This window comes from Gossypium hirsutum, chromosome A10 (genome assembly GCF_007990345.1).
Source record: "Gossypium hirsutum isolate 1008001.06 chromosome A10, Gossypium_hirsutum_v2.1, whole genome shotgun sequence".
Lineage (NCBI taxonomy): Eukaryota > Viridiplantae > Streptophyta > Magnoliopsida > Malvales > Malvaceae > Gossypium > Gossypium hirsutum.
Genome location: NC_053433.1, coordinates 111,788,813 through 111,860,901, shown reverse-complemented (window position 1 = coordinate 111,860,901; position 72,089 = coordinate 111,788,813). Strand labels below are relative to the sequence as shown.

The window sequence follows — 72,089 nt, the reverse complement described above, 5'->3', positions numbered from 1 at the left end:
ACCAAATTAATCTAAAAACAACTGAATAAATTCATACTACATATGCACATGATAAAAATAAACCCACGAAAGGTGAGATTCAGATATGAGTGATTGCTTTTATATTCATAGAAGTTTGACTTACGTTCCCAAGCAATAAACTATTAGGTAAACTATTAAAATAGTCATTTTTGTTTACCTCAGGTTACATTTTAGTCACTTATGTTTGAAATATTGCTTTTTAGTTATTTATATTAACGTGCTGTAACATTTTAGTCACTGAGCCGTTAATTACTGTTAACGGTGTAATAGCAAGTTGATTGGCACGTTAAATCATCATTTCAAATAAAAATTTAGGTTAAATTTTACAGTTAGACCCTATATTTTTTTCATTTTGAGCGTATATGTTCTTTTAACTTCTCTTTATTTTCCATTCTCTTCTACTTCTCTCTCTATTTTTCTCTCTTCCCCATCTCTTTTAACGTAGTTTTTCTATGTTTTCCTTTTGTTAAAAAATTGCTTCAACACTAGTTCTTATGCCCTCTTTCATGTTACTGTAACTCCAATAAAAAAAATTCGATTACCAACTTAAGCTCATATAAAAGAAAGTTTTAATATACCAATCTGTAAGTAATCTTATGCCATTTACGATTAATTCTTCAAACAATTCGCGCATATGTTTTTTTTTTTTTTGAAAAAGGGTTTTCAAAAAAGACAACCACCATTCTTCAGAAAAAAAGACGATGGCAAATTAACAAAAGATTCCAACCAAAAAAGAAAAGTTAATTCAGCATATATGTGTGGTCTTCATTCGGTGGTAAATGAAAGGTCTTCTCCATATTGGTCCTGTTTTGCTGCTTGAAATCATTTAGAAGAACGGAAATAATAAAATGAAAAATCGATATTAACAATTATCATGCTATTTGTTTGGCAAAAAAGAAAAAGGGAGATGAAAATAATTTGTATTTTTCAACGAAAATATTGCAAAAAAAGCTAAATGATATACAATCCATTGCCAGTAAGATGAAGACATATGTTAAACTTGATCATGTATATACTTGAATAGCTTAATATACATTCATTATATAAAAACTAAATTCAGAATTTATATATATTTAAAAAATCAATACCTTTCGTTCTTTTTAATTCAGAATAAATAAATAAAAATGTATTGACCTTTTGAATAGTATTTCTTGAATTTTGTTAAAAAAGGGAATCTCCGATGGGAAGGGGGGGTTTATGTCAAATGTCAACCACTATGAGACTCAACGATCAGTGCCAACCAAACCTTGAAGACATGGTGGGGAGCAGCCAAAATTCGAAATGGGGCCTTAGGAATTACTTAGTGATAAAAGAAAAGAACGAAGTATTGTAAAACAACTGTGATTTCCAACATTTGAATGAGTTGAAAGTTAAAAGATGCTTTTAACTACTTGTTGATACATCGTATTAATAGAGAGATGGAGAAGGAGAGGGGTAATATTGAAGAAGACCAATTTATTCATTACAAGGTTGAGAGTCGAAAAAGTAGAGGGAATCAGGTAAAAGAGGATGAATGCTTAATAAATTAAGGTTTTGGGAGAGATGAGTCTCCTACAATGTTAATCCTTGGGGTCTTTATAGCTAAGCGAGAATTCATATCCAATTATGCCACTTAGTGGGCATTGAGTGGTCAAATGAAGGGTACAACTAAGTCCAAATTGAAATAGGGATATAACAATTTTTATACTTTTTTTCATATTTAAAAATTAGTTTTTCATTTTTATTTTTAAAAATTTAGTCATTCTATTTTTTGGATTTAAAAATTAAGTGCAATTTAAACATCATCAATTATTTTTTTGTTAAATTTTCTGGTTTGACATTTTGAAATTCTAAAAAAATACTTACTTGATAATCATGAAACAAAATATTGACGTTGTAACCTAAATTTAACAAATTTAGCAGAAGAATTTTAACAATGTTAACAATTAGACTTACAATTTTAAATATGATATTAAAATGATTAAATTCTTGAAAATAAAAGAAAAGACTAAATTCTAAATTATGAAAAGTACAGAGACTTGAAGCATATTTTAACTTAATTGAAAGATGATAAATATAAATACATGTGTGTTTCTCTTTTCAACACCAAAGTAATTTTGGGACGTTAAAGAGGAAAATGATTGGGATTGCTATTTGGGTTTGCTACTTATTATTAGTAAGAAAAAATTAATAGCTTTCTGTTATACCCCCTACGGCTTGGAAAATGTGGTAGCACAACAAACCACCAGAGGACTAGTGGCTCGGAAGGCTTGATCCTAGCCAGCCTTCTGTTATCCTCGAAAGGGTCTTTGCCGACCACCCCTACGAACAAGCTTCTCGCTCCTTTTAGAAGGGTCTCATCCATCCATTCCTCAGGGCACCTGCTCTTCTGTTGAGAGTGTGACTTTTAGGCCACCAAACCTTACTTGAATCTTACAACCTTGCACTATCATTTAGAATGAATGCTAGAATGAGCCCCATCACATACATCCCTCCGTGCAGTTCACAATGATGATAGAATCTTCAAGCATGAAACCTCTATTATATATATATCCCCAGACTCAATAACAAAAATGTCGAACCTTAAGCAATAGCCACTTTATTATCCTTAGCCTTGTACTTTACATACTCAGCCTCCTTACTCACCTACTTCCTCCGACTCTCTGCTCAGCTAAAGTGAACCGACTTTCCTTAACATTACCGCAACCTTCTCCTTGTCTCCTCCCTTGATTCATTCGTAAAAACTTTTAAACAAGTTATTGATAAAATACAAAAAAAAAAAGAGATGATTAGAGTGATTGTTTACATTTGGAGGTTGTGAGGTTTTTGCTAAATCAGTATTGTTGAAACCCAAATTTGCCCTACTCACTTAGCCCACTTAACCCATTTTCAAACCCATACCTGGAGCCCAATAATCAAGCCCAATTCTAATTAAATCCCCTAGCCCAAAACCTAAACTTAACCTAGCCCAATAACCAAAAAAATCAAGAAACCCTAGCCCCTAGGTTCAGCCGACGCCCCACTTGCCCCTGACTGTCGGCCAACTGCTCTCTGCACCGACCCTCTGTCACCGCCACTGATTTGTAACCTGCAAACAAATCAAATAAAAAGGGAGACCACGACACGCAGAGACAGATGACAGAAATAAGAAAAGATAATGGCATGTATTCGGATATATAGGGCCAAAAAACAGAAAATGTAACAAAAAGAAAAAAAGAGGAAGAGAAGGGATAGAAAAACAAAAAGATATAAGCTTTAAGGTGATTTTCGTGTTACTCATTTTTATCTTTTATTATCTTTAGTTTATTTTTTGTTTATTCTTTTATAAATACGAAAATAAAAAGAAAAAATGAGAGGGTTTACCGGAGTTACCTTGCGACCGCGTCATCGTTCCACGATCTCATCGTCGGAGGCTTCTTCCCCGTGGCCGGAATCGTACCAAAACGAGGTAAAAAGGGGCCTTTCTCCTTTCGATTTCGCGGATTTAGAGTCTACCACCTTTGGACCCACTCAAAAAGTGATCGACAAACCCCATCTTTGCGCTTCGTCAGTCACCGGATACAGAGGGGGTACGAGGGGCGGTGGAAAGCCAAGGGTCGGCCATGGGGAAGACTAAGGAGAGGAATGAAAAGGGAAGGAAAGCAGAGTGGCTCTCTGATTTTTCTAAAACAGGGGCTGAAAGTGAAAAAAAAGGGTTTTGGTTTAGGTAATAGAGGCAAAACGGCACCGTTTGGATGATTAGGGTTCAGAGCCAAAACGACGTCGTTTTGGACCTCTGACCCGCGTGACCCGACCCGCGCCAGTGGAGGATCTGCGCATTTTGACCGAATGGTCTTTTTGCGCATGGGATCCCTCTACTTTCCTGGCGTGTTTCACTGTGGTCATCCCTTTCCTTTTTATTTCGAATTCGTCTCAAAAACTTCATTCTTAATTCAATTTTATCCTTTTTTACTTTTTCTCATTATTTTATTTTAATTTTAATACTATATGCTATTATATTTTATTACTATCATTATTATGTTTATTATTTATTAGCATTAGTATTATTTTCACTTAATACTTACATACATACATATATTATATAGTATTATTGATAGTTTTCTTTTTATCTATTATTATTATTATTATTATTATTATTTTTCTTAACTCTAGATTATGTATATATTCTTTAGATATATTAAGTATTTTTAAATTCTATAATACGTACATATGTATTCATATTATATTATGCGTGTATTCTTGAATATTGTTAGTTATATTCTTATATTATCATATATATATTTTAAATGCTATATTAAGTACGCATATATTATATACGGTTTTCCTTAAATATTATATTATACATATTTAAATACTAATACTATGTATATATTATTTCATTTATTTTTATCCCTATTATGTTTATTATTAATATTAGTACATATATTTTATTATGTATGTATATATATAATTTGTATATAGTATTATTGTAAGGCCCAAATTTTACCCGGGGCCCAATAAATCAAATAAATAAATACAATACCTAATTACAGCCCAAATATTAAAACCCTAAAAGCCTAATTAGCCCACAACCTTAACTAATTTTTAGTAAAAAAAAACTTAACCACCTCCACTTGCTCCACTTACAATTGCAAAAGTTAAAAGAAGAAAAAACAAAAAAAGGGGCAGAAGAAAACAAGGAAATAGATAGCAAATCCATGGTATTTCAGCTACAAAGCCTGAAATCTCGGATTTTTTTTGGGTACAAAAACAAGAATATTGTAAAAAAGGGGTTTATAAAAAAAAGAAATTGAAAAAAAAAGTGTAATCTCTCTAAAGATTTTTCTTAAAAAAAAACAGCAAGCAATACAAAAAAAAGATAATAACAAAGCCATAAAAAAAAGTGCAAACCGGCTTAAGGTTTTTTTTCTTTTCTTTTTTATTTTATTATTCGAATCTATCTCTTCTCATTCATGTATTAAAATATATTAAGTATATATATAAGAAATATAAATATAAAAAAAAAACTTTTTGAAATTTTCGGCCACCGTGTGCGGTGGCTGGCGGCAGCGGATGGTGGCGGACGGAGCCGGAGTTTGGTCGGAGGGAGAAGGCCTTGAGAGAGTTTGAGAGAAAAGGGGTTAGTTTTTTTTTATGAAATGGGAAAAATGAGTTTTTTTTTAGGAATTTTGACTTATATAGCCCCATCAAAACGACGTTGTTTTGGGTTTAAGCCACTAATGCCAAAACGACGTCGTTTTGGCTCTTAACCCATGGCCGACCCGTGACCCGACCCGCTCCAACTTCAGGATCCGCGTGTTTTCATTGGAGGGGCTATTTGCGCGTTTAGCCCCTCCGTTTTTTATTACTTTGCAATTAAATTATTTTTTATTTTTAATTTGGCACCAAAATTTGTCGCAATTTTCAATTTAATCCTAGCTGATGCTGTGCATTTTATAAAGGGGGTTATTGCACTTTAGGCCCTCTGTTGTTTCACGTGCATTTAAATAGGCCCTTTTATTTTTATTTTTATTTTTAAATTTGCCCCAAAACTTCGTTTTTAATTCGAATTTAGTCTCTTTTTTAATTTAAGTTGATTTTTATATTATCTTTGCTACTTTAATTTTTAATATTAGTTCAAATAATATTATATATATGCTTTTAAATACACTCTTTTATTTTCTTTTATTATAAATATTATTATTTTATTTTCTTTATGTTATTATTATATTGTATCGTTTTTTATCATATCATTATTATTTTTCATGTACACATTATTTTCATGATTATTAATGTGTTTATTTTTACTACTATTGTTGTATTTATTATTAGTATTAGTATTATAATTACTGTTATCATACTTATATGTGTATATATTTATATGTAAAGTTATCAATGGTTATTTTAATATTATCATCATCTTAATATTAATATGTACTTATTTTTAACATATATATATGTATGTATATATTTATGAAGTATTATTAATAATTGTTTTGTAACATTATTATTATTAATTCTAATGTGTATGTATTATATATATTTTTAATACTATATTATGTATATATTAGATATATATATCTATTATATTTTTATGTATATATTTTTAATATCACATTATTCATATGTTTTTTTATACATTATCCCATGTAAATACTTTCAATACTACATTATGCATATATTTTTGTCTCTATTATATATATACTTTTAATATTCAATACTATTATTATGAATATGTCTTTGGTATATGTATGTATATATATATTTTAAATTCATATATTATTATCATTATTTTCTACGTTATATTATTATTATTATTATTATTATCATCATTGTCATTGCCATTTTTGTTGTTCCATGTTTTATCTATTTTCATTTATTCGTTAATTTGCTTATGTCTTCGATCATTTCATTTTCCTCGTGCATTTGTTTATATTTACATATTACTAGTCTTGCTATTACTTCATCTTTTATAATTACTCATATTATCGTTTTTGACACTGTCGCACCTATTATGTTATTATTCACATTAATATTATAATTTGCTTTTATGTTTTACTATAAATCACGTTATTTTTCTTACTCAATATATTAAAACAATTCTTTCATAAAAGTAATATTCCGTATTAGGTAATTCGAGATAATCGTACCCTAACTTACTGGGTTTCGATTCTTTTTATTTAACCTAAATAATGGAATATTCCTTTTAATCACAATGTGAGTTTAAAAAAAATATTTATTTTTGGAGATACGAGGTGTGGTGCCCTAACTTACCGGGTATGACATGTTGTTACCTCGAAATAAGATTTTTCGCAAATAAAGGCAATACTCGGTGTTTGATGATTCGAGAATCATACCTTATCGTGCTGGGTTGTGATTTCTCGTTTGCTTAAAAACAATCGAATATTCCTTTAGGTTTTCACCCATGCTTATTAAAAACCTTTCAAAACAAAGGATGTTCGATGATTGGATATTTGAGAATCGTGCCCTATCGTGTTGGGTTGCGCTTTTTCATTTATTCTAAGCAATCGAAGATCCCTTTGAAGTTTCATCCACGTTTTCTAAAAACCCTTTAAAACGAAAGAAGTGTTTGATGTTTGGGCAGTTCGGGGAATAGTGCCCTATCGTGCTGGGTTGCAATCTCCCGTCTGACCGAAATAATCAAATATCTCTCCGGGATTTCACTCGTATTTTCCAAAGTGAGGCAATGATCAATGTTTGGGAATTCAAAGAATCGTGCCCTACTGTGTTGGGTTTCGATTTTTCGTTGGACTAAATAGTTGAGCATCCTTTTGTGATTTTCGAATTATAAATTTCCGGACATCGAAACAACAAAAATTTTTGACGATTAACTCGGGTTATTCAACTTTTATTAAAAAAAGCCACATTTCAAAAACATTTTTAATTTTAGACATAAGGACAATATTTAATCGATTTGGTACCAATTTTGGGCGTAGTGAGGGTGCTAATCCTTCCTCATGCGTAACCGACTCCTGAGCCCGTTTTCTAAAATTTTTCTAGACCAAAATTGTTGTTTTAGTAAATCATAAATGTTTTATTAAAATAACCAAATTTTTAGGTGATCCGATCACACCAAAACAAAAGATCGGTGGCGACTCCATGCATTTGTTTTTCAAAAGTCGATTACCCCTTTTTTAAAATTTTAAAATTTTTAAATCAAGGAATGGTTTCGACAATTATCATTTCTATTATCATATTTATTATTTTCACTATTACTTTTATTATCTGTATATACATAGATGTTTTTAAGTACTTATTATAAATATATAATTTTCTTACTGTATTATTATGTATATCATTTTTACTCATTTCTTCATTATTTTTTATTTATTATTTTAACATTCTTATATTATGTATATTTTTTTACTATATTATGTTTTTATATATATTATGTATATACATTTTTTAATATTATATATGTATATATTTTTAATATGTATGCGTATATATTTATGTAGTATTATTAATAGTCTTTTTTATTTCTAATATGTATACATTATGTAAATATTATATTATGTATGTATATATATATTTATATATTATGTATATATATTTATATATTATGTACGTTTTTAAAAAAATATATTATATTATTTATATGTTATTATGTATATATTTTGATATCATTAGTTATATATTTCTTTATACTATCTTATGTACATATTCCTAACACCGCTGTTATTTTTATATATATACGTACTTATGTAGCATGTGTATAGTTTTTATATATATACTATTATCATTCTAATATAAATATATATTGTATATATTATATATATATTATGTACTTATTTTTAATGTTTCCATGTATATATTTCTTAAACTATTCCATCTACGTATTTTTGATCATCTTATGTATATACATTTCTCATATTATATTATATTATATAGTTTTTATTTGTTACTATTAAGTATACGTATGTGTAGCATCATTAATATTTTAATATCATGTTTTCATGACTATATTAACCATTATTATATGCGTATATATATACATACATTGTTTCCATTTCATCTTTAATTCTCATATTACGTTTAATACCGCATATATCTTTATCGTTTTTGACATTATTGTCATATTTATTATTTGCTTCAATATGTTTCTAGTTCTTTTATTTATTTTTATTTCATGTCAATTTGCTCTGCATTACTTCGAAAATCTTATTCTCGTTTTCTAATTAATTTCAATACATGAGGCGACGTATCGGTTTAACACTAAGTCATTGATCTCATCGCTATGTTGGGTGAATCATATCGGCTCGTGTTGAAAACGGGACGCCCTTTTAACCAATCAAAATTTAAAAAATTCTCGTCTTTTCAACCGGATCACGATTAAATCTTACATTGAACTCGTATTTTTGAAAATCAAGACAACGCGTGTTTTACAAGATACCAATTTTGGGCGTCGCGAGGGTGCTAATACCTTCCTTGCGCGTAACCAACTCCCGAACCCTAATTTTTCTCTGGCTTTTGATGTAGACCTAAACTCGGCTTTCTTTTTGTTTTAAAAAAAAAGAAGAAGAAATCTAATAGGTATCCGATCACACCTAAGAAAAAGGATCGGTGGCGACTCCCTTTTATTTCAAAATCAAAACTCAGTCTTTAAACTTTCAATCAAACACCCTAATTAGCGACCAAGCTAAATTTTTTTTTTACGTCGCTACAAGTATTGTAAGCGATGCTTACATATGTTATGTGTTGTTTTCTCTAGGGGTGAGAAAATTTTAATTTGACTAAAAAAAATTGAATTTCGAATTATTTGAATCAAATAATATAAAGTTGACTAGTTAATTGAATCAACTTGATTTTTTTTCGAATTTTGAGTTCGAACCAAGTTGAATTTTTGAATTTGAATAACTCAAAAAATTCGAATAAACCAAATACCAAACACATTTACTTTCCTTCCTTCAACCCTTTTCAAACCTTTTTACTTTCCCCCTAAAAATTGTACTTCCCCCAAACCTCCAAAACTTTTTTCCTTTTACTTTCCCCTTAAAACATTTACTTTCTCAAAACCCCTTAAATTTTTTTCCTTTTACTTTTCTCCCAAAACTTTTACTTCCCCCAAACCCCCCAAAACTTTTTTCCTTTTGCTTTCCCCCAAACCTCATCTCACTCGACTCAATTCGAAAAAATTTCTAATTGAGTTAGGATTATAAAATAGGATTTTTCAACTCGATTAACTTGAAATTTTTTATTCGATTAGATTAAACACTCACCCCTAATTTTTTCCTCTACAACTTTGTTCTGAGAAGAGTGGCGATCAAAGATGGGCAATGTTGTAATGGAATATAGTTAGATTACCAAATGGCATGTGTGGATTCAAGCACTTTGGTATTACTTTTTTTTTTAAATAAGTCCTCTCTTGCATGATTTAGTGTAAGATGTGATTGTATGGTGGGATGCATCCTCAAGTATCTATTCTACAAAAGCTTGCTATAGTTAGCTCTTGTCAAAAGATACAAACTATGGTCTACACTACTTTATTTGGCACGCAATTTGGAGTATTCATACCTTATCAAAGCTTAAATTTTTTGCTTAGAGGTTGAGAAATGAAATTTTGCCAATGGCAGCAAAAATTGCTATAATGCCAACGTCCAATGATTCAAGTTGGAATAAGTGTGGTGTAGTAAGGGAAAACATAGTCTATGCACTTCAAAACTACCTTTTATTGAGAAAGGCATCGAGGTTAGGAGGATTTAATGGATTAGTATTTCATTGTGAGGCTAATCATTGTATTAATGTTTTTACTAGTTTTATTATTTTTCTATGGCATCTCTTGACAGTTCCTAATGAGAAATATTCGATTCAAAAATACTTAATCATCATTTATTTTTAGGAAAATTATTTGATACAATATCAATTGAATTTTTTAAACTCCATGGACAGAGTTAAATGATTGACATGTGTTTATTTTGATTAATTTTTAGTTTTTTTAATATTACATAAGGACATGTTATACTATACGTCGATAATTATAGTAGGAATGATTGTAAAACAATAAGAAAGAAAAAAAAAGAACACAGATTTTACATGGAAAATCCTTATTGAGAAAAACCACGGGTAAATGAGGAAAAATTCACTAATGTTGAAAAACAAAATACAAGAGGTTTTCTGCTACACATGTTTTAAGGGTTAAATAACCCTTTTATTATTAACGTTTAATAGAAGAAGTATAATCCTATACAATTTCAACTTGTGCGGCAAGGTCCGTACCCACAGATCCCCAAATTTTTCTCTTTATTTTATTTTTTTAACAAGTAAATTGCACATTGAACTTTTCAGGTTGGGATTCGGGTCATACAACTCTAACAATCTCTATATTGACAATAATTCTCGATGAACAAGTTCTCCACTTCTTTCATGAAACCCCTTAAGGGGTATTCTTCGACAATGATCACTGACCAAGTCTAAGCAATCTTCAAACTTGGCTATAAAAAGTGACTTAGTCATCATATCTGCAGGATTATCATGAGTGGTAACTTTGCTCACAACAATATCACCACGGGCAGTAATATCACACACAAAATGATATAAAACATCAACGTGCTTCGTCTTCTCATGAAACATTTGATCATTTGTAAGGAATATGACACTCTAACTATCACAAAACATTGTACTGATCTGAATGTCTTTGTTGAGTTCACCAAAGAGACCCTTTAACCAAATAGCTTTTTTAGAAGCCTCAATAATCGCTATGTACTTAGCTTTAGTAGTAGACAAAGCAACTGTAGTCTGCAAAGTGACTTTCCAATTGGCGGTGCAACCCTCAATAATAAAAATATACCCTGTGAGAGACCTTCTTTTATCAAGATCTCCAGCAAAATTAAAATCAACGTACCCAATGACTCCATCTTTATTATTTCCAAACTATAAGTAAACATCAGTAGTTCCTTGTAAGTATCTAAAAATCCATTAAATTACTTTCATGTGTTCTTTATCGGGATTCCCCATGTACCAACTAATTACACTAACTGTATATGATAAATTTAGACGTGAGCAAACCATAGCATACATGTGAGATCCCACTGCACTAGAATATGAAACTCGTGACATGTAGTCAATCTCATCATTTGATTGCGGAGACAAGGCTGATGAAAGTTTGAACTGGGTTGCAAATGGAGTACTAATAGACTTAGCACTCTGCATATTGAACCTGCAAAGAACGTTTTCAATGTACCCTTTCTGAGTTAGGTATAATTTACATGCTTTTCTATCTTTGAAAATCTCTATCCCGAGTATCTTCTTTGCTTCTCCCAAACCTTTCATCTCAAGTTCTTTACTAAGCTGGGTTTTGACCTTTCTTATCTCTTATTTATCTTTAGTTGCTATTAACACGTCATCAACATAAAAGAGTAGATATTCAGATGAATCATCACCACTCTTCTCAAGATAAACACAACTGTCAAAACTGCTTCTTTTGAAATCATCTACCAAATAGTTTGTTCTTGGCAATAGAATATTATGGTGCTGATTGTGGTGAAGGAACAACTCTACTCTGAGTTTCTATACTAACCTGAGGAGTAGACTCTGTTGTAGATTTTGAATTAATCTGAAGCTCCACCTGCTCCACATGTGTGTTTGACCTCTGCTGGTCTTTTTCAAAAGAGTCTTTAAGAGGTAAGTTATGTAGCCTAGCGGTCTTAATAAAAATAACATCTCTACTAATTATAACTTTTCTAGTTCCAGGACACCATAACTTATACCTTTTAACACCAGCCTTATATCCAAGAAAAATACACTTAATAGATCTAGGCTCCAATTTACCATTATCAACATGAGCATACGTGAGACACCCAAAAATCTTCAAATTAGAATAGTTAGCAGGAGTACCAGACATACCTCTTGTGGAGTCTTTTCCTCAATAGCAATGGACGGAGACCGATTAATCAATGAACATGTTGTAAAGGCCACTTCAGCCCAAAACAACTTTGGTAGATGATTATTCGACAACATGCATCAAACCTTTTCCATTATTGTTCTATTTATCCATTCTGTAATGCCATTTTACTGTGGAGTACGACGGACTGTCAAGTGTCTCACGATCCCTTCTAATTTGTACAATTCATTAAACTCATTAGAACAAAATTTATTTGTGCGGAGGTGTTTTATATGTTTTCCTATTTGCTTTTCGATCATAGTCTTATAATCCTTAAATGTGGGTAACATATCACTTTTCTGTTTCAGGAATAATGCCTAAACTTTTTTGGAAAAAATCATCAATGATTATTAGCATATAATTAACGCCACCCCTAAAAGACATTCTAGATGGCCCCTAAAGATCAAAATAAATATAATCTAGCGTTCCCTTTGTGTTATGGACTCCTCTGGTGAATCAAACTCTGTAACGACCCAAAATCCGTAGGCACCAGAAAAGTGTGTTATCGGGCCTCCATCTTAGTAAAATAAGTTCGAAAATAATTATTAAAAATATTTATGAGTCTAGTGGTGTGTCTAATTAGGTTTTAATTAAGTAAATTTAGCTTAATTTAGAGTAATTAGTAAAAAGGATTAAATTGAATAAGAGGTAAAAGTTTAATTCTAAAGCAATAGAAAGTAAAAAGGGCCAAAATGGAAAATATGCCATTAAGTAATGGTTGAGGCGGCATAAACATATTAAAAATCTAAGATTTTATTTAAATTATATATATATTATATTATATTATATTATATTATATAATTGATTATTATAATTATTAATTGTTATGGTTTTATATTATTATTATTAAATAAATTAAATAGTAGAGAATTGTATGGTAATAAAAAAAAATATTGGTATATTTGTAATAAATAGATACATGTGTACTTGTTATAAAATAATTTGTTTACTTAATATTAAAGTAATAGATAATTAGATTAAATTATATTATTGATAATTAAATAATTATATCATAAGATTTTTTTATGTTAAATAAAGTATGATTATGACAAGTGTAAGGTGATAAAAATATACATATGTAATGATAATATTTATACAATTATAATATTTTATTTAAATTAGTAGATATTTATTATTTATTATTAAAATTAAGAGATATTTATTAATTAAATAATTATAAAATAAGATTTTTATGTGATAATTAAATAAAATTATGAAAAATGTAGGGTGGTAATATTGAACAAATATAAAACATGTGTGTGTACAATTGTTATATATATAATTGCTATTAAATAGGTATTTATTAATTAAATATAATATAAATAAAATAAAATAAAAAGAAATAAAGCATAAAATAAATAAAACAAACAAATAGAAAACAGAAGCATTCGAAAACAAGGGAGAAAAAAAGAGAGAAAAAGGGAAAGAAATAGAAAAAGGAAAAACTAGAGATTTAAAGCTTGAAGCTTTGATTGGTAAGTCAATTAAGTCCTTTTTAGTTAATTTTGATGTCTTAGAAGCTTTAGAATAAAGTTTTGTTGAATTTAAGTTGAAATTTTGAAAGTTAATAGATTTTTTACTAGGGTTTATGTTGAACAAATGATGGAATTGGGGGTTTATTTGATAGAAATTTTGATTGGAATTGAATAAACGATTGAATTGTAAACTAAGTTATAAGTTTTGAGTTTTAGGGATTAAATTGAAATAAATTCGAAATTATGAAAATATGATAAAAATTAAATAGTTAGATGTGAGTTTGGCAAGAAATTGAGTAGCAAAAAGGTATAAATTGAGAAAGAAAAATAAATAGGTTTAGTTGGGATTAAATTGGAATTAAAGTAAAAGTTAGATAAAAATTTCAGCATTTAAATTGTGTTATGCTAATAATTGTGAAATTATTTTAATGTTCGTAGCTAATATCAAGCCTGAAGCATCGGCCTAAAAAGGAAAAGGAAAGATCGTCGAGGATTAAATCCGAAGAAAATTCTGGTTTGTATCACTATAACTCAAGCTTTATAATTAATATATGTTTAATTTAATATGAATGTGTGGTCAGTATTTTAAGGTAAGTATTTAATGAACTGATAAAATTTGTGATTGGGAATTAAAATTGAGATTGATCCTGAACTGAATTATGGGATACTGAATATTGTTTTGAATACCGAATTGAACTGTGAAATTACTGAATAATGTTACGTTTATTGCATTGAACTGTAAAATTTCTAATAAAGTGAATTACAGTATTACTGTGTAAATTGATCAAAATAATAAATTATAATTAATATTGAATCGAAATGGAAATTGTACTGAAAAATGATTTAAATACTCTATTAACTAGTCGGGCTAGTCGGATATAGTTGGCATGCCATAGGATATGGAAGTGTAACACCCCCTAACCCCAAACCATCCCGGAAGAGGGTTATGGAGCATTACCGGAGTTTACAGAATAATTACACATAATTCCATTATTTTCTTATGTTCATGTCAAAACTATCTTCTTGAGCAATAGTCACTAAAATATTTATATCTGGAGCTACGAAACTCCAAATTAAGTTCCGTTAATTTTCCTTAAAACTAGACTCATATACCTTTCTACCATAAAATTTTCAGAATTTTTGATTTAGCCAATTAGTACAGCTTATTTCTAAAAGTTTCCCGTGTTTCGCTGTCCAACAGTTCTGACCTCTCTTCACTAAAAATTATTTATCTCATAATTCGGCATACGGATGATGTTCCTATCTATCCCTCTTAAAAATAGACTCAATAAGGATTTTAACTATATAAATTAAAACTCATAATTATTTTTGTATAATTTCCAATGATTTTCTAAAATTAGAACAGAGGATCTCAAAGTCATTCAGACTCTGTCTCACAACAATTTAAATATCTCATAACATAAAATCCAATTGCATGCACCGTTTCCTCTATATGAAACTAGACTCATCAGGATTTAATCTCATATTTTATTCAGCCCTTAATTCAATTTCCACAATTTATGGTGAATTTTAAAATTTACACTACTGAAGGCCATATTTATTCATTTACCACTATTATTCACTAAATCCATACAATATCATTTCATCCTTACATTTACAATTTCAAAATGACACACACATAAGACATCCTAGGTACATGCCATTACCAATAATTAACACACTTTACCTTAATGAATTCGGAATCGAACTGGGATGCTGATTCAACGTTCTATCTTTACTAAACCTGCGCACGGAAACAAACCGCACGCTGAGTATGGTATACTCAGTGGTATTTCTATAATCCGAACACTTAATAATATAACAATTAAACTTAAAATCATAATAACAATTATAAGTATTCATTTATTTGTTTTATAGATAAATTTCATTTACTTACCATAAAAATTCTATACAAGTCATATATCTCAATTCACATTTCAATTCATCAAGTGGCATCAATTATCATCCATTTGAACTTCACTCATTTCATGAACCTTTTGGTTCATATTTTCAATCTCATATCTCAATTTCAATTCTCAATTCAACTTCTCATTTCATTCCAATAGCTCAATCAATCAAATTCACTCGATTTATCTTTTCACTTATTTACCCCTATTAACAAGACTCGGACTCTGATAGATACGCGGATTCCTCCCAAACACACCAGAATATCCAACCCAAACACACCCGGAATATTATAAATCCTCCATAACACACCAGTATATCATATCCTCCCAAACACACCAATAAGGCATTAAATGCCTCTTCGGATAAATCGAAGTATATAATAACAGAAACATCTTCTTAGCCGAACTGCAATCTCCTCATCACATCACAAATCCAATGGCATGCCATTTGTATCCAATCTGGTCCGATACTGTTAATAGGGTATTTGATTCACTTTCTCAATTTAATAAATCTTTCATCAATATACCATTCTAATAATCACATATTTTCACACATTTTCACAATTTCATACATTTTCATTCAATTCAACAAATATATTTCAATTATTCACATTAATTCATAATCCAATACAACTCAATTCACTTTTCAATATCAAATATTCAATTATCACAAATCTCATATATTCATATCAATTCCCTCATATTTCCAATCAATATAATTTTTCAATATAACATTCATTCAATATTCAAATTTTTACATAGATCATATATATATATATATATATATTATAATTTCAATCAATATAAATTTAATCAAAATGATTTTAATCAATATAAATTTGATAAATTCATCACATACCAAAATCAATCCATTTCACTAGTAAAACATCATAATTCTAACACTAACAATTGTCATATGTATATAAATATAACAAATAATAACTAGGTTCGGATTATAGAAATACAAACCGTATTTTCCGAGCTTTTCCAAGCTTTTCCTCGTCGACTTTGCTATTTCCTTACTTAGCCGAAACTTCTCGAAACAATATTAGCTACGAGAATTAAAACAATTCATATTCGTTAATTCACTACTAATTTATGTCTAATTAATACAATTTTTATTCAATTTCTACTTTAATTTCAATTTAATCTTAACTAGATTCACTTACTTTTTCTATCTCAATTCATACTTCATTTCTATTCAATTTTTAACCAAACTTAGACATAATTATCCATTTTTCATCATAAAACCATAATTTCAAAATTCTTTCAATTTAGTCCTTAAAGCATAAAACTTGTGAATCACTTTACAATTTAATCCTTATTTCATTTCTAACTTGAATTTCTATCAATTTAGCCATTAATTCATCTTTTTATTCAAAAAGAACAATATCTAAAAAGCTAACAACTTTCAAAATTTTCACTTAAATCAAGTAGTATTTATCTCTAGGATTCCATAAACTCAAAATTTACAAGAAAAGGGGCTAAATTGACTTACCAATTTAACTTTGAACCTTGAAACCCCAAATTTTCCTTTTCCTTTTTCTTTTTCTTTCTTTCTTTCTCCCCTGTTTCTTCTCTGTTTCGTTTCCACATTCTGTTTCTTTTCATTCTGTTCCTTTCCTTTATTTCCTTTTTATTTACTTTACGTTTAATAATATATAATATACTTATACAATAAGCAAACATATATGTGTATTACAAGTGTATGTATATCATTGGTACACATATAAAATTTTTTTTTACCACATACTTGTCTTACTTTTATTCATTTTATAATATAATATCAATTTAAATAATAATAACAATAACAATAATAATTAAATATAAAACTATAATAAATAATAATAATAATTTAATATATATTTTAACACATAAAAATCTCAGATTTTTATGTTTATACCGCCTCACTTAGGACAAATGGCATAATTGCCATTTTGGTCCTCTTCATTTTCTTTTAATCTACAATTCAACTTTCATCCTTTATTCAATTTAGACATTTTTCCTAATTACTCTTAATTAAGCTAAATTTACTTAATTAAACTCTAATTAACCACTCATTTTACTTCGTAAATATTTTTAATAAATATTTACGAATCTGTTTTTCAGAAACGGAGACCCGAAAATACACTGTTTCGGTAACGGTAAAATTCGGGTTATTACAGGAAGAGTACGGGTTTTGCCGGCTTACTGATCAGGCACTTATGTGCCGACTACTGTTACCGTTACCGTTACTGTTACCGATTCAACACTTTGTGTGTCGAATACTGTTACCGCTATTGTTACAGATTCAGCACTTTGTGTGTTGAATACTGTTACTGTTACTGCTACTGCTACCGTTACTGATTACTGATTAAGTACTGTGTACAGTTAAGGCACATTGTGCCGTACTGGTGTGTTGGTTGGAATCCGTGTATCCGCCGAGTCCAAGTCAAAGTATATAGCATATGTGAAAGTTGAGAATTGAAATAAAGAAATAAGAATGATATATATATAATCGAATGATAACATAAAAAGATTAAATTGTTCATTAAGTGATGATAATTGTAATGTAAAAGTATGTGTGCGATTTAATGTATTTAATTATAAACTAAATTATAGTGATACCACTGAGTATATGCATACTCAGCGTACGGTTGTTTCCGTGCGCAGGTTGTAGAAGTCAAGTACTGAACCAGCATCCAAAGCCAGACCCGACTTCAGCAAACTTTTTGGTGATGTATATTTTCTTTTGGTAATGTGGCATGTACATAGGATGTGTATAAAGGTTATTATGTTTTGAATATAAATGGTTTAAAATATTAGTATTACAAGTCTAAGAATTATAATGAAAAAGTTTATCCATTTCAATTTAATTAGTACAATGATAAATTTAAATTGATATTATATTGATTAAGTTGATTAGAGGTATTTAGAATAGAAAATAAATGTGTGAAATAATTTGGTTGAATTGGTTATGCTTGAAATGGATATGGTTTTAATTGCAGGGGGATTTATGTAAAAATAAGCAGAAATGCTGTCGAAATTTATAAAAAAAAAATTGGAGTACTTAAACAAGTCTCGTTTCACTTAAATTTATGCTTTAGACTTTGAGAGTTCAATATAGGAATTTAGTAATTAAATTATGCTATGAATGTTATTTTATTTGTGAATTATTCATAAGTTGTCTGATACATCCGGTAATGCCTCGTAACTCTGTTCCAGCTACGGTTCGGGGTTAGGGGGTCTTACAAACTCTCTTTTACTTCCCAAAAATGCAGCGCTCACAAAACTTCAGTTTTCTAGTCCATCAATAAGTCTTCTTTTGCTTAATTATGTCATGCCATTCTCACTTATATGCCCTAGATGCATATGCCAAAGTCTAGTAACATCATCATCTAACTAGGAAGAGGAAGTAATGATTGCATTACCTGTAACTGTTAAACCTTTGCAAAACATATAACTTGACAGTCTTTCTTTGCCCTTTCATCACGACGAGAGAACCCTTGCTAATCTTTAGAACTCCACTTCAGCTTTGTACTTGTACCCTTTTGAATCAAGAGTACTAAACGAAATCAAATTTCTCTTCAATTCTGGTACATGTCGTACGTCACCAAGTATTCTGACGACTCCATCAAATATCTTAATTTTGATTATGTCAATACCTAAAATTCTACATTAAGCATTATTTCTCATCAAAACAACACTTTTAGACACAGTTTCATATGTCGTAAACCAATCCCAGTTGGGACTCATATGGAAAGCGCAACTAGAATCGAGGATCCACTCATCACTTACTTTAGAGTTATCAACAGAAGCAACTAGGAGTTCACCATCACTGTAGTCTTGTACTACATCAGCTTCACCAGATTTTTCGGTTATTTTCCTTTTTAATTCACAGTCTTTCTTTTGATCTTATTTTGTAACTTGTATCACTTAGACTTAATGTGCCCTTTCTTTTTTGCAAAAATTACAAGTTTTACCTCTATTTGAAGATTTCGATCTACTCTTAGCTTTACTGCCAAGATTTAGTTCCTGTGTCCTCCCATGATTATCACCAGTATTTCATTTTTGTCTCTCACGAACAATGGGATCCTCTCCCTAAAGGTCGGATCCAGCTACAAAAAGTTTCATTTTATCATTCAAGGCTAAGGAATCATAAACTTCATCAACAGTGAAAGATCCGTGACTATATAAAATTGTATCTCTAAAGGTTAATAATAAGGAGCAATGAACAAAGCAAAATTAACCCTAAATCCTCTTTATTATACTGAACCTTCATGGCTTCTAGGTCTGAGAAATTTTCTTTAAAGACAATTAAGTATTCTACCAAATACGTACCTTCTTCCAAATAATGAAAATAAATACACTACTTCATATGCAACTTGCTAGTTAGGGTTTTTGACATGCATAGTTGCTCCAGCTTCAACCATAACACAATGACGATCTTCTCCTTCAACACGTCTTGTAAAATTTCATTCGATAATTGTACTAGGGTTTTTCGATCCTTACGCTGCTTTTCTTTAAGCGTCAATGTCAAAGGCATCTTATCTAACCCTAATAGGGCATCATCCAAATTCATCTGCACGAGAATTGCCTGCATCTTTACCTGCCACAATGAAAATTTGGTATTGTGATCCAACAACAAAATATCATACTTCAATGTCGCCATTACCATGATCGAGACAAGCAACTCGAATACTCTGATACCAGTTTGTTATACTATACATCGATAATGACAGTAGGAATGATCGCAAAGCAATAAGAAAGAAAAATAAGAACATGCAGATTTTACGTGGAAAATCCTTATCTGGAAAAACCACGAGCTGAGGAGGAGAAATTCACTAATTTTAAAAAACATAATACAAAAAGTTTTCTGCTACACACGTTTTAAAGGTTAAACAACCTTTTTATAATCAACTGCGGCAAGGTTCGTACCCATAAATCCTCAATCTTGCCTCTATTTTATTTTTTTAACAAGTAAGTTGCACCTCAAACTTTTAAGGCCCGGATTCGAGTCACACAATTCTAACATGACACATAAGTTGTGACAACTTCTAACTCTCCCTTGTAGAATTAAAAATTTTCGATATAAAATAATAATCTTATTCCATATCGAATATTTATTTTTGAAGTTGGGTTTTAATGCATTTAACATTGGGCTTTAATGCATTTAACAGTTGATGCTTGTAATTATGTGTTAAGGATTATTTAATTATCATTTAATTATTTTATTGAATAGTTACTTATATAGCTTATAATATACACAAATTGTAGATTTAGTATTATATTCTACTTTTTATCATTCCAAATTATATATTTTTTTGAATTTTAAATTTTCAATCATGAGTGAAGCAGTAACTATTAATTTCTTTAAATTAAAATTTGCTACTTCCAAAATTTTATATAGTAAATATATTATCACATATGTAATGTCATGCTATTTTTTTATTTCCACGATATAATAAAAAATTAATATTATTTTAGCTAATAGATTTAGTTAGCCTTAAACCATTATTGAAATTTCAAAATTAAAAAGTATAAGGCTAAAGATGAACAACTTGAATGATAATGACTAAATCCATGATTTAAACAGAGTATAAGACTAATAGTAAAACTTTATCCAACAAATTTAATTGTTACGGTTTGACCATAGCTAAAATTTTACAACTAAAAAAATCAAGCACTAAATTAAGTAATTAACTCAATAATTGAATAATTAATTCAATAATTAACCAACCAAAATAAATAAAAAACAAAACTATATTTACTAAAATTCTTAAAATAACAACACTTGGTGCACCATGATTACTCTTTTAGGCTCATACTACAAGGTTAAAACCCAACATTAACCAGATCCAAGAATGTGAGATTAATTTCAACAGAATCATTAAAAAATAATAATAATGAAGTATGAAGTCATTAAGGTTGTTGCCTGCCAAATCTTTGACCATATATTTATCGAAGTGAACCAATTGAATTACCCTTTCTAATTCCATATAATTTTAATAATAATAATAATTATTATTTTTTTATACTCTTTGAAGTAGTCTTTGGGGCAATCGGACGGGTGCTACATGTTCATCACTAATATATAAAAGCATAAATACTTAACCTAGTGACTACATCTATCCACAGTTTTAGGATCTTCATTTTTGGATCAATTATTTTTATATTTATACAATAGTAAACTTTTTAGAATTAGGGATAAATAAAATTCGATTCGATTCAAAAAATTAAAAAATTTTGAATTTTAAGTTAATTGAATCAACTCGAATAAGTAATTCAAGCTTTGAGTTCAAATCGAGTTAAATTTTATAATTCAAATAATTTAAATAAAAGATTGATGTAAATACCTTTTTGGTCATTGTCAAATTTAAAAATGAATAAATTGGTCTCTCTCTCAACAAAAAATTACAAAATAATTCAAAATAATTTTTAAAAATTTAAAATGATTTTTTATATTTTTTTAAAATTATAAAAAATTCAAAAAAAATCTAAAAAATATATAAAGTTAAATTTTTTAAAAAGTCTAGAATAATAATTTTAGGAACTTAAATAAGTTAATTAATAATTTAAGTTTATTGTGCTAAAATATATTTTTATTTTTCTTTAAAAAAAATTCAAATACATATAGTTGACTTTTAATATCCAAAACAATGAAAGATAAACTCATTGACTAAAATTAATATATCTTATTAAAATTTCTTTGAATTTTTTTGTTGACATAGCAACAATGATAATATACATATATACACTTCACCAATAAATTGCTAGAAAATTCATTGGTTGTGGTCAAAGCCAAAAATGGAAGACCTTAGTAGATAATGCATTTTTATTTTTATTTATTTTATCATTAAAAAAAAACAGTGGGAGGTTTGTCGTTTTTGCCACACCTCACGCGCTAATGTCTTTGACTTAAAGTGTAACCTTATTACCAAAAACTTTTATTTTGAATTTTACCCACAATGTTTACATCTTTTATTATTTTATCCTTAACTTTTTTTGAATTAAATTCGATTCTTAATTTTTAAAAAAAGAGTCAAATAACTTTTTTTTAATGAAAATGTTGATTAAAACAATAATTTTTTGACGATGTTTGTGTGGCAACTTGCATGACAATCCACATGTACTTTAATACTGACATGACACTATTTATCTTATATACTATATCAATAAATAATTTTGAAAAATATAAAAATAAAATTATTTAAAATTCAAAAAATTATAAAAAGTTCATAAAAATTTATAAAAATTAGCATGAAGTAAATGTGGATTGTCATTCAAGCTATCATGTTTAAAAATTCAACGTTTTAATCAGTATTTCTATTAACTTTTTTTTGAAAGGTTGATAACCAAATTGATTTTTTTTAAAGGTCGAGGGCCAAATTTAGGTAAAAAAAGAACAAAAGCCAAATTAACAAAAGATATAAATATCGAGAGCTAAATTTGAAATTATGTCTTTTTTAAAATTATAACTAAAAAAATTAACTAATATTTGTAAACATTATTAAGCCGATTTTTTTTAAAAAAAATTTTTAGAAGTAACTATATCATGGTTTGATCAATTGAGTGTTAGCTCGATTAGCATTAGTATTATTGCTAATATAAAAAAATGGGTTCGAGTGCATTGAAGTGTATTATCCTCCTATTTATGGGTTGAGCAGAGACTATAGTTAATTCTAAGCATTCTATCAAAAAGAGCTGATATAATCAAAACTTATAATGAGATTATTGTTTTAAAAAAAATGTATTATGGTTTGAATTATGTTTCATCAAAATAAATAAATAAATATTAACCTTAGCCAAATCTTTCCATTATTTTAGAAAATTATACTCAGTTGAGTCTTAACTCGGTTGGCATGGACATTGTTGTCAGTATAAGAGGATGTGAGTTTGATCGTACTGAACCACATTTATTCTCCTATTTAATGAATTGAAACCTAATTTGCAATTTTTCTTCCTCCAAAAATGGAAATTTTATTATTTAATCTTTTAAATTTTTATAAAATTATATATTAGTATAATAATAAAATTGTATTTCAATTCTTCAATTAATTTATCTGGTTTCGTCTCCATTGCAGTTAGTTATCGGTCAACAAGCCATGGCTAAACGGTGGGAATCTCAAGAGTCAACGAGGCCCTCTCTTTGAAAAAGTCATCTCTCTTTGTAATAATTCTCTGAAACTCAAAGCTATTATATAAATAGCACCTTTACATCACTTCTTCTTGCAACTTTCTCTCAATACACCTTCTTTTGCCTTCTTTATTACTTACATCACTTTCTTTTTGGATCAAAGCTTTAAACAAATAACAATAAAAGCAATTCCAGAAGAAGAGCTTTTCTCTTTTTCTCCTTTTGTTGTTGATACGTACGTGTATATATATAGTTGCAAAAGCATTGCAAGCTTTTATAATATCAATGGCGAATGATTATAAAGCACGTTCATTAGAGGAGACACCGACATGGGCTGTTGCTGTGGTGTGCTTTGTTTTGGTTGTTATTTCAATCTTCATTGAACATGCCATTCACATTGTAGGCAAGGTTTGTTCTTTCTTTCTTTTTTTCTTATATACATTTTGATTTTCAGACATTACTCTCTTGACATAGTTGTATGTTTGATTATATAACATTACATTGTTTCACTCTTCACACAGTGGTTCAAGAAAAGGCACAAGACATCTCTTTATGAAGCACTTGAGAAGGTTAAAGCAGGTAATTTAACACTATTTCCGTTTCTTTAATCTTAATTAAAAAAACTAACAGTGTTTCTTTTTCTTTTTGTGTAGAGCTTATGCTCATGGGATTCATATCATTGCTTCTAACAGTCTTTCAAGGTCCCATATCTGAAATTTGCATTCCAGCACATGTAGCAAACACTTGGCATCCATGCAATAAGAAAACTGAGGCTGAAAAATATTCTGAAAAATCCTCTGGTAGAAAGCTTGTTGAATTCTCTGACGATGATAGTTTTTATATTCCTAGACGCAGTCTTGCATCCAAATCTGACAAATGTGCAGAACAGGCAAGATTGTTTAGATTTAATCTATGCATATTTCATAGTTTATTCATATAAACTGTTCATTTAGATTGAGAAGTATATATATTTTTTCAGGGTAAAGTTGCACTTGTTTCAGCTTATGGTATCCATCAGCTCCATATATTCATCTTTGTGTTGGCAGTTTGTCACATTCTTTACTGTATCATAATCTATGCTTTAGGAAGAACTAAGGTAACTAAATGAAGAAAAAAAAATTACTTTCACTGATTCTTTTTCTCTCTTCATTCTGCCTGTTTTCCCCTTCTTTAATAATGGCTTTGAACTGCAGATGAGGAAATGGAAGGCCTGGGAAAATGAGACAAAGACAATTGAATACCAATTCTACAATGGTATGTATGTTTGTATGTGGAAGATCGTATCTTCGTGCTTATGTTTAGCTAGATATGCGTTGACCATTTGTTTATTCATTTACTTTATTTAATGCAGACCCAGAGAGGTTCAGATTTGCAAGGGACACTTCATTTGGGCGCAGGCATCTGAGCTTTTGGAGCCGTTCTACCTTAACTCTTTGGATTGTAAGTACAATCAATTGAACATTTGAATTTTTTTTCATATATTTGGAGGGCCCGACTTCTACGAAAAAACTTGAGTATTTCAAGAAAAATGAAAAATCCGAGTCCCTTCTGTAAAAGAAGTCCAGCAACCATTGAATTTATAGCAAGGGATTCTTTTTCTTTAGGCGACATTTTATGGTTATGAATTCTGATTTGATTCTTTTATTTATAGGTCTGTTTCTTAAGACAATTCTTTGGGTCAGTCACAAAGGTTGATTACCTGACATTGAGGCATGGATTTATCATGGTAAGCTAAGCCATGGATTTCTATGGAGTTTTATGCTATTTTATTTTTCTTATTTTCTTGTTTCTAATTGAAACTTCAATCTGCAATGCTTTTAGGCACATTTGGCACCTGGAAACGAAACAAAATTCGATTTCCAGAAATACATCAAGAGATCATTAGAGGATGATTTTAAAGTTGTTGTAGGGATCAGGTTGGTAGTCTCAAGCTAACCAAGAGTTCTTCAATTTTATTAGTTAAAATTTTACGATGCTAAGTTAATGATTGTGTTTGCAGTCCAATCATCTGGTCCATTGCTGTCTTGTTCTTGCTTGCCTATACACATGGTAAGTATCTCATCATATTCATAAAGAATTGAGTTCAATAGTGTCATCATATGAACATAGTGATGGATTTTTTTGAGCTTACTAATGATTAATAATCAATTTGCTCTTCATCAACAGGATGGTATTCATATTTATGGCTACCTTTTATCCCCTTAATTGTAAGTACAATAGCATGTTTGATTCATTTGTACATGTATTTCTGGTTTGGGATTATGAGCAAATTAATCTTAAATCCTCAACTGGGTCTTTGCAGATAATCCTAATGGTTGGAGCCAAGCTACAAGTGATCATAACCAAAATGGGGTTGAGAATTCAAGATAGAGGGGATGTAGTCAAGGGTGCACCCGTGGTTCAACCAGGCGATGACCTCTTCTGGTTTGGACGCCCACGCTTCCTTCTTTTTCTCATTCACGTCGTTCTTTTTACGGTAATTTTCCTTTAATCTACCAACATTAAACCAATCATCATTGTCATCACTTGTGCTAATGCTTGTACATTGATCCTTGATTTCATATCCAGAATGCATTTCAACTGGCCTTTTTCGTGTGGAGCACGGTAAACAATCCTATTCCTTGGAGTTCTTTCCCTTCTGTTGCGTGTTTCATATGCAACTGTTTGATCACCTTATCTAATAAGTCCTTTTTTCATCAAATTTCAGTATGAATTTACGATAAGATCTTGCTACCATGAACATATTGAAGATGTCATCATTAGAGTCTCAATGGGGTGAGTTCATGCAACTTCTTAGGCCAACATTTTGATTTAACAAAGTGAACTTTTCTCATAAAATGCAAAATTTGCAACTTTTTCAGGGTTATCATACAGTTCCTTTGCAGTTATGTGACTCTTCCACTCTATGCTTTAGTGACTCAGGTAAGATATAAATAATAGAAACTTTTAAAATCTTCTGCAGTTCTCATATTCTGATCTATGATAAGCCTGGAACAAGTTAAGACCATGATGCAAAACCAATATTTGATCCAAAAAGAATCAAAATCTAGCTTGAAGTCGAGTTTATAACAGTGAACAATGATACTAAATTTGTCTGTTTTGTTTGTTTTGTTTACAGATGGGAACTAATATGAGACCAACTATCTTTAATGATAGAGTTGCAGCTGCACTAAAAAACTGGCATCATACAGCAAAGAAACACACTAAACAAAGCAGGCTGCTACATTCCGAGAATACGACACCATTTTCGAGCAGGCCGGCAACTCCGACTCATGGGATGTCACCGGTTCATATTCTGCATAAACATCCTCAAAGATCCGAAACCTATGGTATATCTTCAGGACATTCGGTTGATCACTGGGATCTAGGGTTGTTCCATTCTCCACTACACAGTCACGAAATCAATGACCCTATTCATGATCATGATAGAACACAGATAGAAATGAGGGATGTAGATAGGACAGTTCAAGAGTCTGGCTCTTCACAAATGGATGCTGAGACACCTCAAACAATTCGAACACAACACGAGATTGACATCATTCCATCCGATTTCTCGTTCGCAAAAAATTAATCGATCCAATGAAGATCAGCTCGGATGAAAGGGACAATGCTCCTAACTTCTGCCATTTTTTTTTGTACATGTTACATGGATTTGAACTGAAGCCAGTATACAGGGAAACTTAAAAACTTGGAGAGATTGAACTCTTCCTTTGTTCATGTATGCAGACGAAGAACTTTTTTCAAAAATTATTAGTTCAATATACTAAGTTCATTTTATTCTTTATAGCATTTTGTATTTGCTTTTCTTTTACACTTTCGAATCTGTTTGCATAATACTTTAACCTTTTTTTTATAAAAAAAATTCTTTGATGGAATATTTAAGATACTTCATAAATGACTGTCACATGTTTTATTTCGGGTATGTATTATTCCGACCATAATAAGAAGAAAAAAAGAGAAATTTTACATTCAAAACGAAGGTTCACAATGAGGACAAAGTGCAGTTGTACAAGCAATCAACAAATAGGAACAAAAGAAGGTGAAAAAAAAAAAAGAAAAAGAATGAATTTCGCCTATGTTATACTGTAAGGGTAACAACATGCTCTGGGATCTTTTCATTTCTAATCTATATATATGCTGCAACAGCACATGTGGATGATTGTGCATAAGCCTTGATGGGTGTCGATGACGATGGACTTTCTTAGCAATCAAACACGATCATTTCCATCTATGTGTGGCTCTTCCGAATCACGTCCAGCAGCCAATTTCTCAGCTGCCAATCTCTCCTCCAGCGCTCTAGCCCCTCTTTCTCTGCAAGGTGACATATTGTTTTGTTCACAATAAATGCAAATTATTAGCAACTATAGACATCTTATGCAATGTGAGCCGGGTAAGCTCTCTAGAAAATACAAAAAGCTTCCTTTTTTCCCAATAGTGATAGAGAATACATCAAATTATGCAACCTGGGTGAGGTTCAAGTATTCGGTCTTTAGATTTGTTGCAAAGCTAAGGCAAGTTTAGCATGTAACCAGCAATTTTCTTCCCTATAATTCTGATTCCTAAATTATCCAACTTCAAGGACAAGGCCAACTGGCCAAGTTTATTCTACAAATTTCGCATTGATAGCCTTCCCCATGCTATGATGAATACATTTATGAAAACCATTTTCTCTACATATTAAAAGAGTGAAAAAGGTACCGTCTCCTAGATGCCTCAATGGGGTCAGAACCAAGTAATGGTGCACCTCCCAATGTATAACCCTGAGGATTTGATGAAGCTTCAGATTTCCCACAAAGCATCCGGTGAAATATTGATGCAATGGGATCAATGATTGGCCTGTAAATCAATGTCAAATACTTGAGAGAGAAAAAAGGGGGGGGGGAGAAATGAACTGGTCATTTCATAGGCTAAAAGGAAACTGAACAATACCTGAGAAATTCAGGGAAGAATGTGGAGAATGCAAAATCTTCACTTGGATCTCCCCTAAGCTTTGATTCTGGTTTTCTCTGCAGGTACCTAAGGTAAATCCAGCCAATATATGTCCCAAATATCAAACTTGGAAGATATGTTGCGGACTCTGGAGTGAAGAAACTTATGGCAATTGAAAGCAATAGCATAAGTGATGGCAACCACTGCATGGCATAGGAAGCATCATAAAAGGTGTGAAGGGGGAATTCCCAGCTAGAAAGAGTTTTATGCCAAATAGACTTAAATGACCTCGCAACATAAATCTTTACCTTTACTTTGATTTTTAGGAGATATAGCTCTTGGTCAGGTACTATTTGCTTGATGCCAACCAAGAAGCCCGCCAGCACCCCATGGAAGCCGGAAAGAGGCATGTAACTAAGAATTATCAACAAGAATGGCAAATATATTAGATCAAATTTTGCATAATAAGTCAACATTTCTACAATTCAGTCAGAGAAGAACATGAGAAAGTGTACTTCAATTTTATAAATTCACTCTCTTTTGTTTCTCAAACATTTGACTGAAAAGACTAGTGGAAAAAAAGAACAAGCAGAAGAGGGAGGCGCAGAAGAAGAAGAAATAAACAGAATTAAATTCTGTTAAAAACATAGGAAGATCAAAGTACTCACAGGTACTTTTCCTGCATTGTTAGGTAGTATAAAGCAATAGCAGTAATGAAAACACAAACAGACGTCAGAAAGTTAACTATGAAGATGAACTTCAAGAACTCCTTAGAACCCCATATAGGCTCAAGCAACTTCCCCATGAAAAGAAGACCAAGGGTGCTAACAACCACCTGCAGAAATCAGTAACCATTACAACGACTAATAAGAAAAAAAAGAATATTAGGTAAAACAAAGAGTAAATAAATGTTAATACCCCATGCACTGATTGTTCAATGTAACCAGCAGTTATGAGGTTCCAACCAAAAGGAATAGTCCTGCAAAAAAGGTTTCAGGCGGGACAAAAAATGTTTTAAGTCCTTGGAATAAAACTTGCAATCCAAAGCATTACTCTATTGCATCTCAAGGAAAACGAATATTCCAACATATATTAATCAACAATATACAGGAGCATGCTTTATCTTCTTTCTTTTTCTTTTTTTATAATTGGGGGTAGGTGGTGGGGTTGCTAAGGATTGAATCCAATCTCTCATACCAAACAACATAATAATCTTGCCAATAGGCCAAGAGATTGTTGGCATGGAACATGCTTATCTAGTGGCTAAGAAATCATATCATAATGGCAACTAGCATGCAATTCATTGTAAAGTCTGAGCAGGCCATTTATAATATGTTGCTCTTGTTTCAATATTTACTAACATCAAATGGGATGCACTACAACCAGATCTCCCACCTCAAAGTGCAAAACTCATTCTTTTGACAGGATCTGATATTAATCTTTCCAATTCAGCCAAAACCATTGCTAGCTTTAATCCCAGAACAAATAACGGGTAGGGTGCTGGTTTTCTAAAAACAAATCCTGATAACAGATCCCTTCAGCCAAGGGTAAATAAAACATTAAATAAATAAATAAGCCGATTACACAATAAGCAGCTATGCAGATGAAGATGCTAAAATAAATGGTGTCTAAAGGTTGTGTAAAGCACCAAAATCCAGATCTATGCTTCAGGGCATCAAAATCTCATGTAATTCTTTTCAAATATGCAAAAAGGCAATAAATATTCTGCTTAACTAGCAACTGCTCACCGGAAAAGAGTAAGCAAGTTCAAAAAGAAAGCTACAATCATTACATAAGGATTACTACTAGTTTATTTCAAGTTCCTAAATCCAGATCTAAGCATTCAAATGAACAAAGTAGCAAGTCACCTCCTTTGAACATTTGTACAAAGCATATGCCTTTCACTTAACTACGAAGGAAAAAAACCCATCAAAAGACAACATGCCAATTTCAAGAAAAAGATAACACTATTCACAAACGCAGATCTAAACATCCAAATAACAAAATCTTGAAGCAGTCCAACGAGCTCGTCAAAATATCAACTTTTTGATTAAAACTAGAACCGAGCCGTAAAGAGCAACCGATACAAATATTAAATCATGACCCAAAAATTCTAACGCCAAATAGAATGAAATTGACATAAAACTGATGAGAAAATATATATATATAAAAGAGAACCTGGCGGGAATAAGAGCAAGGTAAGTAACAGAAGTAGGAAGAAGCTGAACCACAACGTGGCCACCGATTAATATCACAGCCAATCCCTTACATAACTTTGTAAATCCACTAAACATTCCACTTCCCTATAAATTCAAATTAAAAAAAAATTGTAAAGAAAAAAGCAAATTAATTCATTTTGGATAGGTTTCATTTCGTTAATGAAGAATAGAAATTTGGAGAAACAAAGATCAAATTACCGGAGAGCTCATGGTGGAGAATTATTTTGTAGCAGTTTGATTATGTTTTTCCAGTGAAGAACGGAGTGATCTATAAAAGGAGATATTTATTTTATTTTCCTTTGATTTGATTTTTGGGCTTTCTTAATGTTGTTGATCGGAGTGAGATAACGCCGTTATGTTTACGGAAAACAGCTTAAATTTTAATATAAATTTATATCAAACACATTTTTTTATATATTGCTAGAGCTTTTTTCAATCTCATTCGACCTATTAATAATAATATTGATACTAATTAAACTATTAAAATAATTATTTTTATTTATTTAAGGTTACATTTTAGTTATTTATGTTTAAAATATTATATTTTAGTCACTTACATTAACGTGTTGTAACATTTTAGTTACTGAACGATTGATTGCCATTAACGGCATAACAGTAAGCTGACATGACATGTTAAATCATTATTTCAAACAAAAATTTTAGGTTAAATTATACAATTGGTCCTTATATTTTTTTTGTTTTGAGCGATTTAATTTTTTTGTGTGTTTTTTAACTTTCTTTTTTTTTATTTTCCATTCTCTTTTGCTTCTTCCTCTACTTTCATCCCTTCTTCATTTCTTTTAATGTAGTTTTTTTTTTATGTTTTTCATTTGTTAAAACTAAAGGGGAAGAAGAAAAAAAAATAAAGAAACAAAAAGAAAAAAATTAAATGGTTCAAAAAAATAAAGTATAGGGACTAATTTTAACAAATGAAAAACATAAAAAAATATGTTAAAAGAGATGGAGAAATGAAGAAAATAAATGGAGAAAGAGAAGAGAACGGAAAATAAAGAAAAAAAAGAAAATTAAAAGAACATGAAAGAAAAAAATTAAATCGATCAAAATGAAAAAAAAATATGAGAACCAATTGTATAATTTGACCTAAAATCTTTATTTGAAATGATAATTTAACGTTTCACGTAAACTTATAGTTACACAGTTAACGGCAATTAATGGCTCAATGACTAAAATGTTATAATACGATAATGTAAGTAACTAAAATATAATATGAAGTAAATAAAAGTTATTATTTTGAGAGTTTACCCTCAAATAAATGAATTATTGTTATAAACTAAAATACTTGTATTAGGGGCAAAAGATAATAATAAAGTTTTACAAAATTATATAATTAAGAAAAAATAAATAAGAAATTTATGTTAGATAACAAAATGATTTATATTTCTTTTAATGGACATGAAGATCATTAAGTAGTGAAAGAAAAGAATCCACACCATTAACATTGGTGGTGGGAGTAACTTATAATTAGTGTATTACAAAAGATGAGTGATAGAATTCACTAACTTGGGAGTCACTCCAAAATTTTATGGCGACTGATTCTACAACATTACTATTTGAGCAATGCTTAAGCAAATTAGTGAGAAAATTCTTTTACTTTTACGTAGACATAGGGTTGAATTCAACATGTATTTGTGACAACTTATTTCTTCAGAAACTTACTTATTAGAGGATTTTTATTTGTTTGCACAATTTTTTTTCTTTGAATTAGAGGTTCTATCTTAACCTACAAAAAAGATAAAATATTGTAAATAGTTAATCAATTAAGAAATCAGGTTAAGGAAAAGGGCAAAACCTCCGTAAACATTTTCTAATATTTTTATTTGAACTTTCTCTCTTTAGCAAGAATATACCAACTTCTTCTCTCTTGGTACGTATCCTATCTAAAAACCTAAATTGAAGCTTCATACGGGATAATGATAATCGAAGATGCCATTAAAGAACTGCATGCAATTAAGGGAGTATGTCACCATGCTTAATTTTTTTTAAATCTTTTAATTTGTGTTAAGAATTTGGATAATTATAATAAAGCATGTTCAGTAAAACTTGCAACTAATGTTATGATCGGTAGGAACAAATTTTTTTTAACAAGTTTTAGCATATAAGTTACAATAAATTAAGTAACTTTTTGCTACTCAAGTTTTTTTTTTTTTTACTTTTTTGAAAAAGTCCTACTTTTTACTAAAATTTTACTCATCTTTCTAATATAAGTTATAAATTGCCAATTACTTTTTATGGTATTTATTACATAAATAATAAATAAACTTTTTCTTGTGTTAATATACTAGATAACTGAACAGGATATAAACTATATATTGAGATGGCGAACATCGGTGTTCTTAAAAATATATAATTTCACGAGTACAATGGAGCTATGGTAAGATTATCAATTACAGTAAAATAATATATATGAATTCAATTGAATGGTGAAACTTAAAGTTATCGACTACTTACATTTAGGTATTAGACGTACAAGTTCTATAGACAAAAATGTTCCCTGTCAGCTTTGAGGTATCCAAAGTCACGTAGACTGCCAGCTGCCTTCATATTGCATGATATGGCTTACATCGCTGCAGGAGCACTAGCCTCAAGGCGTTAAATTCTCCCCATTTGATGTCTTTCAAAGCTTTTAAACAGTGATATTTTATATACATATAACTCATCCCAGAAATACCATATAGCTACCGTCTCCCAAACATATACCTATGGCTGCTTGAAGAAATTTTTTTATGGAAAAAGAATAGGCTCACTGCAGGGTTCTACTAAAGTTTCATGCGCTGATTGCAAATCTTTTGGGAATGAATGATGCTGGGCCAATGTACGCTGCTGACAAAGAGATTAAAAGCCGATGAAAAGCCAGGGCTGAAGCAGCGATGAATGTGACAAATGAAACCCAGTAAAACCGTAACATCAATGCTGGTTCCTTTCTTGCGGAATTGAGGATCTTGGATAAGATCAGCTTCAGTCGCCGGTCGCGTAAAAGGGACTGGTAGTCATAGACGGTTGAACTTGTAGATAATCTAGCAGATGGATGTAGCTCTGTATTCTGATGCCCACCGGCCAGCCTTAACTTGTAACTATACTGGCTAGCTGGCACGAGTTGCCCAAGAGCTTTTACCATCCGTTGGTATAGGATATCAGCAATGATTTTGCACAGTTGGAATCGGAAGGCCTTTGCTTCTTTGGAAACTGCAGCTCGTACTAATGAAGCTCCATCCTGCTTATCCAACATACAAGTTTAAAATACAAAATGAACAAAAAAAATTTCTAGCTTCCACGTCAAAATTACATGGTAAGACAACATATTAACAATAATAAAGCCCCTTGGTATTCTTGGTTGCCATCAACCATCATGTAAGTCATTATATGTCGTCTAATATCACACCATTTTTATGTTCAGGAGGAAAGGTGGAAATAGAAAAGGAATCAAGCTGAACGGCACTCACCGCAGTCATTATAAGTCTTCTTAGTACCACACCGTCTTTAGATGGTAAAAGCCTTAGCAACAAATATGCAACGTCAAACACACCATCAGTCCTACTAGGTAAATTATCCAGGGAAGTTTCACCACTTGAAGCTTCCACCAACTGCAAACTCTTTCTGCAGAAAATTTTCATATTTAGAGCCTAAATTTGAAACAGATAAATGCTATCACACACACACACCCAAAAAAAGGAAACCATTAGGGTGCCTGTCCTGAGAGCACATGATAAAGAGCAAATGACCATCTTATATATATCTCTATAGCAATGCTTGCTCCAAAAGCATACATTTCCTTAAATCATAGAAGGATGAGCCTCTTCTACATTTTACTGCTAGACACAAAATTCCTTGAGAACTACTTACATTTCTTGAAACTCTACAGTACACATTTTAAGTTCATTAAATGGATTGAGTTCATTTCACCATGGCTGTCTATTCGGATAGAAGATTCTGGAATCTACAACTCTTCCTCTCTTTTTTCCCCTATTGGTATAAGTACAAACAGAAATGCCATGGAAAGTATCTGTGAACATGCAGGACTTTGACGTAAAAGCATTTAAATTCTTGATGAACGGTTTTTCCTTCCCCTTCTGTGTAATTAAATTTGATTGATGCAGTAACAGAAATTGGAAGGATCCAGTTATGGAAAGAATCCTCCAAAATATGGGCACATGATCATTGACAATGTGAAGAGAAAGGGGTAAACCATGAGAGTTGAACGTACCTAGTTGCACCAACTCTCATGAAAAGTGCCAGCCTCTCCCACCGAAATTCCTTCTTTCTGTTCAAAACCACCTGTATAGGGAAAACATCAAATAGATTAGACAAGGAACCCAAAATCAACTCAGGAATCTCCCAATGATACCCAGTGTTACTAACAGAACATAGTTCAGTACCCCATATAGCAGTGACCACTACAGAGAGGTCCTAAGAACCAAATGAAGCATTTTACAGTGCTGGAAATTAGGAACTAACTATAGTTTCACTTTCTGGAAATATAAATTTTGGATGATAACAGTGCAAGCAGAAGCACATCCAACTACAGTTCAAACACATAACAGCAATAAACTCAAGAAAGCTTAAGCTACTTTTCCTCAAAATCATTACCTAATTTAGAAAACGAACATTGCAAAATCTAAAATATATTTATATTTGTAGCAGGAAAATACTTGGGACCAAAACTATTATTAACAGTTCAGGCCTATTGACAGAGCTACAAAGAAAAAAGGTCCACTGATTGAGACTTTCATAATGATGCTCAATATTCATAGATAAACTAGAGGGTTAAACCACCACCGAATGTAAAATTTTCCTTGCTTCAGCTGAATTTTCAGTTAGAAGTTTGCGGACAACAAAAGGATAAGCTGCCTCAAATGTCTTAAAACTTGGATCTGCAGCTACTGCCAAACCTGAAGGAATATCAGGAAAATGCTTGGTGAATTAAAGCCAGTTGAGATGATTATGTGTAAACTTGGTATAGAAGAACCAGAAATAATGAACTACAGATTATCAGATATGAAAAACAATTAAAGAAACATATGCAATGAAAGAAAAATGCATAGGATATACTGTCAGAAATGATACATGAAAGAAAATGCAGAGTCGTATCATATGTGTGACAGAAAACCTACATACATATACACCTACTCCACTTGACAACTGAAAATCTGTTGGCATCACTCCCATGATTGGTATTTTAGTTCTTCTCCCGAGCATATTCTATGAACTCTTTTCTCACAAATATCTTAAACAAGAGAACAACAAAAACTTCGGCCAACTAAATTTGAGTCAAGCCGTATCAGTTATTTAAATCATTGCAAACACTTAGGCTTGGTTCCTCTGCCAGAGGTTCAATTAGTAACGATTAAGTACTACGATAACAGTATTCTTTTTGTCACATAGAAGTTGAAGAATTATCAAAATTATGCACTGCACTTCTGAATCCTTTATAAAACATTGCTTCTTTCCAAACTTTTAACTATCCATTCTTTAACCACTTTTGGTGGTCTTCATGCAAAACATGATGTTGTGACATGAGATTACAATTTACAACCCAGGTGAATAAAAAAGAATAACCAACAATGAATTTACCACTAAATAAATAAATCAATCAAAAGAATCAACTCAAAACGAAGACATCTGAAACACAATGACTTACCTTCCAAGGACGCAAGAGAACGTAGGACTAGTGTGTAGTATGGAGGCATGCGGAAATGATATTTGAGAGCTACAGACCATATTTTGCCCAAAACCTTCAACAATGCCAATATGACAATCAACCACTTAAAAATATAAAACAGTAAGAAGAAATATTGTTTTAATTTAGCTGGGCCACTGAGAGGAATCATGTAAAAGTACTAGCATGGACAGTCAAAAAGGAAAGCCTGATAATAAGCATTTGCAAAGGAATTAATGCTATGAAATTATGATAGGTATTTGTCGTATTTCATAATTATGAAATTATGAAATATTGATTCTCACCCTACTGAACTTGATATCAGGAATCCCATCTTTTAGTTCTACCTCCCCAAGGGCATCCTCCAGATCCTGAACCATTTTCAAGATTCAGGGTCAGTATTATTGGCAGAATTCAACAGTTACCACATGATAAAAGCAACAAGAAAAACTAGGCTTTGCTGCATTAACAATAAGCAGAAAATACTGTAGGTCTCTTAGAAAACTCTAAGCTCAAGTACAAATTTTTAGTCTGTGTGTAGAGCCATTAAAGAAGTATGTCATACCATTGTAACACGTCGGATATTAGTTCCTGGCCTTACAACATCCATTTCAGTCAGAGCTTGAAGAAGGGATGACCAATCACCATTTACTATGTGCACTATGGATGCTAGCATTGCAAATTGATGTTTCTTTTCCATTCGACAAAGCAAACCAAAGTCCAAAAACCTGATGCAGAAATCATCATTAAAAACAATAAGTTAGCAGAGCAAAACCAGAAGTTCTAACACAAAGAAGGCAACACAAGTTTACCCTATCCGTCCTGATGCCGTGTAACGCAAGTTTCCAGGATGTGGATCAGCATGCAATATGCCTGTTTCAAGGAGTTGAGTAAGTGATGCCTCCACTCCTTTGTTAACCTAAAATAGTTATAGCAAAAAAGCTTTCAACCAATTGCAAATAAAATTAGGCTAGGTCATATTGGCATAGCATTCTATATACAAGTATTATAGACAATAAGCTTCCTTTTTTCTTTTTTTGCGAAAAGAGAAAATCAGTTTAAGAGTTACCAACTTTGAGGGTAAAATATGCAATCCCAATCTAATTAGCCTAATAGGTATTTAGGAGGACTGACTTAACACCAAAATGTGGCTGATATATTCAAAACAGCAGATAACTTTTGCAATCAGCAGATTAAAGAAATTCAAATTTTAAAACATAAACCAAACCTTTGACCTCCACTACTTACTCACATTCTCAACTGCCAATCCAAATTTTTGGACTTGTTAAGTGCTTGCTGTTTAATATTCTTATCGTGTGAACTTCTTGGTAAACAAACCAAATATATATTACAGTTTGCACCATATATATAGCAAGATTATTTGCAAATTTATGAATATTCCAACCCCTTGTTGATCACTCTAAAATCTTTATATATATAGTCTAATTGTATACAAGAGACATGACAATTGATATCACTCCCAGTTGATCTCTAGTAAATCACCCACCTAAATGTAAACTTATTGTGACTATACATGTGCCACAGGCCACGGTCAAATTCAAAGTGATTGGTCAGGAGCAGAACTCTATTTCATACAAGCTATCAGATGCTAAATGCAGGGTTTAATGGTAAATCACTACTCACTAGGTCAAGAAGACGCCTTTTTGCATCAACTTTCTGCCTCTCTAAATATTTGGACCCGTGCTTGATGGAGCTGCTCTTAGTAATAGAGAGTAAATCAGTTGAACTCTCACCAGCCATCCACTCCATTGTCAAAGCTCTCTTCCTGGTTAAATGTTGAAATACTTTTGGAACTTGCATAAACGAAAAGTGAGAATGGGCATCCTGTGAAAGGCACATCAAGTTAATTGAAGAAAGGGCATCTTTCCAAGACAAGTACTTAGAAACATAAAATATTTGAATTAAGGAAAAATAATAGAAATCAAAATCCATGACTGCCACAACCAAAGTTAACCTATGGCTGAGAATTCATCCTCACTCTAAACTCAATTTTCAATACAAGGTCTCAGTAGGCTGATGATATCAGACAGAAGACAAATTTGGCCAACTATAATAACTAAGCTCATTATGGTGACAATATGCAACTTTTTGTGGAAGTTCCAATATTATCATTACCAGAAACTGAGAGGCATTAGCAGCCTCCAAAGTGTAATCAAGTTCCCCAACTAAACCTTTGCCAAGCTCATCAGCATATAGACGAGGATCACTTTTTCTCTTTGCAATCTTTTGCAAAAGCCCGAGCTGAAAAAAGAATATCAATTACCAAGTTCAAATAGAAATTGAATTCTCAACCACATAGGGAGATGCTGATAGAGATGTCAATACATACCCCAAGACGTAAAATATAAACATCTCGCACTACCACATGGCGCAAATTAGGACGTTGAACTTTCACAGCAACATCAGAACCATTCAGTGTACACCCACGGTAGACCTAAAAGGGTAATTAAAAAAAGACCACAATAAAAACACTGAAGTGAGTTATACAAGGAAAAAGAAATAAAAAAGATAGTGATATCATGAGATATGTGATATTTACAGCCCACCTGACCAAATGATGCTGCAGCTACTGGTTCCTCAGAGATGTAGCTGAAGAATGACCCAATAGGAGAATCTAATTCCTCCTCAATAATTTTCATAGCCAGAGGTCTTGGAAAGGGAGGTATTTGATCGTGTAGCTCAGACAAAGCCTGCCATCGTAAATTCAATCCAAATTATCAAGGCATGCTCACTAAAAATGCAGAAAATCAAGGAGAATATGAGAAACCTCATATTTAGATCATGTCTCCCAGTAATAGATTAATACACATTCAAGCATAAATTAAGAGCCACAACTCTGAAGGCTGAAACATAATCATTAATGATCTAATAAATGAAGAAAAGAATGCAAAGCATTTGAATCTCATTATGAACAATTTAAAAAACAAAAACAATGTAAAGTTAATCAATTTTTTTATTAAATTTAGTAGACAATGTAGCAAGAAAATGTTGAAATTAATGGCATATACGTATGAATAGATTGATACCTGCTAAAGTGAATTATTAACAGTTAGAAGCAACCACATAAACAAAATGAGTCACTTAAAGGTTCCCACATAAGGTACAAGAAATATATGATAAAAAAAATTCTCTGTAATCTGACCTTGGAAATTTCAGGACCAATAATATCTGGTCTTGTGGAAAGGGACTGCCCAACTGCATCAGCAAGCAAATGCATGTAACTAGCATATTGGTAAGCTTGTGACTGCAGGAGAAAAATAAAATGCCCCGCATATAACTCAAAGAAAAACAACTATGAGAGGATGCAAATAGCAAATTAAGTGCTCAAGCTTCAACTAGACCACATTCTGACCTTTGATAAAAGTGGGACCAAGGCTTAGCATTGTTTCCTTTAACACCATCCCAAAGTTGTACTGTGATAAGTTCTCATCAATATCTTTAGATGAACCAGGTCTTAAGGACTTTTTGAGCCCAGCCATTCGAATTCTAATTGCAGCAGAGGCAAAGGATGAGAAAACCTTGCAGAACACAAAATCGTGAGCCCCAAAAGACTTGGTGTAACTAAATGTTCAAAGAGATGCTCATAAAAGTGAACAGAAAATATAATAAACGTAGCTTGTCTCAGAAAGGAAAATCTTGGAAAGTAGATTCGACTTCAAAACAGAATTTAGGAATTATAAAGTTATACATGTTATCTTATCAACAAGTTTGCTGATCATGCCTTGTCTGCTCCATGTGCATTTCAACTAATAAGCACCTCTGGTTATAAATTCATTTGGTTATTGTTGTCTTGTTTTTTAGATAAGGGGTAAAAGCAATATCCAAAAAAGAATTACAAACATAATTAAAAAAAGAAAATTGTTACAATGTAACACACATTTACACATTATTATTCTAGATAAAAGAATAAAATATATTATGATTCCAAATGCTCTACTTGTTTTTACTTCCAGGAGCAAAAATGTAAAGCACATCTTAGGATGCAGACAGATAAATATATTTTCAAAGAACTATAAATAAAATTGTGATTTCTGTGGCAAATAAAATGCGTGATTTTAAATATTGTAACGAATGATATATATAAGAATAAAGGTCTCGTTTTGTAATCTTTTATTTTTATCATCTGAAACATCAACGAGACATTTTAATCATTTGTTTATGATTAACCAAAACTAACTTTTTTCCTTTACCATTTATTTTTTAACAACTTCTGTAAAGGACAAATAGAAGAAGTAGAAACCTAATAGAAGTTCATAAAACGATTGATCAATCATTTTAACTACCTCGAGAAGTCGAAGAGCCACTACATGGGGCCGGTGACTGAAATAATCAGCTACTTCTTCCGCATCATAAGCTTCTGGAAGTGGCTTTGACCATTTTTTTGACTGGTAGTAGAAATAACTGACATAAGCTTCCAATGCTTTAAGATCAGCCATCATCAAATCCATACCAGACAGTGCTATCAAAATAATCGTATTCCACTATCAATAACTAAAATTAGGATAAATGAAAACTAAAAACTTTAACTGAATTTGATCTCCATATGGTTTCTAATTATACCAAATATAAAAAATCAAAATCAAAATAAAATTTTATCTTCTCTTCGCTCATTTCTCTCTCCATTTTCAAAACCAAACAAGAGAAAGCATAACAAAAGTTTCTCTTCATTTTCCTTCTCTCTCTGCATTTATCTCAATCTAAGGAATAGCAGCATGGAAACTTAAATAACATTTTCAACTGTTCAATTAATTTCTTAGCTCGCCAAAAACTAAAATAAAATAAAATTTTCTCCTATCTTCCTTCACTTCCCACTTCATTTTCCCTTCTCCTTATCTAACAGTTTCAATAATTAATTGATTACTAATTTGGCCAAAAACGAAAAGAAAACCTGGATAATAAGGTTGAGGCCACACCGGTGGTTGCGCAGGCGGAGAGAAGTTAGGATCCTCGAGATTCCGAAGCCAAACGACGTCGTCAACGGCTTTCTTAACCTGAGGAATCCGAAACGTTTCGTTCGCCCACTCCACTCCCCTTTGAACACCTTTCTTCAAGAAATTCATGTCTCTACGTACAACATCACCGAAATGACTAAAGTTACCAAAAAAAGCCTGCACGCGTCGTTGTGGTTGCTGCTGCTGCTGCTTTACTCGCTGCTTTCTCCTATACGTCGTCGTCTTCAATACTCTGCTCTCCCGCAGCGACGTCACCGACATCGACGCTGTCAGCGATGTTGCTAAAGCCATCCTCTGATTTTTTTTATTTTTATTTTTTGGGGGGGGGGAGGAGGATTTTTTTGTTGTTGTTTATTTATTGGAAAACGAAGTGAGTTTGTGGCTCTAGAAAGAAGAAATGGAGAGGGAAGAAGGCAGTGAAAGAGTGAGGGATCTGCTGCGGTCAATTCAGCAAAACTTAAATCCTTGAAAGAAGATGATTTGTCAAACAAATTTGTCAGATAATATTGCACACCAATTGCAAATAGACACATAGCGATTATTTTGCAGATTTCAGATGAGACTACAAAGGTCGGTGGGTTTCACCGCAGTGAAAATTTTGGCAGTTGGACCGTTATGAAAATATTAATTTATGGTTGGGTAATTGGTATTCTCGTTTTTTTGTTTTTTTAAAAAATTAGTTTATAAAATTTTTTAATATTTTATTATATCTTTATATTATATTTTCAATCTTTTAATTTTTTAATAATTACTTGAAACACGTGAATCTTTTTAGAATCTATAAATGGATTCAATGGATAAAAAATTTTAATTTTTATGGAACTAATTAATTTTAGATTGTTGAAAAATTATTAGAAATTACATTAAAATATTTTAAAATTTCGAGTTTAATCAAATAAAAATATGAGTTGAGGAGCAAAATAATAATTTTATTGGGGATATTTTAAATAATTGACATATATTTATGATAAATATTAATATTTATAAGACATTATGGTGAAACACTACATAAAACATTTGTACTCAAAAAAATCAATTTTGGCCAAACTTTTTAACTTTTGACTTGTTAATTAGATATTTTATTAAAATTGATAAAACAAAAAATAGGAAGCCATCATCTTTCATATATCTAAAACAGGGAAGAAACTTCCACTTTCTCATTTCTTCTTTTCTACTCATCTTTCTACAAATCTTCGCCAAATTTTTTCATTTCTTTTTGCAAAACTCATCCTAAAAACTATATTTAAACCATATGTTCCCAATGATTTAGGGTTTGTGTTCTAATACGAGAGTATCAAGTTATTGAGAGAAAGTTGCGATTTTGGTAAGGTTTTTTTTTTTATCTGGGCATTATATCATCTCATTTCATATTTACATACATTGAATAAGTTATTGAGCCATTAAAATATTATTGTCGTGATGTTGAATACATATATTTATAATATTTATATGTTTATTTAAAACAATAAGATGGCTAGCGAAGGCTCTAGCAAAGGAAAAGAGAATCTCTTGGAGTGAAGACATTGGAAGTGCGCGACTCCCTCATTTTGTTGTTTAGAAAGTAAGTTCTCATGGAACTTATTATACTACTTTGCTTGTGCGCGCGTATTATTGTATGTGTTATTGAAGGTATTAGACATACTCAACATTATATATGTGTTATGCTAAAGGCTAAAATAAAATGCGAGGATATTAGAGTTGTGATATAATCATGTAAAAGAAATAACTTTTCATATACTTCACAAGGACATTCTATCAATTAAAAACGTCATTGCTCAAATAAAATGTGAGGATCTTAGAGTTGGCATGTCAGTATCAAACATCATTTACACATGCATTGATTTCATCGGGGAATGGACTTAGGTATTTAGGAAGCTGTAATTCTTCATGATTCAAAACCTTCCAAGAAGTAGTGTTCATCTTATAAATAGCATAATGATATGGTCCATGCGAATAATTTTTCTCATTTGAAACCTCTCAAATATAGATGACCTTATAATCATTGGACAAAGGATCCAATCCAAATTCAAGACATTGCATAAAAGTATGTGACCATGGAATATTCTCCTTGTATTCAGGGCTCTTTTGTGGCTGGATTACACAGGAGATAATACAAGATTTTTTATCATCAAATAAACAAAGCAATCCATTGTCAACACAAAAGTAGAAAGAAAACTTATTATCGAAATGAGTTGGCAATTGTTTTTGTATATCTTGATAATAAAAAATCGCATATCAGTAATAGGATATCGAAAGGAATGAATTGAATGAATTCTTAATTTAGCATATAAGATATAGTGTTAACATCTTATTATGCGAACAAAGAATCAATGATTTAGATAATGGATAAACTTGGCCTATAATTGTTTGAATGTAATCCCTTATAGAATGGTATCGTCCTCCTATGCATAGTGAGTAAAGGATAAGATAATAAGAGTCTCAACTTCAACATGAAGCAAAGTCATTAATTAAATGCTTATATATAAAATGTCCAAATGTGATAAATATGAAATGTTTAAATACATGTTTTGTAGTAAACAGGAGAGTTAGGTAAAATTAGGGGTGTTTAAATTTCAGTTAAAATCGAGATAATCGATTAAACTGATCTAATTCGATTAATCAGTTGATTAATCGATATAATTTAGTTGGAGGTAGGTTAAAGGTTTTTTAGAATTTCGGTTACCGGTTAATTCGGTTCGAAATTGGGTAATTAACTGAATTTAATAAATAATATTATATATTATGTGTATTAGGTTATTACTAGTTCGGTTAATTTGGTCAAATGAGCATTATAAAATTATTTTTTTGATATGTTTTATACTTGTTTTAACAAAAAAATAACATATAAATTTCGGTTAATCCGATTAACCGACTGAATTAACCAAAATATTTTGGTTCGGTTAATTTTTTAAAAAAAAATTTGGTTCGATTAACAGTTAAAAGATTAAAAAGTTTAGTTAATATTAGTTCGGTTCGATTAACCGTTTGAACACCTCTAAGTAAGATGGCAAAAGTCTCTCTTATCTTAAATTAGCTTTCAATGGTTTGATCATTGCATTGAATATGTAATAACTTTAAAAATTCATAGCCAACATCTATTCTTTAGTAGACTTACAAAATGCGAATGATTTGTTACTGAATTAATTTCAGTAGATACCAAAAAAAGAAGTATATCTTTTGTAGTAAATTGATGTGATCGAAAAGGGTTAGGAAATGTCGTTGATGTACAAGGGTGATAAGATTTGTAGTAATATATAATAAATATAATGAATAGTGTTAATACCACTTTTAACTCCGTTGGCCTTTTTTGTTCCCATGGGCGACAACTTTGGTATCAAAACCTTAACCAGAAAATCTCATAAAGTTGGACTTTTGGGCCCCAGAATCAATTGGACCTGATGTGGACTAATAATCTTTTGAGCTTTTACCCAAATTAAGTTGACCATTGCTTGGAATTGGGCTTAGAAATGAACTAGGACTCAATTTTGATTTGGACCCTTAATGAAAATAGAAAATGCGCTTTTAACCAAATAGTAGGCTTACCACTTAATTGATTTTAAAACATAACCTAATTTTATGTGCAAAATGAAATGTTTAAAAATAAAACCATAATTTATAAAAATAATCGTGATTTTATTTTAAAACGAATTTTCATATCTTCACCAAAAACCCATATCTTTGATATCCAAATATCTTGAATAAAATTAGAATTAATTTTAGAAACAACTTCAAATCAATTTAAAGTTAATTTAAATTTAATCTTAACTTAATCTAAAATATTTACAAAATTCAATTCAAGCCCCAAAACTTGTAAGTTCAATTCCATTTGGTCCTAGTCTCAAAATCCAAATTTAACTTTTTTTCACATCCAATTCCATTTTGTAGCTCTTATTCAACAATTCCAAGGTTCAATAAACCCATAATTGTAAGCCCAAACAAAATTAGGTATCTACATGGGGCATTATTAAGTCATTTGAAGAAGCTGCCAAAATAATTGAAGACAAAACAGAAAATGATCCACAATGGACTTTGAGTAGAGCTGGTGCAAACTAAAAGAAACCGATTGGAGTAGTAGAAGTTGATGCGATGCCTTCTCTTGTCGCTGAAATGACTACTTTGAGATGATATATGAATGAGAAAATCGGGGTTAGCAGGAAGCAAACAATTTATGATATTTGTGATCAGTGTAGGGATAATCATCATTGTAAGTAGTGCATAGCTGAACTAGAACTGGTTGGATATGTTAGGAATTTGGGGAGGTAGTAGAATAACCCATTTGCCAACACCTATAATACGGGATGGAGAAATCACCCCAACTTTGATTGGGGTAATAATCAAAGTAGATCTTCACAAGCTAAACCAGTTGGACCTTTAGCGTTTCTCTCATAATTAATATAAAAAGTCGCATGTAACGCCCCAAGTTTTTAAATATGTTTTTGTAATTCATTGACATAATTGAGTATCTATTTCAGTGGTTAAGTATTATGAGTGTGTGTGAGAGATTCTAAGTTTAAGTCACAACTTGTGTAAATTTTGGTATTCTTATGAATAAAGTCCTATCTTTAGACGGTAGGCTTTTAATTAAATGTTGGTAAATTTATAACAGAATGGGTTTGCTGGCCTGGTGGTTAAGTGGAGTGTTAGTATGAAGAAGGTCTTGTGTTTGAATTTGGACAAGAGCAATATTTTTATTATTTATGCTGTGTAGGAGTCTGAAGTGTAGTAAAATGCTGAGTATTTGAGGGATAGTGGGAGTGTGACAAACGGTTTTTAGGAGAAAAATAGGGGATTAAGGGTGGTTATTGAATATTCGGTTTATCTTTTTCTCCAAAATCTCTCCACCCTTTTTGCCATTGTTTTCCATCCTCATTGCTGGCAATTTGCTGCCGAAAATTCTTTTCCCCTCACCTATTTTCCCTAATTGGTTTCTTTTGTTCGTTCGTTCCGGGTGTAAGTGTGCGATTTCGTGGTGTGGTAAGTTATGTTCCTACTCTATGTTAATGTTTTTTGGTTAAGGGGTTTAAGGGGTTTTTTCTGTTGGTTGATTAGGAATTGATCAAAGGGTTAGAGGTCTCTGATTGACGTTTTAAGTGTGCGAAACCCCGATTGATCGACTGAAGGTAACATTTTTGTAAATTTGGCGTTTTGCCATCTTGTGTCTTTTTGTTGAAGCTAGTGATAAGTAACTTAATTGGTGTGTTATTGGCCAATAATAGGTTCTGCAGTGCTCGTGGTCGTGTTAGCTTCGAATCAATATCAAGTGTGTACCTGAAACACCGAAAACGAGAAGCAGCGAAAAATCAAAAAAGTATTTTGTCGATTCCACACGGGCGTGTGATCGCCCGTGTGGTAAGTCGTGTAGTGGTACACAGGCATGTGATCGACGAGCCAAGTTGTGTGCACAAGACAAACTAAAAATAATATTAATTTTTGAATACAATCTTTTTTGAATTCATCTTAACTCCTCAAATTCATTTTTAATTATTATTTTTTATTTTAAAATTAATTAGGAAAACAATATTTTAATCCATATATATAAGCATGAATTTAAATTCACGAGAATACATTTTATTATTTATTATATTATTAAATCAACATTATACTAAAAATAGTTTTTAATATTAAAATTACAAAAATTAATTTAATTTTTAACATTAAATTTAAAAATTAATAGTTAATTTGATAAGGGTTAATGGTAAAAAAAATCCCCTATACTTTAATAGACTTTTCAATATGGTACTTCTACTTTCGAAACGTCAAATGTGGTAACCGATCTTTAATTTTTGTCTATCAATTCACTAATTCCCTCTAACAGTGTTAAATGCCGACATTTTTGACATGTGGCTCGACTATGGGCTGCCATGTAATACTTCTTTTGTTGACTTTTAATTAGAGTTCAGAGGCTTCTTTATAATTAATCCAAAATTCTTTGTTTTATTTCAAAATAAAATTAAAAAGATTAAATAAAAATAAATAAAAAAACTAATTTTTTTAGGCTTAGAATTTTTTTTTTCAAAATTAACTAAAATCTAGAATAAATTAAATAAAAATTGATGAAAATTTTGAGCATTGTCACCATCTTCATCATTTCATTATTTATGTGGAAAATAACGATAACTATAATATCAATATGACCTAATTATTCATTTCCATATCAAAATTGGTAACACCCATCACTTAACTTGCACTAACATCATTCTCACTCGAATCATCACTAAACTTGACAACACTTAGGGTCCATTTGTTTACATTTAAAAGGTTTTACGGAAAATATTTTTTGTATTTTTCCTATGTTTGTTTCACAGAAAATAATTTGGTTAACGGAAAATGACTTACAAGTCAAAGTAAAATAGGCCCTTTTTTCTCGTAAAATGACTTATCCTTTTGAAAAGCGTAAGTCATTTTCCGGAAAAAAGCTAATATATAGATAATTTTATTTTTATATAAAGATTAACTTAAATCAAGCTTAATATTATTATATTGATAATAATTTTTTTTATTTTTAAAAAATTTTAAAATATTATTTTTTAATATTATTAAACATACATATTTAATTATTTGTATTTAGTCATATAATAAATTATTAATATAATAGATATAATTTATTTTTTTAATAAATTGTTTAATATTCAATTTTATTTTAACAATACATTTTAAAAATAATAAATTTAAATAATATTCTTCGCATATTATTGAAAATATTCAATATTAATATTTTAATAATAAATATTTATTACAATTATAAATATATTAATAATAAATATTTTGTAGTATAAAGGTTAAAATATGTCATAAATCTATGTACACTTCACAGATTTGTAACTTAGTATTTGTACTTTTACTTTTAAGAATTTAGTCCCTTTACTTTTCAAATTTAAAATCAAGTCCAATTGTTGACATAGTTAATTTTTTTTATCAATTTTGTTGATGTCACATTTTTAAATAAAAAATACTCACTTAGTAGTCATGTTATTAAAAAATGACTTTGTAATGAATCTGAATTTAACATAATATTTTTAATATATGCAAAAATAATTATAGATAAAAATAAATTTAATTAAACAATGAAAAAGTAAGAAAATCTCAAATGTATGTTTGTTTAATTGAAAACAACTTTTATGAAATATTTTAAAGAAATCTACCAAACAACAGAAATTATTAGCTTTTCCAGAAAAATAAATAATTTTCCAGAAATTATTTTTTAGAAGTCATTTTCAGTGAAACAAACGGAACCTTAATCTTAATTGATTTCAAACACAAGATATACTGGAGACTAAACAAAGAAAATCGAGATGATGTGGTTTGGCTTTTAAATATTTTGTCTAAAAAGGAAAAAAGAAAAAAAGAATTACGTGAGTCCCTTTATTATGATCATTTAGTTTTTTTTCTTCGATTCAAAAATATCACGTGAGACTCTTTAACCATTTCACGTGTTAATTTATGTAAAAAATTAACATCATTAGAACAAAATACCATAATGATCATAAACAAAATAAATGTACATACTAAAATGAACAAATTAAAAGTATAAATATCACATTCAAAATTTTGTTAAAATGCATGATTCTTTTTTGCCGAAGTCTTCTTAATTTTGCATATGTTTGACTTTCATATTGTACTTTAAAAATTAAAAAAATTTAAAAAATTGCCATTGATCCTTTTGCTTGTATGTGAAATTCGTCATTTCCTCAAGTTAACCAAATCAACTCACTCTCACTTTTCTCTCTCGCTCTACGTTTGGAGCCCCAAAAGTTTTCACTAACCTGATCGTAGGCTGTAGAACTCTGGATTTTTCCTTCCAAGATATTGACTCTTACTGGAGAAATTGGAGAAGTAGATTTCATCCATACCAACCATGTTTTGAACTGCTTTGTAGATGGAATTGCTAAAATAGGGCTTTCTCGTGATCAGTTCTTTGCTTGGCTTTAATCTTCGTTTTTAGCTTTTTTCTAGATCACTGCCTCTCTTTGTACTGTTTGCTTCAACATTTGTGGCCTTGTGGCGTCATCTACTCTATTTACATTTCTTGGGTTTTTTTTAATAATATTAAAAAATAATTAAATACAAAAATGGTATGAAAAACAGATGTGATGTTTTCTATAGTTTAAAGTTTTCCCTAATTTTTAGTTTTTTTTAATTATTTTTCAGATTTTTTATTTTTTAAAAAAAATTTTAAATAGAAGGGTTCATGAAGCAATTATCACTCGTGTCGATGTTGTCACGTTATCATGCACCACCTTTAACTTTTTTTTTTACACCAACCAATTTAAAAGGGAATGTTTCATATCAAGTCCGTGAATGTTTTGATTCATTGTACTTTATTTCAATATTATTACTGTGTCAGGCAACACCAATAAAAAATTATTTAAAAAAAATGATGCTGTCAACCAGTCAGATTGCATAGAAAAGCACTAAAAAAAGCACTCCATTTTTCTATTTAATCTATTTCCCACGCTATTTTTATATTTAATTATTTTTTAGTATTATTTTTAAGAAAAAACCCACATTTCTTGCTCGTTGATTTGTGCTTTTATTTGTGAGTTTTTGTTTTTAATTTATAATAAAATTATTTTATTGAAAAAAAAACATAAAAAAGAGGAGGTATACACAAAATATGAGTTACATCGATTAGCAGAGATTAAATTAAATTAAGATTGAAGAATAAAAAGTGTAAATCTACTGTTTGTACATATTATACTTTTTAATTTTATAAAATGATTTGAAAGTCTTTTATTTTTTAATATTATATATATTAATTATTTTAATAATTATTCTAAGCTCATTAGATATATTTTTTATACTTATTATCTTACTAGTTTTATAAGAAAATTAATTGTAATTTATATGGTATATTGATAATTCTCGATTCCTTATAAATTTAGGCGACTTGTATAGTTAATGTACTGATATGAGAGCACTTATTTATGTTCATTGAGGAACATTTCTTATGCATGCATTAAGTATAAAATCAAATAAGTCACTTGGTTAATGTTCTAAGCTTTGAGTGAGGAAGCTTAGAGGAGGAAATATTTAGATTTTAGATACAAAAGTGAGTGTTAAAAATTATAATCACTTTGTTGTACGAGTTACTAAGATAATGAATTATGTCTTTGGACGAATTATGTCTTTGGACAGGACCCCATAAAATAAGAAAATTGAATTGTATAACATATTGTGTGTGTTTTTGTTTTTCTACCTTGTTCATACTTCATGCCTGGAGTAGTTGGCATTGATTTTTTATTTTTTTGGTAGAAGAAAAAATTATATTAAAATAAAACTAGTCTAATTTTCGTTGATTACATCAGACATTGCATGATAAGTGTCAATTTTCAATAGACGTCGCACATAGATCGGATATTCATCAAGGATGATTACTTGGTTCAAACTTCCCGAGATTTCCTTAGCCAAGCAGTCAGTGACTCTGTTGCCATCTCTCGATAAAAGTCTAAGCTTCACTTACCAATCCTTAGCAATCCAAGTGTGGAGCAATCTGACTTCCACTATATTGTTTACACAAGCAAAACCAGAACGCAAAATTTCTAATAAGAGAGTATTGTCGATTTCCACTTTTACCTATCGAAATCTCCGCTCTCAAGCTAGTTTCAACCGTTTAAGCATCTCCTTTTAACTTCTACATGATAGATATCAACCAAGCCTCTCATAAATTATCTAAAAGCTAGTTGGCATTGATTGTTAACACTACTCAAATTTATTTGTAAATATTAATTTTGTTCTTTCGTAATCAAACTATATGAATCAATGATCGATTCGATTTAACCATCGAACTAATACTGAAAACCTTAATAAATATCTACTTGTTAGTATATAATAGTAAAAAAAAAAACCAACGAATTACATAACTCCAAAAGGCAAACCAAAATGAAAAAATGCAGAGAACATGACTCTCTGCAAAGAGAAATAGAGAGAGACAGATACCTCATCATCGTCATTCTCATAATTCACCAAAACAGTGTTTTCGAGTTTGTGCTGTTCGAGGCAACAATATTGTAAAAAGAAAAACAAAATTGATTCACAAAGTTTTTATATAATAATGGTAGAAAATTCCTTGTATTTTCGAAAGAAAAAACAAAAATATTTATTATAAAAGAAAATCTGTGGAAAAAAGGAAGAAGCAGAGAAAACCCCATTATACTGACACCAAGATTCTCACACTTGATTGGTTCCAACACTCTACACGATAAACAGTATCCCTCTTTTTTATTCCATAATTAACATTAGGGTTTCCTTCCTTTATTTCATCAGTTGCCATTTTCTACAAACAAGGAAACCAAATTCCTTTTTCCTTTGCAGCCTTTTCTTCTTATACTCTCTCTCTCTCTCTCTTCCCCAAGGCTCTTTCCATTTCTATTGATCAAGGCTTTGCTTCCTTGGGTTTTTTCATATTATATTATTTTTGTTTATTGCTTCCAATGCTTTGTCCATGGAGTTGTTTAACTTTTGTTATTGTTTTATTACAGAAGAAGCATGTAGACATATTATTGCCATTGCATACTTTCATCTGTCTTTTTTACGTTACTACGTGACAAGAGCTACCTTATGTACTCGCATATATATATATGGAGAATATTTGTGGAGACTTTCCAACCACCTTTCAGACAAGCTTGTTTAAGTGTGAGATTATAGATTTTGTAATTTGTGTTGATTACTGAATTTGCTTTTTAATAATGAAAATTTTAATTATAAAAATATAAAATATTTTTATTTTAATTGAATAATCAATACTTTAGCTTCAACAAAATATAGAATTATTTGTTGGAAGAAGAGGTAAAGAGTTAGCATACTATTTAAGTGAGTTTAAGTTCGAGTTTTATAATTAAAAAAAAAAACTTAAAAAATATATTCTCATTTAAACTTCGATTGGAATAAACTCTAAAATAATCAAATTCCAATATAACTATCAAATAATAGGATATCAAAAGTCATAAACTAAAAGGAAAAATTAATATATTAAACACAGAATAATAATGAGATAATAAAATATTCCTATTTTTTCTTTATAGAAACATTACGGTTTCTCCTTTCCAATCTCCTTTTCTCCTTACTACAGCTCAGAAATGAGTAAGCTCGGATCAGGCTTATTTCAGACTTAAATTTTTTAAGGTTTAAATTAATTTGGGTTTGATTTTCTCGGTCTCAAATATGTTATAGATCACTTAAATTTTTTTTAAGCTCAGACCCTTTTGAATTTAGATTTTTTCGGATTCAAATTCAAATCAAGTCGGGTGAACTCTAATTGATTTAAATAATTTGAATTTTATAATTATAAATATTTTAATTTCGAATGTAATAATTTATTTTATTTTTATAGGATAACAACATAACTCAATTTTGCCTTATAAAAAGTATAAATTATGTATATTTAATAAAGTTCTTTTATATAAAATAATTAAAGTGCTTATTGTATGTAAAATTTATTATTTTATGATATTATATAAATTAAGTGTGAGATTATAGATTTTGTAATTTGTGTTGATTACTGAATTTGCTTTTTAATAATAAAAATTTTAATTATAAAAATAGTACATAATATATTAATTATTATCATATATTATTGCTTATTATTATATTGGTTGAAATATGCTTTAAGTCCCTATACTTTTCATACATTTGAAAGTTAACCCTTTTACTATATTATATTACTTCTACATCATACGGTATAGTATATAATATATATTAATAGTTTATATATATGCATAAATGATTAAACATTATAATATCACGCAATACTATATTTTTTATTTTAATTTATAATATAATTATAGTTATATATAACAGTAGTACATTATATATTAATTATTAAACATTATTGTTTACTATTATATTGGTCAAAATATGATATAAGTCCCTATACTTTTTGTATATTTAAAAATTATCCCTCCTAATATATTATATAGTGTTATATCATATCATATAATAAATTAATAATTTATATATATGCACTGATAATTAAACATTATAATATCATTTATACTATATATTTTATTATAATCTATAGTATAATAATAGTTATATATATGTATTAATATTTTTAGAAATAATTATATGTTATATTATTTTGTGTTAGTAATACTAATACATTATAATATATTATTGTATTATGTATTAGTAATATATCAATTGGTTTAAAGTCGGGTTAGGTAATCAGTTTCAATTTTTGGTAATAGTTATATAATATATTACAATATTAGCATTAAAGCTTAATTTTAATTATTTTAATTATTATATATTTTTTATACATATATAATTATAGTATTCAAATTATTTGTATTAAATTAATGTTTTTAAAAATTTTATTTCACTTTATAATTTAACATAAAAAATTATTATTAATTATTTTTCCTATTAATAATTTTAATATAAATATGCAATATGCTTATGAAACATTTTGAAAAAATATAGTCATTTATTTACATTTTATTTTTATTTTATATAACGTCATAAAATTATAATAATTATTAATACTTATTATGATTGTTCAATTATAAATTCGAGATTTTTTGGACTTTGGATTGAATTTATCTTGAAGTTAGGCCAGATTGATCTTGAGTTTGAATCTGTTACAGGTTTGAGCTTTCTCGAGCTCAATTTTATTACGGGTTCAGATTGTAATAAGTTCAAATTGGTACGAATGGACTTTCGAGCTTAGGCTTATTTTATGTTGATAATCATATTATGTTGATGTTTTTTTATATCATATTATATTTCAAGTTATATTTTTAATTATTTTTTAGTTTATATTTTTATCTTAAAATTATATTATCAATTAATATGATAGGACCACCCATTGCTCCCATCTTTCTCCTTGGAATTGCGATGGAAGAAAACAGTTTTCTAGATATAGTTTCATAATCACTGAACATAACAATGAATGTACTGAATTGAATGATTACTTTCTTTTCCTATATTTGTTAGTTAACCAAATTATTTCATCATGAGAAAAAAGAATTCATTCCAAGTAGAAAATTACAACAGATTAGTACAAGATCCATACCTCGAAACACTGAATTTATAAGCTCACCCTTACAGTAAAGGCCTGAAAGTAGAAAAGATAAAAGACCCGAAAACAGAACCGAAGCGGGCAACACCATCCGTTAACATACGGATCACAGAGAGAAAGGGCAGAGGAGGAGCACTACAAGCAGTGTCATGTTGAAAAGGCAAATCCACCTTGACGAAACAAAATATGGCAAGGTTAGAGGCAAAGGTCGGTGTCTTGTTGTCAGAAACTCACTCACCTTGAGGCAAAGACATTAACGATACGGTCCAAAAGACCTTGCAGACACGTCGAGATTCTCAATCCAGATCCTACAATCTCTTAACCGATCATACCATTCATTTTATTCACAACTCAACCACAAAATAACATCTTATTAACAAGTTATTATGACACTAAATATTAACAGAGTTATAAATTTATACAAAATTCATGTATAAATATAACTGTTCTATCTTTATTTATGTTAGATCAAAAAGTAAATTGATTATTTCTGTTAAAAATTTTATTTATTTTTACTGTTAAAAATTTACGTCGTTGATGAAATAACCAGATAATTACAAGTTATGTACCATATGCACCTCATGCTGACGTACATAAACTAGTCTATAATCTTAACAAAAATAATTTGCTAATCAATATATGCCTTTAAATAAAAATAAAATTAAGAGAAAAAATGTAATATGATCTATTAGGATATTATTATGGGATATTATCTTTTAGCAATTTGATTCCTAATGGGATATTATAGGATATTATTTCTTAGCAGTTTGATTCCTAATGAGATATTATAGAATATTATTATGAGATATTACCTTTTAGCAATTTGATTCCTATGTAACTACTACTGTATAAATATATATACATTTGAGCAAGGTTTTTGACACAATTTTTTTTTCATCATTCTAAATGGTTGGTGACAAGTCTTCTCCTCCTCCACCACCACCAGGGAGCGACACTACCTAATTTTACCGCTGAGCAATGATAGTCTCTGCTAGCGGTGTTCGGTATTAAACAATTAACTTCCACTCGGTTGAATGGTAAGTTTAAGAATAATTGAATTTTTTATATGAGGTGTTCAAATCATGTTACTGGTGATCTTATATGTTTGACGAATGTGAGAGATGTTGTAGCATGTTTCATAGGTCTCCTTGATGGCCAAACTGTGGTGGCTACCCAAGAAGGAATGGTTAAATTGACGAACAAAATTCACTTAAAACATGTTCTTTATGTTCCTAAATTAAACTGCAATTTAATTTCAGTTTCCCAATTAAATGATTATATGAACTGTTTTGCCCAATTTTCTACTAACATACGTGATATTCATGAACTTCATTTGAGGGAGCTGATTAGAACGGGTGAGAGATGGGATGGACTTTACTACTTTCGGCAAGTTTCGACAGTCAATGCAATTTCGGATGAAGCTTCATCATCTTTGGAACTTTGGCATAGAAGATTGGGTCACTCTTCCAAGAAAGTAGTAAATTATTTCCTTATGTTGGTAACTCTAGAGATCATTTGAATAAAGCATGTGAAATTTATCATCGTACTAAGCAGACTAGAAATAAAATTCCAATTAGTGAATAGAAAGCCAGTCGTATTTTTTAGTTAGTTCATTGTGATTTATGTGCGTTTTATGACACTCCATCTTGTGGATCTCATTATTTTTTTTACATTGGTTGATGATTTCTCTCATGTTGTTTGGGTATATCTATTGGTTAATAAAAATAAGGTTTTCAAAGTTGTCATGTCATTCATTGTTATGGTTGATTGTTAATTTTCTCAACAAATAAAGTGTGTTAGAAATGATAATGGATGGAATTTAATTGTCTCCAAGATTATTTTCTTGCAAATAACATTATTTTTCAAACATCTTGTGTTTGGTACTCCTCAACTAAATGGAAGAATGGAGAGGAAACATCAACATATTTTGAATGTAGTTCGTGCTTTGCGTTTCCAGGGAAATCTGTTGGAGTGTGTGTTGGCTGCTTCTCACCTCATTAATTGAACTCCTTCACCTCTTCTTCACAATAAAACACCCTATGAAATGTTGCTTGATAGATATCCTTTATTTGATAATCTTTGTGTGTTTGGTTGCTTATGTTTTGCTCATAATCAACGTTCTAAAGGTGATAATTTTCTTGCAGCTATTACTTCAAGGGTTGAGCCATAGTCTTTTAAAGAGGTTGTGAAAGATGCAGGATGGTGTGATGCTATGCAAAAGGAGATCTATGCTCTGGAGGATAATGACACTTGGTCTATGGAAACACTTCCTCATAGAAAGAAAACACTAGGTAGTAAGTGGGTGTACAAGGTTAAATATAACTCCGATGGAAGTATTAAGAGACTTAAAACTCATCTTGTTGTTTTTAATAATCACTAGGTAGAAGGAACTGACTATAATGACACTTGGTCTATAGAAATACTTCCTCCTGGAAAGATAGCACTGGGTAGTAAATAGGTGTACAAGATTAAATATAACTCTGATGGAAGTATGGAGAGAATTAAAACTCTTGTTGTTGTTTTTGGTAATCACTAGGTGGAAGAAATTGACTATAATGAAACTTTTGAACTTGTGGTGAAAATAGTGACTGTTCAGGCTGCCTTAACTATTACAGTTTCGAAAATTGGGAGTTACAGCAATGGATGTCCATAATGGCTTCCTGCATGGTGGTCTTAATAAAGAGGTTTACATGAAGCTTCCTCCAGGTTTTGCTCCTAATAAGCTTAGAATGATTTGTCGTTTGTGCAAGTCTTTGTATAGGTTGAAACAAACTCCTCGGTGTTGGTTTGCGACGCTTGTTACTGCACTGAAAGGGTATGAATTTCTTCAATCAAATTTTGATTATTCTCTCTTTACATACACTAAGGGATTTGTACACATTAATGTGCTAATTTATGTTGATGATTTGCTTATTTTTGGGAATGATTTCGTTGCTTTGAAAACTTTTATGTGGCATTTGAGTTCTTGCTTCTATATGAAGGATCTTGGTGTTTTGAAATATTTTTGGGGGATAAAGGTAGCTCATCACTCTTTGGGGTTATTTCTTTGTCAAAGGAAATATGCACTTAATATTATTTCGGAAACGAGTCTTTTGGGAGTAGAGCCCACAGGATCACCAATAGAGGAAAATCATAAATTAGCGCATGCTACAGGATGGGTACTTCAATATTGCACAGAATCTCGTATTTCACGAGCGTACTAAACATATTGAAGTGGATTGTCACTTTGTTAGGGATCTAGGATGGGTTGATTGCACCTTCTTATGTTTCGACCTTCATTAAGTTGGTTGACATTTTTACAAAGACGCTTGGTAAATCGCAATTTGAATATCTTTTCAGCAAGTTGGACATTTATGATCTGCATGCTCCAAATGGGAGTGTTAGTATATTATCTTTTAGTAATTTGATTCCTGTTGGGATATTATAGGATATTATTATGGGATATATTTCTTAGCATTCCTACATAACTACTACTATATAAATATATATACATTTGACATTTATCAACAAAACTCAAGAAATTACCTTATTCTTATCACGATCGAGGTTATAATTTACAAAATAGAAAGAAAAAAAAAAGAAAGAGAAGAGATTATCAATGTTAAAATTGGAAAATCGAACTTGAAGATGTTAAATGCTTCCTCTTAAAATTAATTATACAAATAAATTCCCATTCAAAACATTCACTTTTTTACATAGTCTCTTGAAATTGAAGAAATTACATTTTTAGTATGTATTAACTCTAAAATTGATTTTAAAAAAGAAAACAAAAAGTTTACTAATACCAAAATCGAAATCAATCTCAGTTCAAATATAATAAGTAGAAAAAAGAAATTAATTGTGGGTATAAATTTATGTGAGGCGAAAATTGGTATTGGTGGGCTTACTGTGACAGCAAAAGATTCTCATAAAGATATTGACAATTCGTAGGAGGATGATCACTTAAGGTTAGAATTATTACTGAAAGCCTTTGGTTAGTAGGTCATGGATATACAAATGGGGATATTCACAGTGCTGGGTAAAATAAGAAGCTATATCACTATTTGGGGTTAAATGCTACCGTGAAGGAACAACCAAAATCCAACCAACATATCTATAATTTAACCAACCTCTTTTATCCTTATTCAATAATTTCGGATTCCTACTTACCTCTAAACTATTTTTTTTCCTCTCTTAAAAGTATGGTAGAAATTCCTACTTTAATAACTAAATTATATTTTGTCCTTTCTACTCAAAATATAGATCAAAAATAAATTGATCATTTTATTATAAATATCATCTATTTCTATTGTTAAAAATTGATTCATATATGTCAACATGAGATACTCATGATATATAGCTGTAATTATTTGGTTATTTGTTAATCACACCGATTTTTAACAAAAAACACTAATTTTCTCTTTGATCTAGAGGTGAGCATGGGCTGGGTTTCAGCCGGGTTCAACTAAAAATTCAGGCCCGTTTGTTAGTCTAGAGTCTGGCCCGAAAAATAGGCCTAAAATTTTACCCAAGCCCGACTCGGATAAAAATGCTAAAACTCGAACTCGACTCAGCCCACCCACATTAATTTTATTTATTATTTTTTATATAATTTTAAAAAATATATAATACATCGAAAATACTAAAAACATCAAAATAAATATTTCCCAACAAATTCAAAATAAATTTTAAAATATATATATTAAATAACACTAAGATAGATGCAACTTAACAAGCAAATGTCTCTAAAATAATAACAAAATTAACAATAAAATAAGTTTTATACGATATCCAAATAATAACAACAAAATAGTAGTAACGTAATAGTAAAATGGTAGCAAAAAAAGGGGGAAAAAACAACAAGAAAATAATATTAAAAAAAGTAGATTTTTTTTGTCATTAGTGGATTCGGGTCGGGCCTGTTTGGGCTCGGGCCAAAAATGCCTTACCCGAGGCCCAGCTCATTTTTTAAACGGGTCTTATTTTTTTGTCCAAACCCATTTTTTAGACCTATATTTTTGTCCAAATCCTCGCACATTTCGGGTGAACATTCCCGGCCTATGATCAGGTCTACTTTAATCTAACGTATAGAAATTAATTTAGCAAAATGATGAAAAAATTTTACTTTTTTTTTCTTTAAAAGAATAAAAAAAAATCTACGAACACTTTTGTTTTTAAATGGATGGAGGCTAAATCAACAAAACCTCCTACCAATCAATTAATATAAATTTATAAGTGATGATTTCTCATTAATGGGTAGGAAATGTATAATTGTGAAACCAAAAACTAATTTTGACCAACGATATCAACTAAAACGCAAGATTTTAACCACTCCACTATGTTTTTATTTTTTATTTTTTATTTTTAAAATCTTTTGTCAATTTTTAAATCACTCAAACGATATATTTGTCGATTTATTTTTATATTAACATTGTCCTAATTAGTTTTTTTATTAATATAAATATGTTACATTATATTAAACCAAGCAAAAACATCACTTGTTTTATTAAAATAAAAGATTATTAGCATCTAGGATCATCGAACACATGTAGACCCTCTTTCCCGTTCAAGACCATTTTAGCTAGTCAACAGTTTGGTTATTCTCCCTTGAGACGCATGTGCACCAATACCAATCATGCATCAAAAGTTGCTGGATACACTTAATCAAAGCAGAACTCGACACTGTCAATGGAGTGTCTTGGAGAACCTTGATCACCTTCAAACAATCACTTTGAATCGTCGTCTTTTGATACCCTCGACCAGGAAGAAGAATTAAACCGCCCAAAATACTCCATAATTCGACACAAAAAACATCAATTTATATAATATTTTTTTAATAAAAAAATTAATAGAGGATTACAAATTCACTACGACACTGGGATGGTCCATGTAGTACAACATGGACCGTATAATTTGGAATCATAATGTCGAGCTTGTCTACCCAATTTCAACTCTTTTTAATATGTTATGATTAAATTTGACATTTTATGTTTATATTATTCAATCATTTTATTACTAGTGTATGCTAGTGTTTCAAGCATTTTATATTTCTCTTACACTTTAAGACATTTGTATCGTATTTGTGTGATTTTTTGTAATAATATTTGTTATTTTATTAAAAAATATATGTTTTAAACTTTTTTCGGTTGAGTTAGTGCTGTTTAATTTATGACATTAATTTTAATCAAATAATTTTATATTAATATAGATATAACTATTAATGTGTAATGGCTTTTAACAATTATAACTTGAAAAATATTGATAATTTTTTTTTTCATAATTACATTTAAAAATAAAATATGAAATATTTATTATTAATTTATTATATATATATGTTCAATATTATTTATTTGATGTTTAAAATTTTGAATATTTGCATATAAAAAATATTCATATTTATATAATTGAAGTATATATATTCCTAAAAAATATATATTTAAAGTTACAAATATAATTATAATTATAATTAATATATATCTAAATCAACTATAATCAAAATCAAGCATTACAAACTATACATATTCGAATCAATTATAACCAAAATCAAGCATTACAGAGCACAATCCAACTAATAAACGTTATATATCCGAAGCCAAACCAAGACATCTTTAGAGAGGACCCATACATTGTGAGGTTTAAGTCAGAATAGATCTAGAAAGAACTTGTAATGTTTTTGTCAACACTACCAAAACCTTGTTGGCATATATATTGGTAAAAATACAACAGAGGCCCTTGTACTAGGTGTTAGATTGCATTTTGCCACGTCTACTAAAAAATGGGCAAAATAGCCATTGTACACTAGATCAAAGAGCAAACTGACCCTTTTTGTTAAAATTTTCATTCATTTCCGCTGTTAAAAATTGACATAGCTAATAGAATAATCAAATAGTGACACGTGGTGTGCCATGTATACCTCATGTTGACGTATGTGGACCAATTTTTAACCTAATGACTAATTTATTCTTTGATCTAATGTATAGAGATTGATTTACATATTATTTTAGTAGAGAATGCAAAATTAGTATAACTTTTACCGATATATATTTTATTAAGACACTTAAAATTAAGCTAATTAGGTATAGATAATGATCAGAAAAACACCTTTAAAATCAAAACAATGTACCACTCAAAGCAAAAAGGGTACACTACTTTCATATTGTACAATATTATCAAACTTTTGATCCTTTTTTTCATATAATTAATTATTTGTACAAAAATAACTACTTTGAATTTTCATTTTCCAAGTAATATTAATTAAAATTAAAAGAGAGGAGAAGGTAGAAAAGAGGGATAGAGGAATCCAAGTAATTTCCAAGCAGATGAAGACAAAAAAGAGGATCAGAAATAGAAAAGCAACCTTTGCTTTTAAGACCCAGAAAAGGAGTTTTCAAACACCACATGCTTTAGCTTGGGAAATTGCGTGGTTACTAACCCTACCATTTTCTTCATATTTTCTATTTTTGGATATTTTCACCATTATTATTAACCCTGTTTTTTAAACTAAAAAGCTGTTTCACCTCATTCTCAATATTGCTAATTCAGTATTTCCCTTTTCTTTACTAATTTCCCACTAAATTATATTATTATCCATATAACTCATTTTATTATTTTAAACAAAATTTTGGACAATTTACCAAACAATACTCAACACTTAAAAAGGATAATTTAAAACACGTTTTTTTAAACATGTTTTTTTCGACCCTAATTCTGTGGGTATAATTTTATGTTTCTAACACTAACCTTTAATGGTCAAAAGATGGAGGAAGAAGGGATTAATTTCAACCCCGCATCTTCCATTTTTCCCTCTTACAAAAAAATAAAGCCTTTTGCCCTAAGTTTGCCTATAAAAACTACTGCTTTGCTTGTTTTATGCCAACTCAAAAAGTTCATTTGAGGAAAATAAAAAAACACCCACAACCCTTTGGCTCTTGTTATTTGATTATGACCTTCAAGCTTTGTTTTATGGCTTCAGATCTCCATAAATATCTTCCTTCTCCCCTTCTCTCCATGCCCTTCACTCAATACTTCAATCTTTCCCCCATGCCAGATATATATATGTATAGAGAAATATGAGCTTTTTGTTGAAGATCATTAACATCAGCATCAGCATCATCCCATTGCATATTGCACTGTTCCATGCATTGTCATCAAGCATGACATGCAACCATGCAAATGTTTTGGCATCCATGTATATATCATGTATGTGCCTGGCTCCCTGTATGCCATCCGCAGAACCTATCGAACAACGATGGCATCTGTGAATGGCGTATGAGGAGTCAAGCATATATTTCTACATATATATCTCCATCAGTATACTTCTTTTGCAGGCTTTACTGTTTTAATCTTCTTGCTTTCCAATTAAACTGAAGGGCTTCAAGGTACTTCATTTTCCTCATCCTCATCCTCATCTTCTTCTTTAATCTTAATATCCGTTATTAGGGTTTTTTTTCTTCTTCTTTGATATGACCTGGTTTTTCTTTTTGCAGAGAGGCACTAATTTCTTAAGCTTCTTGCAGTCTGCAGATATTTTGATTTTGATTTCTTTTTCTGTTTTTAATAATTTCCAAGAGGATGTATAGTGAAAATCCAAAGCTTTAAAAATTGCAGGGAAACTCTTTTAACTGTTCACTGACAATGTTGTAGGTTGTACATATGTGTACCTATGTTGCTTGTAAAAATTATTGTTATTTAGTACTCAAGTCTTGTCTGATGGATTTTTCATGTGATCTCTGCCAACTTTATCTTATCACTGTTTTCAAATAAATAATCTCAGTTCATAAATCATTCATTTAAATTAAGCTCTTATATACAAGCATCAAAAGCAAAAGGGATAATGGAAGTTCTTATGAGTTTTAAAAAAATGGGTTCAACTTAGTTTGAATGAAATTTACAGTAATATGATGCTCTATCTGTAACTTTTTTTGTTTAAAAACTGTGAATAATGGAAATAAGAAATGAATTTGATAATAGTATATCAATCTTCCATATTATGGCTTTTAACAATTTGATCCAATTTTATATATCTTTTAAATGCTTAATAGTTTATACAGCTGAACTCAAATTAAGAGGTTGTCACCACCCCTTAGAGACATTATCACATGAGCTAAGATTTTATCTCTATATATGCTTAAACTTGATAATCATTAACTCATATTCATCTGTAAGATGCCTCAAGCTTGACACTAAGAGATTAGTACTTGTAAGATACCCAAAAACAAGTAACCAATCATTTTTCACTTTAATCAGCAAGGCATGAAGTTCTTGAAACAGTTTCAAAGAACCATAAAGAAAAAGCAATTATAAGATTTGATCAACCCAAAACTCCGTCAAAAAAAATGTAACACCTTGTATTTGGAATTAAAGCCAACATCACCACATGCAATCGACCTGAAACGTTGCCACCATTCCATTTCGGGACGGCCACAAAATCTTGTCTCTCCAACCCCTACTCAAGAGAGTATATATGAGGCATGTCTAAGATGAAAGGAGATAATGCTTGCTGTACCTTAAAGAGCAAAGGAAAAGAGAGAGAAAGGGAAAATGCAAGCGGCGAACGAGGGCAAAGGGTCTCGACATTTAGTCACTATGTTAAGCGTTAAACAAAGTGTTTTTTTATTGAATTGATTGGATGGATGGATTTGACTATGAGGTTACTGTTTCTCTTTCAACAACAATATATCAAGAAATGGGTTCCATTCATTTAATCACACGATATTCCAATGCCTAAGGTTGTGCAGGTAGCCAGGTATACGATTCTGGATATGTCAGGTGGAGGAATGCAAGACTCTGCACAACACATGAAACACCATGCATCTTTACTTACCCATTCATTTCATTGACTTAAATCAATCAAATATCGAAAAAGTGTTTTAAGGGATGCACAAATGGATATACAGATAACAAGTTTCAATGTATTTGATTTGCCCATTGCATCCATTATATTAACAATTATTTAATGTTTTTCTAGGGTTCAAAAAAAGCTGAAAGGGTATTTGTTAGGAGAAAGTGCAAAGGACTATGATTATGGGGGGAATCTGAGAAAAAAAAACAGAAAGGAAAAATATTGGACCACCCTTTGTTTTGTTTGCTAGTATTATAATTTTGTTTTCGTTTATTCCTTTCTCATAGTCCTTGTTTTGTGATTGGGCAGCAGGAATACTGCAATTACAGTCAAAGCAGGTCAAAAGGGACAATTGGGTCAGGCATGACAAAAGGACCTTGTTTCAAAGGTAGTCGTTCGTTCACATATTTCTTTTAATGTTTTCTTATTTTTTTATTATATAAATTCTAAAACATCAATAATTTGTATTATCTCCCAAATAATTGTAGAATTTGTATTTATTTGAAATTTAAATTAAATTATAATAACAAAAATAATAAATACTTATAAAAGTATTATATTTCGATATTTTTCTAATTCGGTCAATTTCTACCTATCTACGTAAGTTAAGGATTTAGTTTTTTTTTTACCTTTTGAATTTTTAATATTAACTTAAAAACCATAGTTCTTAAATTCATTTATTAAGTTATAAGAATGTTATTTTTAAAATATTATGTGACAAATATATTATCGTAGCTGTAATGTTGCGTTAGTTATATCATTTTAAATAATGAATTTAACAATTATTATTCAAGTCAAAATTAATTTTCTTTTTAAATATAAAGATTAAATATGAAAATAGGAACTAAATCCGTAACTTAATAATAGTAAGAGGCTAATTAAAAAATGAAATAATTTTTTTTTGGCCAATTAAATATGTAACATGCATTGGACCACACAAGCCTTCAATTTTTTATTATATCAATTTTTTTATAATAAAAATTTGATTTCAGACTATTTTTAAAAAAAGTTAAACACCTGATCAATAAATCATAAAAATAATTTGGTTAGTGCTATTCCTAATTGAGTTAATATTTTTTGGTTGAAGCTCACATTATTCAGGTTCGCAGTTAAAACGTAATGCTTAGAACAATCAATTTACTCTGGAATTTTGTTTATCAAATTTTTTACTATTAAATTTGATCTTTTATATTTTTATAAGAAATTATGGGGTAATTATTTAGTAAATCTGTGAAATTTTTTTAACTTTATAAGTAGAGTTTAAATTTCACTATTTTTTTATTTTTTTAAATACATGGCAAAAAGAAGCTATTTACAATTATCATTAAAAAAAAGTAAGAAAAGTCAACTTAATATCTCCAAATAAAAATATATAATATTCCTTTTTATGAAGTTTGAAACTGAGGGCTTAACATTTTGGAAAAGCTTGAAGAAAATGAACGTGGATTTCCAATTTTAACATCCATGATATCGGTGATGAGCCCCGGGTCGGATATCTGCATGTTCCGAATATCGATTTCGTTGCACAACATCTTAACAACGGTGGACATGTAGGGTCGAAGCCGAGCTTTTTGTTGCACACACATTAACCCTACCTTGAGGAAACGATCCACGTCTTGTTCCCAGAACCTCATCTCGTTCAACACTGGATCCACCATATGCACCAACTTGTTTGATCTGTACATCTCCCATGCCTTTCATCACAAATATTCAAACCATAAAATTATTATGAATTGATTGATGTTAATGGAAATTGGGTGTCGGACCTTGCATTACTCTTTTTACTTTATTCTTCATTATTTTTGTATTTTAAATTACTTCAGCTAAGTGATACCAATTCTCTCACTTAAATTACAAAAACAATTTTTTCCCCTTAATTTCTTGGATTTTCATATACATACAGTAAAATTAAAAAACTCTAAAAGCAGTCAGTTGAGTCTTAACTTGATTAGTATGGGCATTGTTATTGATACAAAAGAACGTGAGCTCGAGTGCGCTAAAGCGCATTTTCCTCCTATTTTTGAGTTGAGGAGAATCTATTAGTAATTCTAAATATTGTGTCAAAAAAATGATTAGACTCAATAAATCTTTAATGTCAATTTTTTCTATTTAGGGGCGTCGAAACCCCTGCCAGCCTCCTAACTATGCCCTTGATCACTAAATGCATGATAAATAATTTAATTTTATTTGTAATAATGTGACATAATTTAATTGATTCATGATTATAAAATCATAAATCATCGTCAATACATCAAATATTAACGAAATGAAGGTTTAAAATTTTAATGTTTCATAAAAGAAGGAAAAAAAGAAGAAAAAGAAATATATACCTTCGGTACAAGAAAGAACTCGCCAACATGGAGATCAAAGTCAATTGCAGTTCGACCACTCACAATTTCTAAAAGTAGTACTCCAAAGCTATAAACATCTGATTTTTGTGTCAAGCGTCCACTCACAGCGTATTCCGGAGCAAGATAACCTCTTTAATAAAAAAACAAATTAGAAAAAAGAGAGAGGACATGGGAGGAAGATAAGATATATATGTATATATATACTTACAATGTACCAGCAACTCCAGTAGTAAGGTGAGTGACATTATCGAAAAAGAGACGAGAGAGACCAAAATCAGAAACTTTGGGGGCGAAATTTTGGTCCAAAAGAATATTGCTAAGCTTTATATCTCTATGCACAATATGTGGCTTCACCTCTTCATGAATGTAGGCAAGTGCTCGACCTATCCCTACTGCTATTTCTCTCCTTGCTTTCCAACTTAGCGTTGCTCTATTTTCCTCCCCTCCTACCACACGTCAATACATGCCAAATTTATGATTATACTGAAGTCTCATATACACATACATTTAAGGTACTAGTAAAAGTAATTATAAATGAACACGAAATTCTAAAAATAGAAAGAAATATACCAAGTAAGATATGAGCTAGACTGTTGTTTTCCATGTACTCATAAACCAGAAGCTTAGAGGATCCATCAATACACCCACCATGGAGCTTTACAAGATTTTCATGTCTAATATTTGAGATGGAAGCTATTTCAGACATGAATTCCCTGTCCCCTTGCTTTGATCCAGCTGATAACACTTTCACTGCTACTCTTCTTCCATCTTCCAGTATTCCCTTTAAGTTCCCAATCCAAAACAATGTTAGCCCTCAAAAAATAAAAAATTCTTTTTTTAATAAAAAAATGAAAATTCTTTGTTTTGACTGGCCGAGTCAAGTAAAAAATTTAGGTCTATTTTTAGATTTGGGCTCGGTTTGGTCTAAAAAATAAATCTAAAATTTTGTCTACATCCGATCCGAATAAAATGCTAAAACCGAACCAGGTCCAGTCCAACTTGGGCATATTAAAATTTTTTATATTATTTTTTTATAAAAATAAATTTTAAAAATATAACATATAAAAATAAATGTTTCCTAACGAATGAGAAAAAGTTAAAAAATATATATACTTAAATAATTTTAAGATAAGTGCAACTTAGCTAGTAAATATCTCTAAAATAATAACGAAATTAATAACAAAATTATAGTTATACGATAATCAAATAATAATAATAAAATAATAACAATATAATAGTAAAATGATAGTGAATTTTTTTTATGAATTTAAGCAAAGCCAAAAAAGTTTACCCAAGGCTCAACTCATTTAAAAAAACAGGCCTTATTATTTTGTTTAAATTCATTTTTTAAACTTATATTTTTGTTCTAACTCTTCCGATTTTTGAACAAAAACCCAGTCCATGGATAAGTTTGAGTTTAAAATGGGTTCCGGCCCACCGTGGCGGCTCAAATGGTTGAGTGCAACTCTGTCTTTCGCTATCATGATAATCACCGTACTTAACATGAAAATGACACTTAAATGCTTTAAATATATTATTTAAAATGAATTTATTTTGTATAATTTAGGAGAATGTTAACCAGAGGTTTGTGGCAATGATTATGATAACATTCATAGGACAAAAACATATTAAATTTAAATATTTTAACAAATTAATAACTAAATAGTACTCGACCAGCATCATTCAAGCAGACTTTATTATTTATAATTTTGATACATTAGAGAGTGATAATGGTTGTATTTGATGCCATCCATCACTTTGTTGAATTGGTAATTAATTATTGTCGATTGAGTCTTAACTCGATTGGTATGAGTATTGTTGTCAATGCAGGAAGACGTGAATTGGAATGCATTGAAGCGCATTATCTTCTTTATTTTTAAATTTGAATGCATTGAAATGTATTAAATATTTATATTATTTAACTTAATTTAAACAGATGGAAGCATTAGTTAGGAAAATCTATAATTATAATAATTAAGAATCTTTTGTCATTTTTAATATATTGAAGGAAAACATTTCAATGTATAATAACAACTATATTATTAAGAAAGTGGTTGGGTGACCAAATTTAATGTTAGTAGATGAAACGATATCAGCTAAATTGAACAAATGAAATAAAATTCTAAATTAGATTAAAATAATTTTATAAGACAAAAAGATTAAAATGTCATCTAGTATGAAATTCTATTATTTTTAATTGGATTTATTCATTAAAATATTCATAAGGAAATACCCCCTACCTAAGCAACTTCAATTCTTTTAAATAGTCGTTTTGTTTATCTTAGGTTATATTTTAGTCATGGAGCCGTTAATTATCGTTAACGGTGTAATAGTAAGATGATGTGGCATGTTAAATCATCATTTCGGAAGAAAATTTTAAGTTAAATTCTATAAAACAGTAACCTGACCACTTTTTTTTCATTATCTTTTGTTGTTTCCTCTGTTTTCCTCCTTTCTTCATTTTTTTAAGCATAATTTTTCTATATTTATCATTGGTTAAAACTAGTCCACATGTTCGCCTCACTCGAAAAAATTAAATTGTTTTAAAAAATAAAAGTATAGGGACTATTTTTAACAAATAAAAGACATAGAAAAACTATGTTAAAAGAAATGGAGAAGGGAGGAAATCAAAAGGAGAAGCAGAAGAAAATAAAAAAAGAAAAGAAAAAAAAAGTTAAAAAAACATAAAAGAAAAAAATTAAATAGTTAAAAAATGTGGAACCAGTTGTATAAATTAACCTAAAAATTTTATTTAAAATGATGATTTAACCTGTCACATCAGCTTACCCCGTTACACCAATAATGACACTTAACAACTCAGTAACTAAAATGTTACAATGTGATAATATGAATAAATAATTAAAATATAACCTAAGATAATAAAAATGACTATTTTAATAGTTTACCTTCGATTTTCTTTTATAATGAATGCTCTTTAAAGCATCTATTAATATTTTTTTATTATAATTTATAGCTAACACCTAATCATAATAAAGAAGTCAATGCATGAACCTAAGTTTTTTTTTTAATTTTCATAAAAAATAATTAATAAGATAAGGGTTTTTTAAAAGACCGAGTATTTGATATTTTAGAAATTATTCTTTTTATTCTACAAGCAATTTTAAAAAATTGATATATATATATTTTTTAAATATCCATTTTTAAAAAATATACATTTGTCAACTTTTAATTTTAAAACTCCATTTATAGCGTGTATTGAATATTTTCCCATTCTAAAATATCCAAAGGCCAGTAATAGTGATTAAACCTCACATTCTAAGAATTTTTCAAAGAGATAAATGACTGATCACTAAATATGTTTTATTTTATTTTCATGAGTGATGGTCAAACTCCGCCACACAATTAAGAGCCGATCTACCATCACGATAGACCTTGTGATTTAAAATATATATATTTTAATTTATTAAAGATGAATTTTAAAAGGGAAAATTATGAGGATTTTTAAAAAAAAGAAAGAAAAGAAAACTACCTTATAAACAAAACCAAATCCACCTTCGCCAATTTTATTGGAAGATCGAAATCCACCAGTTGCAATTTTCAATTCATCATATGAGAAAGCTTGAAGGTTCCAAAGAGCTTGTGAATCTGTGGGGACATGAAATTCCATCATAATAAAATAATAATTAACCTAATTTGTTTTAAAAAAATTTAAACTCCCAACTAACCAAAAATAAATAAACATTTTTTAAAAAATATAAAAAAAAGAAAATTTATATAAATGATGATGGTGACCCATGATATGCATGAATAATTTTTAGGAGAGTCAACTTAAAGATAACGATACTTTAAAATTCAAATATTATATAAATAAAAAGGAAAACATATTTTTTTAAAAATTAAATTCCATTTATATTTTTCTTTGTATTTTTTTAAGATAATTTTCTTTAAATTCATTACCAAAAAAATTTAAGCTTTATCACGCTTTTTTCTTAATCTTAATGATTTGAACTTTTGAACAAACTTGATGAAATAAATCAACATACATTGCATTATGGATATGAATATATATATATATATACATAGAAAAAGGATTATATAAAATTGTAATTTCATGTCATCCTTATCATTTCTAATTGGAGAATGACATATCAAATTTGGTTTTTTAAAAAATTCAAATCAAACTAAAAATGCTAAAAATCAGGATGAAAAATTTGATATGTGATTCTCCTATTGAAAAGGAATAACGATGACGTGGAATCACAGTTTCATGCAATCTTTTCTTATATATATATATTTTTTAGATGAAAACAATATTTACATTCTTGGGAATCGATAAACAATGAAAAAAAAAACATTTATACTCATTTGCTTAAGTTTTAGTTCAGTTGACATTTTTGTTATTACATTAATATAAATATATGAATTTGAAGACGTTTAAACATATTTTTTTCTCTAATTTAAGAATTGAGAAGAATATAAATAAAAGTAGACATTTTATAAAAAAATCTTTTTGCAATGTTTATAGTTAATACCATAACTAAATAAGAAGAAAAACATGTAAAAGTACAAAAAAATTAAATAGGAGAAAACCCCAATTTATATATGTATGTATGAAAAGAATTTAAGAAAAAGAAAAGAGTAGGAGAAGGATTAACAGGAAGGGTGTAGACTTGTTTATAAAATGAGCGATTGGTTTAGTCTTATAGATTTAGTTTAAATATTCATACCTTGTTGATGTGAAACGTTTTCTGAAGAGGAGAAGCAGTTGAAGCTTGGAAAACAAAAATTCATGATTTTGGATGATATCTTTACTATATCGTTCTTCTCAATTCATGTTTTCCACAAAGAGAAATTTCACTTGAATGTGAAGAAGTCTCAAAACTCTTGTATTTATATATGTACATACATAGCAATCATTGAAGGGAAAATATAATAATTTATATATATTTTTCAATTGGGTCATTTAATAATACATGTAATTTAGTCATCTATAGTAACCCATGGATGACAATAGCAATAAATGGAAAGCACAACTAGAAATACCCCTAATGAAATTGGACGGTTGAGATCTGTTTACTTTCATTTTTAACACCCTTGGATTGGATTTAATCAACGTGATGGGCACGTGGGGTGGCGGCCGCTGTCTATGTTGATGTATTTGATCATCCAATTTGATTTTGATTTTTTTCTTTTATGGGTTTAAGTTTTAATTTTAATATTTTCTATCATTTTGACTTGATTCATGGAAACCAACAGTATCTATAACC

General features: G+C 29.9%; 4 protein-coding genes and 2 long non-coding RNA genes across 7 annotated transcripts; 2 read left to right on the top strand and 4 right to left on the bottom strand.

Annotated features, from left to right (window-relative positions):
• Positions 1-2,036: 2,036 nt before the first annotated feature.
• LOC107934198 (uncharacterized) lies at positions 2,037-3,996 on the bottom strand. Its single transcript, XR_001693824.2, has 2 exons — positions 3,373-3,996; positions 2,037-3,088 (listed from the first exon to the last, which is right to left on the bottom strand). It is a non-coding gene; the product is annotated as an uncharacterized lncRNA (long non-coding RNA).
• A 19,958-nt stretch (positions 3,997-23,954) lies between these two features.
• On the top strand, positions 23,955-27,666 carry LOC107943715 (MLO-like protein 12). 2 transcript variants are annotated; one of them, XM_016877498.2, is made up of 15 exons: positions 23,955-24,285; positions 24,399-24,456; positions 24,531-24,766; positions 24,857-24,973; positions 25,071-25,131; positions 25,229-25,317; positions 25,529-25,603; positions 25,699-25,793; positions 25,877-25,926; positions 26,044-26,084; positions 26,180-26,353; positions 26,446-26,481; positions 26,585-26,652; positions 26,739-26,799; positions 26,996-27,666. In XM_016877498.2, exons 1-15 carry the CDS (start codon positions 24,163-24,165, stop codon positions 27,446-27,448), a joined length of 1,737 nt encoding a protein of 578 aa, XP_016732987.1. In that variant the 5' UTR covers positions 23,955-24,162; the 3' UTR covers positions 27,449-27,666. The 2 variants fall into 2 exon arrangements, with proteins under 2 accessions (XP_016732987.1, XP_016732989.1); XM_016877500.2 differs by lacking the exons at positions 26,180-26,353; positions 26,446-26,481 and having other exon boundaries at positions 23,956-24,285.
• A 152-nt stretch (positions 27,667-27,818) lies between these two features.
• LOC107943716 (rhomboid-like protein 19) lies at positions 27,819-31,383 on the bottom strand. The gene is made up of 8 exons (XM_016877501.2): positions 31,224-31,383; positions 30,985-31,109; positions 29,725-29,785; positions 29,475-29,641; positions 29,115-29,220; positions 28,807-29,009; positions 28,576-28,713; positions 27,819-28,188 (listed from the first exon to the last, which is right to left on the bottom strand). Exons 1-8 carry the CDS (start codon positions 31,233-31,235, stop codon positions 28,086-28,088), a joined length of 915 nt encoding a protein of 304 aa, XP_016732990.2. The 5' UTR covers positions 31,236-31,383; the 3' UTR covers positions 27,819-28,085.
• Positions 31,384-33,436: 2,053 nt separating this feature from the next.
• LOC107943714 (uncharacterized protein slr1919) lies at positions 33,437-42,107 on the bottom strand. The gene is made up of 16 exons (XM_016877492.2): positions 41,609-42,107; positions 41,004-41,179; positions 40,073-40,238; positions 39,863-39,915; positions 39,267-39,410; positions 39,050-39,154; positions 38,836-38,961; positions 38,344-38,544; positions 37,512-37,618; positions 37,265-37,427; positions 37,005-37,070; positions 36,682-36,775; positions 35,820-35,932; positions 35,248-35,318; positions 34,487-34,640; positions 33,437-34,257 (listed from the first exon to the last, which is right to left on the bottom strand). Exons 1-16 carry the CDS (start codon positions 41,961-41,963, stop codon positions 33,811-33,813), a joined length of 2,541 nt encoding a protein of 846 aa, XP_016732981.2. The 5' UTR covers positions 41,964-42,107; the 3' UTR covers positions 33,437-33,810.
• A 20,363-nt stretch (positions 42,108-62,470) lies between these two features.
• Positions 62,471-63,390, top strand: LOC121207737 (uncharacterized). Its single transcript, XR_005902848.1, has 2 exons — positions 62,471-63,047; positions 63,156-63,390. It is a non-coding gene; the product is annotated as an uncharacterized lncRNA (long non-coding RNA).
• Positions 63,391-65,842: 2,452 nt separating this feature from the next.
• Positions 65,843-71,672, bottom strand: LOC121207736 (putative serine/threonine-protein kinase). Its single transcript, XM_041078104.1, has 6 exons — positions 71,550-71,672; positions 70,352-70,467; positions 67,432-67,642; positions 67,070-67,307; positions 66,841-66,991; positions 65,843-66,204 (listed from the first exon to the last, which is right to left on the bottom strand). Exons 1-6 carry the CDS (start codon positions 71,611-71,613, stop codon positions 65,896-65,898), a joined length of 1,089 nt encoding a protein of 362 aa, XP_040934038.1. The 5' UTR covers positions 71,614-71,672; the 3' UTR covers positions 65,843-65,895.
• Between the last annotated feature and the right edge of the window lie 417 nt (positions 71,673-72,089).

Excerpts from the sequence above, each read along its gene's own strand:
- LOC107943715 (XM_016877498.2), top strand. The coding sequence starts at position 24,163 with ATGGCGAATGATTATAAAGCACGTTCATTAGAGGAGACACCGACATGG. Across the intron at positions 25,318-25,528 it reads CTACCTTAACTCTTTGGATT|GTCTGTTTCTTAAGACAATT; the intron begins GTAAGTACAATC and ends TTTTATTTATAG. Across the intron at positions 26,354-26,445 it reads TTCACGTCGTTCTTTTTACG|AATGCATTTCAACTGGCCTT; the intron begins GTAATTTTCCTT and ends TTTCATATCCAG.
- LOC107943714 (XM_016877492.2), bottom strand. The coding sequence starts at position 41,963 with ATGGCTTTAGCAACATCGCTGACAGCGTCGATGTCGGTGACGTCGCTG. Across the intron at positions 40,239-41,003 it reads TGGCTCTTCGACTTCTCGAG|GTTTTCTCATCCTTTGCCTC; the intron begins GTAGTTAAAATG and ends GTGTTCTGCAAG. Across the intron at positions 34,641-35,247 it reads ATGAGAGTTGGTGCAACTAG|AAAGAGTTTGCAGTTGGTGG; the intron begins GTACGTTCAACT and ends AATTTTCTGCAG.
- LOC107943716 (XM_016877501.2), bottom strand. Across the intron at positions 29,786-30,984 it reads CTTGCTCTTATTCCCGCCAG|GACTATTCCTTTTGGTTGGA; the intron begins GTTCTCTTTTAT and ends CCTTTTTTGCAG. Across the intron at positions 28,714-28,806 it reads TTCTTCCCTGAATTTCTCAG|GCCAATCATTGATCCCATTG; the intron begins GTATTGTTCAGT and ends ATTGATTTACAG.
- LOC121207736 (XM_041078104.1), bottom strand. The coding sequence starts at position 71,613 with ATGAATTTTTGTTTTCCAAGCTTCAACTGCTTCTCCTCTTCAGAAAAC. Across the intron at positions 70,468-71,549 it reads AAACGTTTCACATCAACAAG|ATTCACAAGCTCTTTGGAAC; the intron begins GTATGAATATTT and ends ATGTCCCCACAG. Across the intron at positions 67,643-70,351 it reads GATTTGGTTTTGTTTATAAG|GGAATACTGGAAGATGGAAG; the intron begins GTAGTTTTCTTT and ends GGGAACTTAAAG.